At 40.3% G+C, this 72,089-nt stretch overlaps 2 protein-coding genes across 3 annotated transcripts in view; both read left to right on the top strand.

The window, feature by feature from the left end:
- The window catches only part of LOC103721731 (stearoyl-[acyl-carrier-protein] 9-desaturase, chloroplastic-like), an 8,696-nt gene extending 6,480 nt beyond the window's left edge, over window positions 1-2,216 (top strand). The window contains exons 2-3 of the mRNA XM_008812046.6: window positions 153-654; window positions 1,402-2,216. Coding sequence (XP_008810268.4) covers window positions 153-654; window positions 1,402-1,962 — 1,063 coding nt within the window. The 3' untranslated portion in view covers window positions 1,963-2,216. The remainder of the gene's footprint in view (window positions 1-152; window positions 655-1,401) is intronic.
- A 25,210-nt stretch (window positions 2,217-27,426) lies between these two features.
- LOC103721733 (protein transport protein SEC24 C-like) lies at window positions 27,427-63,118 on the top strand. Of its 2 annotated transcripts, XR_015972713.2 has the most exons (25): window positions 27,427-28,391; window positions 28,727-28,963; window positions 29,168-29,242; window positions 29,351-29,449; window positions 33,499-33,610; window positions 34,095-34,222; window positions 36,438-36,557; window positions 41,627-41,707; window positions 42,606-42,683; window positions 42,799-42,891; window positions 43,222-43,276; window positions 46,419-46,495; window positions 46,941-47,012; window positions 47,098-47,181; window positions 48,155-48,274; window positions 48,370-48,438; window positions 49,677-49,754; window positions 49,944-50,082; window positions 50,326-50,490; window positions 51,228-51,371; window positions 57,564-57,709; window positions 57,809-57,988; window positions 62,142-62,230; window positions 62,307-62,338; window positions 62,559-63,118. XR_015972713.2 is itself a non-coding variant. In XM_008812048.6 (24 exons), exons 1-24 carry the CDS (start codon window positions 27,534-27,536, stop codon window positions 62,663-62,665), a joined length of 3,294 nt encoding a protein of 1,097 aa, XP_008810270.4. In that variant the 5' UTR covers window positions 27,430-27,533; the 3' UTR covers window positions 62,666-63,118. The 2 variants fall into 2 exon arrangements, 1 of the variants encoding a protein (XP_008810270.4); XM_008812048.6 differs by lacking the exon at window positions 51,228-51,371 and having other exon boundaries at window positions 27,430-28,391.
- Window positions 63,119-72,089: the final 8,971 nt, after the last annotated feature.

Below are 72,089 nucleotides of genomic sequence, written 5' to 3'. Positions count from 1 at the left end.
AATTCATCATCTTTGCTAGCAATTAATGGTAAAACTGCTCTCCTCAAATGAAAAAAGCAAGAAAACTCTGAAATCTCTAGGTTTTGTCTGTTACCTGTGAGTATTATTTTTTAACAGCATAAAGGATACTCTAAGCATATAATTTGTCTCAGGGATGAGTCTCCGAAGAAACCCTTCAGTCCTCGACGTGAGGTACATTTGCAAGTCACTCATTCCATGCCACCTCACAAGGTTGAGATTTTCAAATCCTTAGAGGAGTGGGCAGAAAATAATATCTTGGTGCTTTTGAAGCCAGTTGAGAATAGTTGGCAACCGCAGGATTTTCTGCCAGATTCTCAATCTGAGGGATTTTACGAGGAAGTTAAGGAGCTGAGGGAGCGGTCAAGGGAGATCCCTGATGATTATTATGTTTGCTTGGTTGGAGATATGATCACTGAGGAGGCTCTTCCCACATATCAAACAATGCTTAATACTCTTGATGGTGTCCGAGATGAAACAGGTGCAAGCCTTACCTCATGGGCTATTTGGACAAGGGCGTGGACTGCTGAAGAGAACAGACATGGTGACCTTCTTAACAAGTATCTGTACCTAACTGGAAGAGTGGACATGAAACAAATCGAGAAGACAATTCAGTATCTGATTGGTTCAGGAATGGTATGAATTTATCTAATATGTTTTTCCTTGATTCGAAATTACTTCTTTATAATTTGGAATCTCCATAGCCAAAATATACAAGACTGCAAAATGTTTTGTTTGAATTATGGAATTCTGTTTGGCTGGATAATGTGTACTGCTTCTTTCATTAACTGATACATTCTTTCTCCCTGTTTTGTTTTTGTCATGCAATGTGGTTAATAATTGTTTGGAAGGAATATACATGGACCAATAAATTTGGAAAAAAGTTCTACGCCATCAATCTTCTAAGAAAGATGACGGCCCTATAATGTCTAATTAGTTAGCCATATGATACTTAATTATCCATACTCCTAAGTTCAGGATTTTTTTCTTTTATTAAAAAGAATTGGAACTTTAAAGTCTAGATCTTTAATTGGATTTTGGAGGAAAAGAAAAGAAATAATGTACAAGAATGGAAATTTTTTGAACTGAGATTGTGTTAATTGGAACACGACTCACCAAGGAATTTGCTTCACTGCAAAGTGGTCATAATTACCAATAATGTGGGTTTGGACCTTTTCACATTAAAAAGAAGCTCCATGTTTCTAGAATTACCTAAACATTTTGGCATCACTCAAATACCATTTTGGGGATAACTTGCTTTTACTAGAAATATGCAAACTCACAGAACTGTAATTGATCTGCATGGCATCCAAATGTGCATGTATTTATTTTGTCTCATTTCTCGAGTATAGGAATGAGTTATCTTTATTCTGTGTTTTGTAGGATCCTAGGACAGAGAATAGCCCCTACCTTTGTTTCATTTATACATCATTTCAAGAACGAGCAACCTTCATATCCCATGGGAACACTGGTAGGCTTGCCAAAGATCACGGGGACCTGAAACTGGCTCAGATATGCGGTACAATTGCTGCTGATGAGAAGCGCCATGAGACTGCATACACCAAGATAGTGGAGAAGCTGTTTGAAATTGATCCAGATGGGACTATGATTGCATTTGCTGACATGATGAAGAAGAAGATCTCGATGCCTGCCCATTTGATGGACGATGGGCATGATGATAACCTGTTCGAACACTTCTCTGCTGTTGCTCAGCGATTGCGTGTCTATACTGCCAAGGACTATGCTGATATACTCGACTTTCTTGTCCGGAGGTGGAATGTGGAGAAGCTTACTGGCCTTTCTGGGGAGGGGAACCGAGTTCAAGACTTTGTGTGCACTTTGGCTACCAGGATACGGAGGCTCGAAGAAAGAGCACAAGAGAGAGCCAAGCGAGCACCATGCATTCCCTTCAGTTGGATTTATGGTAGGGACGTGCAGCTTTGAATTTGAGAACACTGAACAAAACAATTTTGATGTTGTGCTGGGACTCTCCATTTAGCTGAGAGTTTTTCGAGGGGCTGCTATTAGTTTCATGTCAGCGTTCGGCTGGCTACTTGTAGGGGGTTTTGGGGAGTGTCTTAGATGTAGGTCCAAGTTTTTTTGTGTCTGTGGGTTGGGTTTGTTCAAGTCTGTAAATACTCTCTTTAGCAACTATCATGGATATGATCTGGGGCTGAAAAAATGGCTGTTGTTCTGTAGTTTGCATAGTTGAGAGCTTTATGCTTGGTCCTTGGTTCATGTGTATGTAGCAGTTTTTATTTTTTTTAATTATTATTATTATTATTATTTTGCTATAACGGATGACTCATACCATTCTAGTGTGAATACATCCAAAACAGTCAGAAAGTAATAAATCATAGAGTACTCTAGGCAACTCTCTCTTACCAGTCCAGAGAACTTTCCTAAAATGATTTGCCACAAATGAAACTATCCAATCTGCAGCTATATTAGCCTTCTTATAAATATGCTTGGCCTGAAAATCGACGTCTCCGCCTACCATGCCTCAAATGTCCCACAATAGGAGATGGCAGCCACCCATGTCCCCAGGGCACTCCTAGATCTAGTCGATCACCGTTTGTGAGTCATCTTTGAGTAGGATTGCATTGGCCAGCACTACGCGTCGAGCATAACACAGACTAGCCCAAGCTGCTCTCAGCTCCGCCCGAAGGATGAAAATGTCAAAGATTTGGCACCCACCGGCTGCCACCACCCTAGAGTCCGGGCTTCTAATCATAAAGCCCTCACCACCCCTCCTGCTACCATCCAATGCACATTCATCAAAATTGACCTTGAGGAAACTCGGACGTGGGGGCTCCTAGGTGACGAACACCATGTGTGGTACTACAAGAACAGATATAGAGCCCCAGATGCCCCGAGTCAGGGCATGCCATACCAGCTCGTACCGACCGGTACGGGCCGGTACAAACCAGTCCGGACAGAGACCGGATTAGCGTAGGATCGGTATTCTAGGAGCTTTCCATTGAAAAACCGGCTGGTACGTCTACCGTACCAATACGAAATCGGTACGAAACCAGTACGAACCGATACAGAACCGGTACGTACGGGGCCGGGCCGCCATCGGTACGTCGATCGGTATCGGTATGATAGACCTTGCCCCGAGCTATTAATGCCCTGTCCAAAGGACCTGCATAGGTAATCTCCGCAGCTTGCACTTGGGCCCTCTCCATGACAAACATTGATGTGGGATTACTCTCTCCAAACATTTAGACATTCTTGGCTAGCCAAATATGGTAAGCAATATATGTTGCCCTGATGGCCACATACCGGGTCTAAAGGATGACAGCCCACCATCTAAATGCTTGGGTGAAGGAGACGGACTGGCATTGAGCATCCGGTGGGATATCAACAAGCCTCAAACCCTCATGGCTTGTTCATACTAGAATAGAGCATGGTTCACGGACTCCTCCACCTCGCACCCAAGGCAGTGTGGTTGGATGCTAAGTCCACGCCTGTTCAGTACAGACCTCGTTAGTAGTCAACCCTAAACCACCTTCTAGAGGAACAGGGTGACCCTCGGGTGAAGATCGAACCTTTAGATTCAAGCGCAGTCTTGCCTCAGTTGCTGCTCACACTAAAGATGGTCGTAGATGTCTCTCACTCTGACCCTCAGGCTGAAGGACGTGCACCAAACTCTCACATCCAGACTAGAACACCCTAGAACCATCAATGAATGTACTCTCTCTACAAGGTGCTCTCTAAATAGATGGTCGATTCGGCTGGAGACCCACCCTACCCCATCACGGCGAAGGAGATCGTGAACCCGCAAACCATCCATGGCCTCAACATTGACCATGGTCGACCAGAGTCCCAACGAGAGAATATTCAACCAAGGGTCCTCCACCACATCCACATTGCACCCATCTCCAATCAGCCATCTCCTTCTATATAAAGGAGTACATTCGGCCGCTCTGAACTGCCCCGCCTACCGTAACCGGTGCATAACGGGCTGTCATCATCTGACTCCAAAAGCATTGTGGCTCAAATATCAGTCTTGTCGCATGTCTAGCAAGCAATGCCTCTCTCTTCATAAGTAGAAACAGGACACCTGGCCCTTCTTCCTAGATCAGCTGGCAAATAGTATCCCATGCCAGCAAGTGCACCTTGTGTCTGCCACCATATGAGCCCCACAGGAAACTCCGGAGCAGTCGCTCAATCTTTAACAGCACCATCTTTGGGATGACCATGTTAGAAATGAGATAACCAGCATAGAGCTAAGAACCGATCTCACTAGAGTCAGCCTCTGCATTATGGATAACGAGGCAGCTCTCCAACCCTCAAGCCGCTTCTGGATGCGCTACACCACACTGAGGCACTCCATCATTCGCAGTCTCCTCCCAGTGATAGGGACGCCCTAGTAACTCCACGGACTTTCCTACTCCCTCATACTAAGGAGCCCCCTAATAGCTTGCTTCACCCGCAAATCAATCTTCAAATTGAAGCAAATGGTTGACTTGAGGAGATTCATCTTCTAACCTGATGCCTCGCAATAGTCCTCCAAGATGCCTCTAAGGGTCAGTGTATCCCTTATCCTCACCCTGACTAAAAGAAAATAGTCGTCTGCAAATAGAAGATGGGAGATTGGGCGGGCATCGGGAGCTGGCACGTAGGCGTCCATCGCCTGCTCATGACATGCTGCCCACAAGACTCGAGATAACACATCAGCACAGGTAATGAATAAGAAAAGGGACAAGGGGCAACTTTGATGTAGCTCGATAGTGGAATGGAAGAAAGGTGACGACCTTCCGTTGATTAGGATGGAGAAGGATGGCCTCTATACACAGCCTAGAACCCAGCTGATTTAGGTCTCATGGAAGCCAAAGCTCTCCAGCGCAAACTTGAGGAAGTCTTATCGGACTCTATCATAAGCTCTCTCTCTCTCTATCTCTCCATATCTAGCTTCACTACCATGTAGCTTTGTTGACTTGAAGCTCGCTGCAAATCCCACATCATCTTCTGGGCAATCAAGACATTCTCAGTAATGCTACAATTTTCCACAAACGATCCTTGCTCTTAGCTAATGAGTCTGGGCAGCAACGGCTTCATCCTGCCCACCATAATCTTTGTCGCTACCTTATGAAGCGTAGTGCAAAGACTAACCGGCCTAGAATGGCTAGACTTCATCATTTTTGGCACTTCAGAATGAGAGTGATGTAGGTCTCCTTTCAGGTATTTGACATTGAAGTTGTGCTAAAGAACAACTAGACTACCTCCACTACCTCCCTCTAGATGATGCATCAATACTTCCTGAAGAAGAATGTGTTGCCCAAAAAGACAACCCAAGAGGGGGGGTGAATTGGATTTTAAAGTAATTATTACAATTAAAAAAACTTTGTGAGTAACTAATTAAAACTTATTGCAACTGGATTAATTAGTTGCTATATGCAGTGGATGAAGGAAAAGGAAGAGACAATGAAACAATCACAAACACAAGCGATTTTATAGTGGTTCGGAGCTAACCCTTGCTCCTACGTCCACTCCCCAAGCCTCACTTGGGAGTTCACTATAATCCCTCGGATTACAGCCGGTTGTTTTACAAGTTCACAACCCAACTTGTTGTTTTACGAGATCACAACGAACTCGGTCGGTTTTCACAGGCTCACTGACTAGAACCACCCGATTGTTTTTCCGGGATCACAATCAAACCCTTACACCGTTGGTTTTAATCTCGGCTCACCAACAAACCTTGACACCCTTGATTCAATCCCCTGATTGAATCAAGTAAGAAACAAAAAGTTTGAAACAAGAACAAAAGGAAGCTTCTCAAAAAGCGTATTTAAACAATATAAGCAAGGAAGAGTTAGAAGCCCTCAAACAGATTTTGGAGGTGGAGGAAGGGGCTTTTCAAACTCTTTGACTCCTCTTGAATTTGCTGAAGATTTGCTGTCAGGAGGAGAGCCTTGAATGTGAGGAAGATGGTTGGAGAGTAGACTTCAATGCACTTCTTCCTTCTTTTTCTTGTAATCACTCTAGAGAGCCTTTGGTTGGTGGAAAGTCCCTTTAGCTTTGAATGGAGTCTCTCTTACTTACTCTATTACTGTTCACTCTGGCTATTTAACCCATCCCCAACGAAAACTAGCCGTTAGACACACATTTATGCCCGTTCTGCACACTCTGTAACTCCTGACAAAGTGTCCGTTGGGATCGGAGTCGACTCGCTCGGTCTGGAGTCGACTCGACTGTTGCTGGAGTCGACTCATGCTTTACTGGAGTCGACTCGCCACTATTCAAAATTCGAAATAAAGTGTCGTCCCGTTCTGGAGTCGACTCGGCTGAACCTGGAGTCGACTCGCCAATTGTCCGGAGATGACTTTCCCTTCTGGAGACGACTCGATCTTCAGGATTCCAAAATCATCCTCTCGATTTTACTTCCTCGAGTCGACTCGGATTTCCTTGGAGTCGACTCGGCTCTCAAAGCCGGAAAGACAGGTCTTCTGTCTTTGAACTTGAACTGTCTCGGAGTCGACTCGGACTTTGCGGGAGTCGACTCGGCTCTCAGACACCGAAATACCGATCTTCTGTCTTTGGAGTTGAACTGCCTCGGAGTCGACTCGGGCTTTGCGGGAGTCGACTTGGCTCTCAGACACCGAAGTACCGATCTTCTGTCTTTGGAGTTGAACTGCCTCGGAGTCGACTCGAACTTTGCGGGAGTCGACTCGGCTCTCAGACACGAAGTTGGCTCTCTGACTTTTAGCCTTGCATTTCTCTGAGAGTCGACTCTTGCTTCCTTAGGAGTCGACCTGCCAACCGTCGGAGTCGACTCGTACTTTGCTGGAGTCGACTCGGCAAACATCGGGGTCGACTCGAATTCTTCCGGAGTCGACTCGGTGACAGGTTCTGAGATATATCTTTCTGTCCGGCTGTCTGTTCTCAGTCGGAGTCGACTCGAGCTTGTGCCAGTGCTTCTGATACACTTGGAGTCGACTTGTAATCTTCTGGAGTCGACTCGAGCTTCATACTTTGGTTCAAATTGATTTCCATACCTAGCCAAAATGTATTGAACCAAGGCTAGAGATAATTAAACACAAATTCACAAATATTTGGCTGAAACACTAGATTGAATTCATTAGTATAACATAAGATATACTCAAATGCTTTGAGCTCATCAAAATCAAATAGGGTTATAATCAATCACTCCACAATCTCCCCCTTTTTGATGATGACAAAACATTGAGTATTTGTAAAGTGAATTGCTCAACCAAAAAGAAGATTTATAATAAAGTTTTGAAATGAATTCAAGTGTCTAGTCATTTAATTTATCCAAAAATTGAAAGGTGTGAAACAGTAAATCCTGAAGTTAAAGCTCCCCCTTTCATTTGGAATTATATAAGCCTTTATGTTATGCAATCAATTGTTTGGCTTATATGTATTTAATGAATTTGCTTTCTTAAAATTTCAGATTCTCTCCCTCAACATATGCATTCAATTTTGTTTAGATTCTCTGAATTTTCTTTTAATGTCTTGAAGCTTTTGAGCTTAAATTTATGGTTTTAGAGGGAAAATCTGCCAATTTGTTCTTGAGTATGATTCAACTAATCTCCGAATATCCCTTGAATGAATTCTGGAGATTACTCCTTTAGGAGCCCCAACAGAGAGATAATGAGCCTCGAGGTATCGAATCCACTTAGAACAAATTACTTTGTGCTTTAGGAATTTTCTTTTTATTGATTCCCCTTTTACATTTCAATTCAATATATTTTCTCCCCCTTTTTGTCATCATAGCAAAAAGGCAGAAGGCGCAGAAAAGTATAAAAACTCAAGAATGCACAATTTTTGTAAGAAAGTGTCTACTCATTGTATTGATGGTAATTTGAGTACAATTGTAGAGAAAAATACAAGTATAGAGCAAATACATCAGCAGATAGTAAACAAAGTTACTCTAGGGTTTCTTTGTAGTGGAGGATGTGGATCCAGTTCTAAGCCTATTCATTTGCATGACTAGGCTTAACCCCTCAGAAACGTTCCCTAGCTGTGCGATGATCTCCGAGGTGGCCCTCGACTGAATAGTGCTGAGCTCGGTCACACTCTGCTGGAGGGTGTCAAGTTTGGAGATCAAGGCATTTGCAAGCCTTTCTGCTCCTTGACTTTGGGTCCTGAGCTCTTTTCGGATGCTATCTTGCATCTTCTTGGTGTCATCCTTGACATCGCTTATGTTCCTATATTGACTTTGGACTAAGCTCCTTACATTGTAGATTTCCTCCTTGACGTCTGCAACCATCTTGGACATGGCTGCTAAGGAGGGGACTAGCTCGGTGGAGGGAGCACTCTGAGGACCTCGGAGCTCCCTCAGCAAATCATCTCTCAGATCCCTCACTATCTCCTGCCGCAACTCTCGGAGCTGCTCAGAAGATATGCAGACCTCCAGTGGCTGCTGCTGAGTAGATGGGGCAGTGGAGGTGGAGGGCTCTGTATGGGTATGGGCAGAGGTGGAAGGGTAGGTGGAGGGATCTGTATAGTGGTCTTGGTCATGATCAGGACTGGGTGAGTGATGAGTGGTAGGGTCAGAAGATGTGGATGACTTCCTAACCCAGACTCCCCCTACCTTATGGAATCCCATCCTATGAAAGGTTCCCTCACCCATGCGATCTGTAAACCGCAGTGAGCGAGAGGGTTCCTCCTCAGGAATGGGGACCTCTAACTCCCTAAATATAAGGGTGAATAACATGCCATAAGGGAGGCTGAGCCTGGGTTTATCTAGGGGCTCATAGAGGTACTTGTAGATAAGTTTTGGAAAGTTGATGGGAGTGTCTTGGAGGAGGTAGAACATCAAGGCTAGGTCTCTCTCCGAAATGAAGTCAAACCTACCGGTCTTCGGGAAGAGAGTCCTAGAGATAACACTAAGGAGAAGTCGCATTTCAGCCGAAAGCTGATTTGCGAACACCTCCTCTATGGGGGACACTGGTGGACTCCCTAGGATGGCCGTAAGGGCCTCTGTCCTATCAGAGGGGTGTGTGGGAACAATCCCCTCACTCGAGAGATGGAGGACTCGTGCAATGAAGTCCTCCGAGATGAAGACAGGGACACCCATAATAGTTCCCTGGATACCCCCGCTAACCCGTGCCACTGAGCCATAAAACTCCCTAACAAGCCCTGGATAGGTAGGGAGGTCAAGAGCGCAGAAAAACTCTAAACCTTGGGCTCTAAGGTGATGCCCTAGGTTGAACACTTCCCGGGAGAGGAAGTCAAAGTTGACTTGCCTCCCGGTAGAGACAACCTTCCCGGCGCATGAGCGCGAGGGAACCGGCCTAGGCGGGGAAGGAACCGGAGGTGGTGGCCTCGCCGGTTCGTTCCGAGCCTTGGACCGTCGCTCGGCCCCGCTCGCGGAGATGGGTCTCTTTCGGCTCGGTACAACGACCTTCCTAGGCATTTTGACCTAAGGACGGGGAAGGACACGAAAACTAGGAGGAAAACTCGATGGAGACGACCTAGACCGGGTCGGAGACGAGCTAGGAGACGGCTCTAGGGTTTTGGAACAGTGTCGGCTGTGAATAGAAGTGAGGAATGAACGTTTTGATTAGGGTTAAAAGTCGGATTTCCGACCTCGAGTCGACTCCGGTAGGTCGCGAGTCGACTCGACCTCGAGTCGACTCCCAAATATGCGCGAGTCGACTCCCACATGAGCCGACTCTAAGATATGTCCGAGTCGACTCAAACCCCTGGCACACAACCAAAAATATAGTTATTCTCATGCCAAAAGAGAGAGTTATGAGCTTATCTAGGATTTAAGAACTGATTTGATGATAATAGATAAGAAATCCTATGTCCACCATAGACTAATCCTCAAAATCTATGAACTAGAGGAGAGTATCACAAGAATGGATCAATCACTCCTAACCCTCTTCTAAGTATGCAAAATCGATCTTCACTCAGAGTTTTTGTGAAGATATCAGCAAGTTGATCATCAGTACACACAAATTGAAGTGTCACATCACCATTCAGTACATGATCTCTTATGAAGTGATGTCTTATCTCAATGTGTTTAGCTCTTGAGTGCTGAATTGAATTTTTAGTTAGATTAATGGCACTTGTATTATCACAGTTAATGAAAATTTTATCTTGGTTAATGCCATAATCTTCAAGTTGTTGTTTGATCCACAAGATTTGAGCACAATAACTCCCTGCAGCAACATATTCGGCTTCCGCCGTAGATAGTGCAACCGAGTTTTGTTTCTTGCTAAACCAAGAGATTAAATTTTCTCCTAAGAATTGACATGACCCGCTGGTGCTTTTTCTATCAAGTTTACAACCAGCAAAGTCTGAATCTGTGTACCCTATTAAGTTTATGCTTGAATCTTTAGAGTACCATAAACCTATGGTTTTTGTTCCTATTAGGTATTTAAAGATTCTCTTAACAGCAATTAAGTGTGATTCCTTAGGATTAGATTGATATCTAGCACACATGCATATACTAAACATGATATCAGGTCTACTTGCAGTAAGATATAATAAGGATCCTATCATACCTCTATATATCTTTTGATCTACTGATTTACCTGATTCATCTTTGTCCAGTTTGCATGATGAACTCATAGGTGTGCTGATTGACTTGTTTTCCTCCATATCAAACTTCTTAAGCATCTCCTTGATGTATTTAGCTTGATTGATGAAGATCCCCTCTTTAGATTGTTTGATTTGGAGCCCGAGAAAATAGTTCAGCTCTCCCATCATGCTCATTTCAAATTCACTCTGCATTAGGTCAGCAAATTCTTCGCAGAGGCGATTGTTAGTAGCACCGAAAATAATATCATCTACATAAATCTGAACTACTAACATATCTTTATTTTTCCTTTTTTAAAAACAATGTTGTATCAACGTTCCCTCTAGAGAATTCATGATCTAACAGAAATTTGCTAAGTCTTTCATACCATGCTCTAGGTGCTTGTTTCAAACCATAAAGTGCTTTATTTAATTTATACACATGATTGGAGTATTGATGATTTTCAAAACCAGGAGGTTGTTCTACATACACCTCCTCATTAATATACCCATTCAAAAAGGCACTTTTTACATCCATTTGAAATAATTTGAAATCTTTAGAGCATGCAAATGCTAGTAACAATCTAATTGCCTCAAGTCTAGCTACAGGAGCAAAAGTTTCATCAAAGTCTATACCTTCTTCTTGATTATACCCCTTTGCTACTAGTCTAGCCTTGTTCCTAATCACGATTCCATTTTCGTCAAGTTTATTTTTATATATCCATTTGGTTCCTATTATTGAATATTCAGAGGGTCGTTCAACTAGGTTCCATACCTTGTTTCTAGTAAATTGGTTTAGTTATTCTTGCATTGCATTTATCCAATTTACATCCTTTTCAGCTTCTTCTATGTGTTTAGGTTCAAAGTGTGAGACAAATGCTAGATGATTATTTAAGTTCCTAAGAGATGCTCTAGTCCTAACAGGTTGAGATGGATCATCTAAAATTAATTCCTTAGGATGCCCATGAGCATACCTCCAAGCCTTAGTCAGCCCATGATCCACGATTGCCTCTTGGCTTGATGATGCATTTCCAATTAGTTTTTGTTCATCTTCTTGTAATGTCATCTCATCAATCTTTTCTTCAAGAATTTCTGCATCATCATCAGGAACATCTCTCTTGCTAGAAGAGATATCATTAGTATCATCAAAAACAACATGTATAGATTCTCCAATAACAAGATTTCTTTTGTTAAATACTCTATATGCTTTACTTGATGTAGAATATCCCAAAAAGATACCTTCATCAGATTTAGAATCAAATTTACCTAAGTTATCCTTGCCATTATTATGAATGAAACATCTACATCCAAAAACATGAAAATAGTTTACTTTGGGCTTTCTATTTTTCCAAAATTCATAGGGTGTTTTCTTTATAATGGGTCTCAATAAAACTCTATTTAGTATATGACATGATGTATTAATGGCTTCTCCCCAAAAGTACTTAGGGAGGTTACTTTCACATAACATGGTTCTAGCCATTTTCTCTAGGGTTCTATTCTTTCTTTCTACAACTCCATTTTGTTGTGGGGTCCTAGGTGCAGAGAAATTATGAGTTATCCCCTTTTTACTACAAAATTCATCAAATAGACGATTTTCAAATTCCGTTCCATGGTCACTTCTAATAGCTATGACTGAAGCATCTCTTGCATTAGTTACTTCCTTATGAAATTTCTTAAATACAGAAAATGCTTGATCTTTATGAGCTAAGAACATGACCCAAGTATATCTAGAAAAATCATCTACAATAACAAGACCATATTTGTTTCCACCCAGACTTGTGGTTCTAGTTGGTCCGAATAGGTCCATGTGTAGTAGTTCAAGAGGTCTAGAGGTAGAGACACAATTTATGTATTTAAAGGAGTTCCTTGATTGTTTGCCATATTGACATGCTTCACAAATTTTATTTTTCTCAAATTTTAGTTTTGGCAAACCTATTATAGAGTCTCTTTTAACCAACTTAGATATTGTATCCATACTTGCATGTCCTAATTTACGGTGCCATAACCAACTTGCATCATCAACCTTAGTATCACTAGCAACTAAGCAAGGACTGTTTTTAGTAAGATCATCTAGATCTACTACATAGACATTTCCACGTCTTATTCTTTTGAATACTAAGCTATTATCAATTGAGTTGGTTATGATGCATAAGGATGGTTTAAACAGAACATCAAAACCCTTATCACATAATTGACTTATGCTAAGTAAGTTATGTTTGAGACCATCTATTAATCGTACATTATCAATAAAGGTTGAGGAGGTGATTTGTACTTTACCTATACCAACGATGTGACCTTGGTTATTGTCTCCAAATGTCACTGCACCTCCCTTTTTATGCTCAAGAGTGAAGAATTGGTCTTTGTCACCCGTCATGTGTCTTGAGCAGCCACTATCCAAGTACCAACAGTTTTTGTCGACCTTGGCTGCAAGACACTCCTACACAAGGAAATCATACAATTTTAGGTACCCAAGTTTTCTTGGGTCCTTCATGGTTAGTGTTGCCCAAGGTGACAACCCAAGAGGAGGGGTGAATTGGGTTTTCTAAAAATTATGTTCCCTAATTTTTACTTTGAATAGAATGCAGCGGAATAATAAGATGTTATTTACTTAAGCTCTAGGCAATTACAAGTAAAGCAGTGGAAGATTAAGCTAGAGCAATTATACTATGGCTTTAGGGTGCAATTGATCTAAAACTAACTTATAGTTGTATAATCAATTTTAATCTATGTGTATGGTAAGAATGGAGTGGAAGCTAAGCAAATCATTTATAACTCTATAGAAAACAAAGCTAGAGATATTACACAATCAAGCATGAATGGAAGGCATGAAATACAAGAGATAAGGCATCACAAACACAAAGATGTATAGTGGTTCGGTGCACCCCAGCACCTACATCCACTCCCCAAGACCTCTTGGGAATTTCACTATAATCCCTTAGATTACAGTCGGTTGTTTTACAAGCTCACAACCCAACTTGTGGTTTTGCGAGATCACAACGAACTCGGTCGGTTTTCACAGGCTCACCGACTAGAACCAACCGATTGTTTTCACGGGCTCACAATCCAACCCAGTTGGTTTTCCCAAAGGCTCACCAACCACAACCTTACAATGATTGTTTTCCGGGTTCACAATCAACCCGGTTGGTTTTCCCCAAAGGCTCACCAACCACAACCTTACAATGATTGTTTTCCGGGTTCACAATCAACCCGGTTGGTTTTCCCCAAAGGCTCACCAACCACAACCTTACAATGATTGTTTTCCGGGTTCACAATCAACCCGGTTGGTTTTTCCCAAAGGCTCACCAACAAACCTTAACCCCTTGATTCAATCCCTTGATTGAATCAAGTTACAAGATACTAGAACAAGAGTTTATATCAAATACAAGCTTCTCAAATAAGCAAATATAGCAAATGTAAATAAGTAAAGAAAAGAGAAGAAGCCCTCAAACTAATTTGTAGATGGAGGAACTCGGCTTCTTCTTCACTTGCCCCTCTTCTGATTTTGCACGAAGTAGAGGATCTCCGAGGCAGCACACGGATGGAGAGGAAGCTTTGGGATTCACTTGGATGCTCTTCTTCTCTCTATTTTACTTTGAATGGCCCTTTTGTGCTTATGGGAGATTTTTCTTGTAATCTCTTTCAAATCTCTTCCCTAAATGTTTTCTCCCACTTCCATACCTTCTCTCCTAGCTCTCCTCTTGATTTTATAGTTTTAGAAGGAGTGGAAACAAAAATCTAGCCGTTAGAGACAAAAATAGAGCCGTTGGAATCAAGAAAAAACTAGCCGTTATGCCTCTCAGCGTGCTGGAGTCGACTCGGCTGAAGTAGGAGTCGACTCGGCTGAAACAGGAGTCACTTGTGAATAGTAGTCTGTCGGCACTGTAGCTGGGAGTCGGCTCCGCACTGTAGCACTGAAGTTGGAGTCGACTCGAGATCACTGTAGCGCTGAAAATCAACTTTCTGTTTTTTTGTTTATTCTCAGTCGGAGTCGACTCGTAGAGTATCGGAGTCGACTCGAGCACTGTTTCTTGAAACTCTAGAGTGCCAGAGTCGACTCTAAACTTTCCGGAGTCGACTCGAGGACTATTCTTTTGAATCTTTCTTTGAATTTGCTCCTTCAACTTGAATCCTTTGAACTTGAAACTTGGGCCAATGAAGTGAAGCTTTCTTCCAACTTTTTTTGAGAGCTTTTGAGGCCTTCTTGTATTTTTCCAACTTGCTATGTTCCTTGCAAAATAAATTATCTTTCTTCTTGCAACACAAACATTAGTAATTATACTTCAAGGTTTTGTGATCATCAAAATCAATCTTTAACTCAATCTTTGAGTCATCAGTTAGTAATGTTGGTTTCTTTTGGAATCCAAACCTTTTTAATTTTTCTTTTAGCTTTTTCTTTTCTATGATCACACACATTAGCTTTATGTCCTATTTTTCCACAGCAAAAACAGGTTATATTCTTAATTTTGCTTTTTCCTGCTTTTACAAAAAAATTACTAAGGAGCTTTTGCTTATTTTTAGGTTTATACCCTAAACCAGCTCTATTGAACACAGCTCGTTGACTATTAAGTATTATTTCTAATTTTTCAGAACTATATATAAACTTTTCTACAAAATGTTTGTATTTTTCAAATTCTTGTGCCAACTTTTGTTTTTCTGTTTTTAGTGTGTTTAAGTCTTTTGTGAAATTATCTCTAATAGTTTGTTTATCCTTTTTAAGTTCAGAAATTTTCTTGGTTAGTTTTTCGTTATCTTTAATTAAGGTATTCGTTTTTTGAATTAACATTTGCTTGCTTGTTTTAAGTTCTAAATTTTCTTTAATGATAAAATCCTTGTCCTTAACTAATTTATCGTATTTATGGAGGTGAGATTGATTGGTTAGTTTTAGCTCTTTATTTTTAAGATTTATTGTTTTATATTCATCCATTAATTCATTAAACGCATCATACAATTCATCAAAGGTAAAATCTAAATGCGTTTCAGATGTTACCTCATTTTCGTTTGCCATAAAACAGAGGTTGGCCTTATCCTCTTGTTCCTCATCCGATGATGATGATGATGAATCGGAATCCGATAGGGTGGAGACGATGACTTTCTTTTTCTTGTACTTGCTGGCCTTCTTGAGCAAAGGACAGTCTGCTCTGAAATGTCCCGGCTTCTTACATTCATAGCATCCGATTCCCTCATTTTCCCTTTTCTTACCTTTATCCTTGTAATAGGAACTTGAGGGACCTCTCCTCTGATGAAAGGACTTCTTTCGGTTGATGAATTTTCTGAACTTACACACGAGAAGAGCCTCATCATCATCTCCCTCATGATCTTCTTCTTCACTGCTGCTACTGCAAGATAAATCCTTGTTAGAAGAAGTAGATTTGAGAGCTATTACCTTTTTCTTATGAGAGGATTCTTCTTCGCTGTGTTGTTTCATTGTGAGCTCGTGCGTCATTAGGGATCCAAGAAGCTCCTCAAGTAGAAGCTTGTTCAAGTCCTTGGCTTCTTGGATTGCCGTAACCTTGGCCTCCCATGACCTTGGCAAACATCGAAGAATTTTCCTGACAAGGTCACTGTTAGTATAATTTTTGCCAAGGCTTTTTAGGCCATTGACAATGTCAGTAAATCTAGTAAACATGCAAGTGATAGTTTCATTGGAATCCATCTTAAATAATTCATACTTATGAACTAGTATATTTATTTTGGATTCTTTTACTTGATTTGTGCCCTCATGGGTCACTTCAAGTCTATCCCATATCTCTTTTGCAGAATTGCAAGTCGAGACTCTATTGAATTCATTTCGGTCTAAAGCACAATAAAGCACATTCATTGCTTTGGCATTTAGTTGTGCCTTCCTTATATCATTGTCATCCCAATCCTTTTCAAGTTTGGGTATAGTAACACCCTCTACAAAAATTGATGGGATGTATGGTCCATTAAGTATGGTGGTCCACATCTCATAGTCTTGTGCTTGGATAAATATTCCCATCCTAGCCTTCCAATATGAGTAATCGGTTCCATTGAAGAATGGAGGTCTATGGGTGGACTGGCCCTCAATATGAGAAGATCCAAATGGGGTTGTCATTTTGATCTTTTACTCTTTTGGTAGAAGAGTTCCGGCTCTGGTACCACTTGTTGCCCAAAAAGACAACCCAAGAGGGGGGGTGAATTAGGTTTTAAAGTAATTATTGCAATTAAAAAAACTTTGTGAGTAACTAATTAAAACTTATTGCAAGTGGATTAATTAGTTGCTATATGCAGTGGATGAAGGGAAAGGAAGAGACAATGAAACAATCACAAACACAAGCGATTTTATAGTGGTTCGGAGCTAACCCTTGCTCCTACGTCCACTCCCCAAGCCTCACTTGGGAGTTCACTATAATTCCTCGGATTACAGCCGGTTGTTTTACAAGTTCACAACCCAACTTGTTGTTTTACGAGATCACAACGAACTCGGTCGGTTTTCACAGGCTCACCGACTAGAACCACCCGATTGTTTTTCCGGGATCACAATCAAACCCTTACACCGTTGGTTTTAACCTCGGCTCACCAACAAACCTTGACACCCTTGATTCAATCCCCTGATTGAATCAAGTAAGAAACAAAAAGTTTGAAACAAGAACAAAAGGAAGCTTCTCAAAAAGCGTATTTAAACAATATAAGCAAGGAAGAGTTAGAAGCCCTCAAACAGATTTTGGAGGTGGAGGAAGGGGCTTTTCAAACTCTTTGACTCCTTTTGAATTTGCTGAAGATTTGCTGTCAGGAGGAGAGCCTTGAATGTGAGGAAGATGGTTGGAGAGTAGACTTCAATGCACTTCTTCCTTCTTTTTCTTGTAATCACTCTAGAGAGCCTTTGGTTGGTGGAAAGTCCCTTTAGCTTTGAATGGAGTCTCTCTTACTTACTCTATTACTGTTCACTCTGGCTATTTAACCCATCCCCAACGAAAACTAGCCGTTAGACACACATTTATGCCCGTTCTGCACACTCTGTAACTCCTGACAAAGTGTCTGTTGGGATCGGAGTCGACTCGCTCGGTCTGGAGTCGACTCGGCTGTTGCTGGAGTCGACTCATGCTTTACTGGAGTCGACTCGCCACTATTCAAAATTCGAAATAAAGTACCGTCCCGTTCTGGAGTCGACTCGGCTGAACCTGGAGTCGACTCGCCAATTGTCCGGAGATGACTTTTCCTTCTGGAGACGACTGGATCTTCAGGATTCCAAAATCATCCTCTCGATTTTACTTCCTCGAGTCGACTCGGATTTCCTTGGAGTCGACTCGGCTCTCAGAGCCAGAAAGACAGGTCTTCTGTCTTTGAACTTGAACTGTCTCGGAGTCGACTCGGACTTTGCGGGAGTCGACTCGGCTCTCAGACACCGAAATACCGATCTTCTGTCTTTGGAGTTGAACTGCCTAGGAGTCGACTCGGGCTTTGCGGGAGTCGACTCGGCTCTCAGACACCGAAGTACCGATCTTCTGTCTTTGGAGTTGAACTGCCTCGGAGTCGACTCGGACTTTGCGGGAGTCGACTCGGCTCTCAGACACGAAGTTGGCTCTCTGACTTTTAGCCTTGCATTTATCTGAGAGTCGACTCTTGTGTTGCCCAAATAGACAACCCAAGAGGGGGGGGGTGAATTGGGTTTTTAAAATAATTTGGCTAATTAAAACTTTGTGGATGATTAATTAAAAACTATAGCAAGTTATTTAATTAAAGCCTAGTGCTGTGAGTAATGTGCGGGGAAGAAGATGAGAGACAATGCACTACAAACACAAAGTTTTATAGTGGTTCGGAGTTAACCCTTGCTCCTACGTCCACTCCCCAAGTCTCACTTGGAAATTTCACTATAACCCCCTTGGATTACAGCCGGTTGTTTTGCAAGCTCACAACCAAACTTGTTGTTTTACGAGCTCACAACGAACTCGGTCGGTTTTCCCAGGCTCACCGACTAGAACCAACCCCGATTGTTTTCCCGGGCTCACAATCAAACCCTTACACACGTTGGTTTTAACTTGGCTCACCAACCAACCTTAAACCCCTTGATTCAATCCCCCGATTGAATCAAGTAAATACAAGAGATAGAAGAAAACAGAAAATAGCTTCTCAAAAAGCAGATTTAAAACAATATAATCGTAGAGGAGTTAGAAGCCCTCAAACGCTTTTAAGCTGGTGAAGAGGTATAGCTTCTGGAACTCCGGTCTCCTCTTGAAAGAGTGGTCGACTTGAATGCAGGAGGAGGAAGCTTTGATTGTTGGGAAGAAGTTGTTGGAGCAGTAAATGCAGATCTTCCCTTTTTCGTTTAAGAGCACTTGGAGAGCTTGAAAACTTGAATGCTTGGAGTGGAATATCTGTTCTCTGCCTTGCTACAGTCCTCTGTGGCTATTTAAGCCAACCCCCACGGAAACTAGCCGTTACTCTGCTTTTTCTGGCCGTTCTGCACACTCTGCGCAGCCTGACAATATGACCGTTGGTGGGTTGGAGTCGACTCGCGCGATCAGGAGTCGACTCGGCTGTAGCAGGAGTCGACTCACGCTTTTCCGGAGTCGACTCGGCAACTGTTCCAAATTTGAATTAAAGTTGCCGTCTTGACTGGGAGTCGACTCGTCTTGACCCGGAGTCGACTCGCCAACTTCTGGAGCTAACCTGGCAATTTTGGAGTCGGCTCATCCACTGAAGTCCGTGGATCCAATTTTGAATTTTGTCCACTCGAGTCGACTCGACTGTCCTGGGAGTCGACTCGAATCTCAGAGCCCGAACTCCCGATTCTCTGTCTTTTGGCTCATCCAGTCTTGGAGTCGACTCGAACTTCCTTGGAGTCGACTCGGCTCTCAGTTTCCGAAAGTTGGTCTTCTGCCTTTTGACGTGAAGCTTGTCTCGGAGTCGACTCGAGCTGTCTGTGAGTCGACTCGAATCTCAGAGGCAGTAACATGGTCTTCTGTCTGTTGATGGTCGCTCAGTCTCGGAGTCGACTCGCGTACTGCGGGAGTCGACTCGAATCTCAGAGTCCGAAAATCGTTCTCTGATTTTTTCCTTGTGTTCTTCTGAGAGTCGACTCTTACCTTCTTTGGAGTCGACCTGCCAACCATCGGAGTCGACTCGCGTTCCACTGGAGTCGACTCGAATCTCAGACCCGAAAACTGCTCTCTGACTTTTCTGTGTTTCTCTTGGAGTCGACTCTTACTACCCTGGAGTCGACTCGTTGAACATTGGAGTCGACTCGCGCACTCCGGGAGTCGACTCGTTGACAGTTTCTGAGTTGAAGCTTTCTGTCCTTCTGTCTGTTCTCAGTCGGAGTCGACTCGTACTGATCTGGAGTCGACTCGAGCTCGTGCCAGTGAACTTGATACGCTTGGAGTCGACTCGTGATACTCGGGAGTCGACTCGAGTCTCAGACTTTGGTTCAGCAGACTTCTTACCTTATCCAAAAAACTATGAACCAAATCTAGAGACACTTGGACAGGATTTTTACTGAAACACTCAATTGAATTCATTAGTAATCACAAGATATACTCAAATGCTTTGAGCTCATCAAAATCAAATGGGGTTTTAATCAATTACTCCACATCTTGCTTCCTTAGGAGTCGACCTGCCAACCGTCGGAGTCGACTCGAGTTCTTCGGGAGTCGACTCGGCTCTCAGAGTCCGAAATGGCTTCTCTGTCTTTCTGTCCGTTACTCCATGGAGTCGACTCGGCAAACATCGGGGTCGACTCGAATTCTTTCGGAGTCGACTTGGTGACAGATTCTGAGATATATCTTTCTGTCCAGCTGTCTGTTCTCAGTCGGAGTCGACTCGTAATGTGCCGGAGTCGACTCGAGCTTGTGCCAGTGCTTCTGATACACTTGGAGTCGACTCGTAATCTTCCGGAGTCGACTCGAGCTTCAGACTTTGATTCAAATTGATTTCCATACTTAGCCAAAATGTATTAAACCAAGGCTAGAGATAATTAAACACAAATTTACAAATATTTGGCTGAAATACTAGATTGAATTCATTAGTATAACATAAGATATACTCAAATGCTTTGAGCTCATCAAAATCAAATAAGGTTATAATCAATCACTCCACAGAATGGGCAAAAGCCATCTGGCTCTGAGGCTTTGTCCTCTACCGAGGCCCAAAGCGCCCCCCGCATCTCACTATATCTGTCCCTGCTCTCATCCTCTTCTCTTTATCTAGTCTCATCCCTCAAGGACCGGATCATGTTCCTCTATCTCTTGATGATAATCGATCGGTGGAAGAAAGGAATGTTCCTATCTCCTTCCCTAATCAACTAGATGCTAGACTTCTACCTCCAAAAGACCTCTTGCTGCCGAAGAAGAGAGTGATGCATAGCCAGCTTCTGATGGAGATCAACTAGTTTGGCCTCCGATAGCTCGTCTCTACTATCCTCCCTCCTCTGAATGTCAACAATGGAAGCTTCCACCTTATCCAAGCATCTGAAGATGTTGCCCACCACCTCTCAGTTTCATCTCCATAGCCTTCACTTGGTAAGCTCCAACTTGTGAGTAACCCTCTATATGGATCCCCTCGCATTGGAGTCCTCCAGGCCCCTCAGACAATGTCCAAGAATTGGGGGTATGATAGTCATATCTTCTCAAATCGGAAAGGGTTATGGTGGCAGCAGCTAGAGACAATGCTGATCAAAAGAGGACAATGATCCGAAGCGATCTGAAGAAGGTGATGAACATGATAGGTGTGGAAGCGCTAGACCTAGCAAGCTGACGCAACAGCCTTATCGATCCTCACCACTGCTTGGTGATCCCCCCCTCCCAGCAGATGGGAGCAGGTCCATCTGGCCACATGCCGACCCACCATCGTTGGAAGCCTCCCCAGTCGCAGCACCGCCACATCCCCAGCTGACCGAAGGATCGGCACCACCAAATTAGGATCAACCAGGGCATTGTCACCAAAAAGGGCACGAGCCCGCTCGGCCTTGGAGATTAGAGCAGGCGAACCCCCCTCAGTATATCGGAGAAGAACCGGGGGTTGCCGGAGCAGGAGGCACTGTTGTTGGAGAGGACGTCAGCGCTTGGGTAGAGAGGGGGTGGCAGATAGTTCCCACTCACTAGGGGCCCGCCTATTCCTAGCCTCTGGCTCGGGCACCCTGGACGCGTTGGGCCCATCCGCTCGGGCAGTCCGATCCATGTCACTAGGCCAGCCCGAGTCCACCAAGCCTAGGCCCACTCCGGTCAACACAATCGCTGGGCTCCTAGGCCTCTTATTCGACTAGCCCAAGCCCATGTCCACCATAGCTACCTCTGGGCTGGCCTGCATAGTGCCCAGCCCAACTCTGCCCGAGTCGTCCGCCGAGTCAACTAGTTCATTAAGTGGGTCAAAACTCGGCCTGGCTTGGCTACTACCCTGAGTCACCCCAGTGCTGAGTTACGCCCCGTTCGATGCGACGTTCGCAGCGAAATTCGAACGGGACGTCGTTCATCGTATGAACACGCCTCGAATCGTAGAATTCAAAAAATTTTCTGGATTCAAATCCAGAAGATCTTTGAACTCATTAGGAAGGGGAGATTAGGATCTGAGGAGGGTTGATTAAGATTTATAAAACTGAAATAAAAATCATAAGTTATAAATTTGAAGATCTCATCTTCAAAAATTCTGCAGGTGTAGAACACCGCAGCCTAATGATCTTTCTAGGTTCTTGGTTAAGCTGCACATGTGTCCGGCCTCTACAGGTATCCACACGAGGATCTAATCATCTGAGATAGGGTTTTATCGAAATGCTAACTCCTTGCAAAGATCTCTCATGACTATCAAATAGATTAGAAGAACTCTGCAACATACCTCCTTGAAGAAGAACCCTTTCTTCTTTGATCTTACTCGTAACGGAGGAAGAGGAAGAAGGAACCTTTGCGCGTGGATCTTTTTTGCCTTGATGCTGTGGAAGAAGAAGATGCAGAGGACCCCCTTGCTGCCGTGGAGAAGGAGGAAGAATGGGCTTGGGTGTGGAGGAAAGAACTCCTTTCCTTGGGCGAATTGATCTCTTTCTAGGTTCTTCTTCTTTCTTTCTTTCCAACACTTGGAAGAAGATGAACTTGATCTCCCTTGCTGCCGTGGGAAGAAGAGGGGAAGCCTCTTGCTGCCGTGGGAAGGGAGAAGAAAAGAGAAAGGGAAGCGTGGAGAGGAAGAGAAGACAATTAATTCATAATGTCTTCCTTGCTACCCTTTTATAGATTGGGTTTAGGGCTTCTCCTAATCTTATTAGGAGTATGGGACTATAACCCACCCTTGGATTAATGCCAAGTGTCCAACCTTGTGCTCATAGATGCATGATATGTGTTCACTTAATCAATTGATTAATTTTCTAATCACTTTAGGATTCCTAATCTCATTAGGAGAATTAATTGATTTGGGAGCATGCATCCTATGACGCCATGTGGACTTCAAAGTCCGCATAGTGTGAACATGATTTAAGTCATGTTCATCTTACGACGACATGTGATCTTTAAAATCCGCACAAACCTTGATTTAATCAAATTGACCCAATCATGAGCCCAAATCAATTTGGGTCGAACCCAATTTGATTTGGCTCATTAAATCAGTCCAATTGCAATCCAATTGCAATCAATTCCACTTAATTCTTCTTCCATTAACTCACTAACACTTAGTGGGTTAATACAATCACCAATCATATTGATGATTGATTTCTATTGTGATTCCAAATCACAATTATTATAGTCTGACTAATTAAATTCTCTATGTGTGTAACCCCGTAGGTTCTATTCTGACTGGTAGTAAGACATATTGAGATCTTCATCTCAATATCACTGAAACTCCTTTCAATGGACTGAAACGATTTCAATTCTACTATCAGGGTTTACTGATCACCAAGTGAATGCCTTCGAGTCTCACAAACCACTAGCGACACCTAGTAGTATATGGTAGCAACCCAGTAGAATGAAATGTCTGAACCTCTAGGTGCATTTAGTATATGATACAATCCTTCTATCATGGATCCCGACGTGACAGAGGTTATGGATATCTCATCAAATCCCATCGTTCGTCATATGTCAAATTTATACGACTTCCAGTTCGAAATATGGAAAACTTTTTTTCCAAAATACCTGCCAGAAATTTATCGAATTCAGTCTCATAAATCATATAGGATCACTTCTAATCTATCAAGATCGATAGATCCTATCTAAATGCAACCCTATTCCAAAATAAACCTATTGTAGCCAATTCGCACTACAAGGATCTAAATGGCTAGGGCCCAAGTTCATATGCTCGTCAAACTACAACAACCTCACAGTGAATAGCTGAGGTATCGCAGGTCAAAGGACCAGTCATACAACTACAGCATAAGTAGTCACTGACGAGTGGATAGACATCCATGTGACTACTATCTTTGGTCACGCTCAGTACCTTGTTTTCTAACAAGTACTCGCATAAATCACTTCAGTGTCTCTACACCGTGGACTCAAGACTCATCCATCTGACTAAGTGATATGTGCACTAATCTCAGCGGATCGATCACCGTCCCTCGTGATGGATCCATCGATCAGGAGCATTTAGAAATTAATCCCTAATGAAACATGCCTCAAATTCTCAACTCCTTGAGAATATGTGTCATCATCTATTAATTTCTTGGACGATTCATGGACACATACAAACATGAATAAAAAATAAATTGCCCAATCTTATTTATTAATAAGTGTCAAATTACAAATTTATGCCCCAGATTACAAATATGCGTCAGCCACGTTGGCTTCTAGGGTATACTTCTAACATCCAGACCTAATGCTCAAGTCGGCTCCTCGTTGGCCTACCAGTCCTTTGGGGGTGATCGCAGTCGTACCACCTTCGCCAACTTCTGCCACCCGTCTGAGTCTGACAATAAACCAGAGGAGCTCGGACGGCTCAGGGGGACTGCGGCCATAAGGACAATGATTTTGGGGTTGACTCAATCGTCTTCCTTAGCCGTGGCAGCCCCTTCATAGCTCGTGGTGATCCGATCTTCATGGCCGCCAACCAAAAACCAAAGATCGGTCGTTGGGCCATCTCGTCGGAGTTGGAGTCTTGCTCACCACCGACCCTCAAGTCTCCATCTGTCTCTACCACCATGGGAGCTAGGGACCGCGTTCGATCCTGCACGTACCCTCCTATAGCAAAAATTGGGCTAATTTTCATACATGAAGGGTTGCCACAGGACCTTGGATTTGCCCTTGATCTGAATTCCGGGCAGTAGCAGTGCGGTGTTGTCGATGGCCACCTTGATCCTCGCAAATTCCATCATTCTCTACTGCTCCGTGATACCATCAGTGACCAGCAGCTGGCCAAAAATAACGGCGATTTGTAGAATGGTCTCACTCTCCCAATAGTCTACCAAAAGCTTTGGCATCCGGATCCAAACCACTATCATCTTCACCATGTCCGGCCCTGGAATGAAGTCGAGAGCATATGGCTCCATAGCTAGCAACTGCCCCACCACCACCTAGGGACCGCCGGTGAAAGCGATGTCCCAGTTGGCCTCCGTCTTGAATCAGAGGGCCAAGTGATCCTCGGCTAGTGGGATGGCCTCCACCTTGTGTTGGGTCTTCCCCCCAAAGTGCCACATCCCAGGCCACCCACTCCGCCAGAACCCGACGACCCAGACTTTGGACAACCACCGCTTGATTTTGCCACATCTTCCTCGAGGCTTCAATCTGCTCCTCCGGCCATTCAAGAACCCCTGTGAAATGCCGTCGGAGGTTCTCCACCTCCTCCTTTGAGATCCGGTGCGTATCCCATCCCTCCAGGCTTCGCCCGGCCTCCCTTCTCCTCACCCTGTACCGGCGGTCTCCCGCTCCCACTGGAGGTTGAGCCACCTGCCTTCTTGCCCATTCTCTCGGTCATTACCAAGAACACCTGGAATCGATTGCACATGAATATTGATGCAATCGCTCACTTAAGTGAACTAGCTGTTACTCCTACCTTCTCTCATATTTCCCTTCACTCCCTTCCATCCCTTCCCTTTCTAGCAGTCTTTTGAACGTAGCTGCAACTCTCTCTCTCTCTCTCTGTTTGTGTATGTTGAGACAAAAGTTAGCTGGCTTCCTCCCACAATAACTTGATCAGTTGCTCCGAGCACTTAGACTCGTCAAAGAGTTCTGACTGACTCGTTGTTCCATTTTAACAACACTTGTTTTGTATTCTTAACATTTTTATAACTCTAATTCTTAGTGAGACGTTCTCTCTGAACTTCCAGGCTCTTTGTACATTCCTGTCAATAGCCAGAACTTCTTGAATCTGAATGGAGAATGCCTTCGAGTACTCCTAATGTGAGTTGTTAATAGCAAGGGGCCATGATCCGTTCCTATCTTAGCAAGATGGATAATATCTTATTCTAGAAATAAGCTGAGCCATTTTGTGAAGGCTAGAGCCTCATCCAATCTCTCTCAAACTCTTGTTTCCCCCTATCGATTATTGCACCGTGTGAAGGGGTATCCGGCGAAGCTATGGTCCACCAGGCCATTATCCTTGATCAAGTTCTAAATTTCAAGAACATCCTTGCTTTCCTTGAACGCTCTTCCTCCTCTTTTATAGATAACACTATTGACATCCTCCAAAATCATGGCCAATGGTCTAATGGATAACACATTCGACACCTTGTCCCAAACCATACAACGATGTCTTCCACAAGTACTGGTGTACCAGCAATGAACCTGCGCTACACTACGGCTTCTTAATACATTTTAAGAAAAATAGAGAGAAGCATTCATCCCCTAGGTAATGTAAAGAACATGTACATATGTACAAAATCGGCAGAAGATAGGGCTCAATATAGTGGTGCGTAGCAGTGCTTCATAATTCTACTTTGGTTATCCCAGCTTGATCTCAAGTGATAGATAAGCATTATACATTCTGTGATAGCCCTTTATCACTTTTCCATGTTTTGTAGGATAATCTGGAAAGAAAAAAGAAAGAAATGTTTAGGAATCAAGGGAAAGACATGTTTAGGATATACATCTATGTATAGTAGGTTACCTCGTACACATTCCTTTGCTAAAGGGTGGTCAGGTATGTTTCTGCATTTTTTTTTAAAAATAAAGAGAAAACTAAAAGCTCAAAATGTTGAAAGAGAGCTTAATTTGCAGAAACTAACTGCAATTATTGTAGTAAAAAAAATAATTAGTATTAAAGATACATTACTCGAGCAACACAATTTTTTGAAAGTTTTATTTTCAAAGAGTTCAGGTGTTAATCAGGTACTTGTAATTTCTCTTTCTGAAAAAGTTTTGTCACTTTAACTGACTATATTGGTATCAAAATTCTGCGAGCCAAATATAACCTGAAATATATAATTAAGATTGAGTATTTTTTCAATAACAAGAAGAAGAATGAATCTATCAGATCTTCTGCCAGTAGTAAGATTAACTGTCGGCACACCAATCAATTAATCTGACCAGATTCGCATAACCCATTTATTAAATAGGTCAAGCCGTGTTAAATATCTTAAATATATTAAGTAGGTTTTTAATGGATTAAATTGAACTAAAGATAAGCAAATCGGGTTAATAAAAAAAAAAAAAAAGATAGAAGTGGATTAAATAGATTTTAAATAAAATTTAAATAGATTAAATGGGGTAGATTTTGCTCTAATTTAATTATTAAATAAATTAAAATTAGTTAAATAGTTCAAAAATCTAATTCTAAATTTAATATACTTAATAAATAGATTTTTATTGGCTGATTTATTTATATCAAATCCGAACCTTAGAACGTGTTGTGGATGGGTCGGGTAGGATCATAAATTGCCAGCTAATAGGCTGGCGACAGGAAGCAATTTAAGGAAGTCTTCTAACCTTGTAGGCCGTAACGCTTCGCCCCTCCCCTTAAACTGCCCCCTTCCCACCAACTCACCCGGGCCTCGTAGGACAGGAAGCCGAAAACTATCAACACGTCACCTGCATATTCATTTACTTTTATTAATCGGTATGCAATCCTTCACATCCAATCCCTCTCAAACTTCCCAGCTTAAGTGCTCTCCCCTTCTCTCTCTCGACATCCCGGATCTCTCTCTCTAAACCCCGAGGCTGGCCATGGCGTCCTCCCAGCCCTTCTCCTCCGTACCCCCGCGGCCCCGGCCGGGCTTCAGCCTTAGTCCTAATCCCACCCCTTCTTCCACCGCCGACGCCCTTCAGAACCTCCAAATCGGCCGCGTCCCACCGCCCTCCGCCGCCCCCTCCGCCGCCGCCGGCCCCTTCTCCTCCCCCGCCTCCCGCCCCGGCCCTCCTCCCCCCGCCGCCACCCTCTCCCGCCCTGGTCCTCCTCCCTTCGCCTCCGGGCACCCGACCACCTCCGGGCTCCCGACCACCTCCGCTTCGATCACTAGCAACGGGCCCCCCGCCTTCGGGCTCGGCGCCCCGCGCTTCCCTCCCCCGCCCCCCGCTGTCCAGCAGCCGCCTCCAATGGGCGCGCCAGCGTCGATCAGGGCCCCTCCCCAGGCCCTAGTCTCCCGGCCGTTCCCTGGAAGCTCTCCGTCCGTCGCCCTCCCGTCCTCGCAGCCGTTCATGGGCCCGCCACCGTCCTCGCAGCCATATATGAACCCGCTGCCGTCCTCTCAGCCGTTTATGGGCCCGCCCTCCTCGCGGCCGTTCGCTGGACCCCCGTCCTCGCAGCCGTTCGCTGGACCCCCGTCCTCGCAGCCGTTCGGTGCACCGCCGTCCTCCCAGCCGTTCGGGGCACCGCCGTCCTCCCGTCCGTCCGGTGGACCGCCATCCTCTCAGACTTCCGGTGGACCCCCGTCCTCCCAGCCGTTCGTTGGACCACCGTCCTCCCAGCCTTTTGCTGGACGGCCGTCTTCCCAGCCGTTTATGGGCACCACGACACCATTCCGAGGGACCCTGGCTTCCAGTTCTCCCTTTGGGACTCCATCATGGCAGCTGCAGACACAGCAGGTCAGTTGGGTCTGATTCAATTTAAGCAATTCATGGACTCATCAGCCAGCTGAAATTTTATGATCTACAAAGATTTGAACTTTTCTTCTTTCCTGCAATTAGGAGAAAGAAAATCAACTTTATGCTGCTTCTCATACGTGCTCTTTTTTGCGAATAGATCCAGAACACAATTTTGTATGTATATTAAGTGGGAGTTAAGAAAATTTATGTGTTTGCTCGAACTGCATGAGTTCCCAATAGTATCTAGCCTAAATGGCATCGAAATATGGAAGTTAGAGTCTTTCATGAGCCTTACTGTATGATTGTTAAGAAGTTTCTGTAAAAAATTGGTTTAGGGTGCACCACCCATGCCGGGTACCATGCAAGCGCCACCGAGAATGTTTGGCATGCCACCACACATGCCTGGTCAACCTATGGCTCCAGTCCCACCCGTGACTGGACACTCTCCTCTTGCAGGGCATCAGGTGTCAACACCGTCAAAAATCGATCCAAATCAGATTCCACGGCCTGTGCCAAATACCTCAGTTGTCCTGTTTGAGACTCGTCAGGGAAATCAAGCAAACATTCCACCGGTATGCATTATTGTACTGCCTTTGTTGAACAGTTAAGTTAGTTTACCTTTCCTGTTGCATTGTAGGTCCAATTTGGTTGAAGATACATAACATTTTTTTTTTCATTGCTCTTTATTCACCTTTTCTTTTTTAAATTCATTTTTTTTCCCGAAATAATTCCTACAACATATCATCTAAGTTCACAGCTTTTTTTTTTTCTGTAAGCCTGCCACAAGTGATTTCATTGTCAAGGATAATGGCAACTGCAGCCCGCGATTGATGAGATGCACCATGAATCAGGTATGTTTTCGTATATCATCCTTATGTTTTTCGTTCTTCTTCTTTCATAGGCTTATCATAATCTGCATTGTTTTTTTTCTTTAATTATGAGTAACACTTTTCTGACAGATACCATGCACTGGAGATCTGTTGTCGACATCCAGCATGCCCCTGGCTTTGATGATACAACCCTTTGCGCTTCCACATCCATCTGAGGAGCCTATCCAAGTAATGTACCTCCATACTTTTAATACTTAACTTTTGATGGTATTTCACTAGATCTGATAATGGTAGTTCCATATTTGTGATTTTCATGTCTTCATGAGTTCAGCTTCTGCTGTGAGCTATGTTATATGCTATATATACAATCTTTTGATGAACTCAGCGAACCTTGTTTTTCATTTTAAAGCATATTTTCTGAAGTTTTTGGTCTGCAGTCCTGCAATCTGAACTGCAGGATTTGGTGCAGTATTTATACACTTATAACCTACTGTTATTACATTACCAAAATCTTCTACAGACAATGTTCTTGAAGACCAATTCACTAAATATTTGATTCCTATCCATGAAGACACAAACAGCCCATACATAACTTGGGGAAATTTTATGAACCAAAATCTATGGATTTGACAGCTTTGATATATTCTTTGAGGCATCTTAATGCAGAGAACATACTATAAATAAATATTTGTTATTTAAATCTTAAAAGAACCACTCTATAAGTCTAGGGGGTGTAAACAAGACAAGCTCGAGCGAGGTAGGCCTAGCTTAAGCTTGGATCATTTTGTATTTGTGCTAAGCTTGAGCCAGCTTGTTTATTTTTGAGCCGAACTTGAGTTGCTCACAAGCAACTTGTTTAAAAGATCAAGGGATTTGAGGTTCCTCAAGATTTTAAATATATATTCTTTAAGCTAATTTGCTTCAATAAATTTCAAAATTATAGTGAAAATACATTCTTTATACATGAATTATATCATTCCTAAATAATATACAAATTTTTTTTTATTAATAGTAGTTAGAACAAAATGTGATATATATAATTGTGTATATGCTTATTCCTATTTTGAGCTCAATGGACTTGAGCTCAAGTGAGTCAAGCCTAGCTTTATGTTGGCCTATTTATTACTTGAGCTAGTTGAGTTCAAGCTGAATTGCTGAACAGGAGCTGCTCATGAATGGATAGTTCATTTGATTGTCCTCGCTGCAACTATCATCAGGCAATCACTTTCAGGGAATGCAGAAAATGGAACCTATTAACTCCAAGCTAAGAATTGTACAAAAAAGAAAGGAGAAAGTTTGAATTCTATAGTGGTTTTGGTTTTATTCCAAATGATACATGTATACTTCTGATAAGGATTTTCAATGGATAACAGTTTTGAAGTGTATGTGTAGGTTTTGTTTGGCCTAGGGGGTGCTCCTTGTGGGGTTTATTATTGCTTCAGATTCAGACATTCAGTTTCACCATTTCCTGGTTTATGGAGATGAAAATAAGAAGATCTAAAGTTAAATCCTATATAAAGAAAGGGCAAGGAATGAGGTATATAGACTAAGGAAAGGAGGGCAGAATCCAGCCTGTAGTAAAAGAGGGAAGGAAGAGGAAAGGTGAGTAAGAGGGAATCTCAAAAAATATTAGACTATTGAATCATAATATATCTGAAAGAAGAGAGTGAGACAAGAAGGGTAATAATAGTTCATCATGTACTTAATAATTTTGGTCTTCTAACATCATCTACACCCTACAGATTAGAAGCCCTGACCCTTGAACTATCTTGAAGGACTTACCATAAACTCATGAATCTCGGGTCACTCCAATTGACTCTTAAATGGCCAATTGGATCTCCAGAAAAAAATGACCAGTTACATCATGATTCTTGGACAGTTTTAAACCATTGCAGTTAGGATGATGGCCTGATAGCTTATGCATATGTCAAATACAGTTAAAGATCTGATGTACATGGAGGTAAAATGATATTTTCATTATATTGAGAGAAAGGAGCTCAATGATCTTAATTTATCCAAAATTTTGACAAAAAGATCAAACAATCATAATATAAATTAAAACTTAAAAGAGCAATATAAGATGTTATCCCATAACACAAATTTATAAAAACTTACAGGCTTTTAACTCTAGCCTTAAGAAACCTGCATGACTCACATGGACATTCTAGAAGAATTACTGAAAAAAGAAATCAGAAAATATAAAAATAATGAAGAACTAAGCTTGCACTATCTGAGATTCAAATTACATCACCATGCTGTTGTTGCTTGAAACCAACTTTATGCTCTGCTATTGGTTTTGCAAGTTTCAATAGTGGAGGCCAACCTGAGCATTTGAACAATTAGATCTTTGTATCTATTGATCTTGATGATTGATGTTGACATGTAAGATCAATCATTGGATTAAGCTAGATAGTTCAATTATTTTGTTAATGATGACTAGATTGACTACATAATTGTTTATTTGGAATCACCATAGTCCCTGTATGATACGCTTATGTGACATTTTGGTCTTCTAAATTCTCATAGTCGTTGTGAAGATCTGCATCAGCTGGGATCATCTTTTTTTTTTTTTTCTCTTCAGAAATCTCCATCTATTGTTCTTTGATAATTGGATCTACTGTTTTTGATTATGTCAGCAAATTCATCACTCAAATGAAGTGTGGTCACTACTTGCAGAAGAAGCATGCGTGCATATGACAAGAAATAACATGATAATTGGATGATCAAGTCTGAAGATTAATATGAAATTGTCCAAATAATGTCCTAGCATCCAGCTTTGTTGAAGAAAACTTGTCTTGAGGTTTTAAGCTTGTTTCTGGACTATATGTCCTTAAATGGTGTCCCATGAAACCATAGAATCATTAATTCTTTGTTGCTTGTATTTGGGATATTGATGTCAGTTTAGATGGTTGCAATATGCTTTATTAACAGGGAAAAAGAAATTAAGAACTTGTGGACAAGAGGAAATGCAAGAAGGCCTAGAAACCCATGCCCCATATACTTACTCAGGGTGCAGATCAAGGTTAGCCGAACCAGTACCGGGATCCATACTAGTCGGCTACTGGTTCAGTACGGGGTGAATCTGGCAGTTCGGTAGACCATTATTGAAGGAGAAAAGAGGGGGGGGGGGGGTGAATTGGTTCAAACCAGTGGCGGTTCGGAGCTGTTCACGTCATTTTCGAAAAAACAACATCGAATTGTGCCAATTTCAGTTCGGTACGGGTGAACCAGTTGGTTCGGCCCAGTTCGACATAGCATGATTCCATATCAACAAAGTATGGTGATGACCCTATTCAGACAATAACTAAAACAGAAAGATGACCAGAAGGAAAAAAGGATTATGATGATGAAAGAGAAGAGTTAATGGAGGAACAAGAATCAAGAAGAAAAGATAAGAAGGAGGAGGAAAGAACACAGAAGAGAAGAGGTGGGAAGGGGCAAAGAGGGAGTAATCTCATTCAACATTTCTATCTATTCTTATCTCCCACCATTCTTGACAATTGATATTTATAAGAAATCTATGACTCTTAATGTTTTTTAGATTGACTATTAATTAACCTAACTCTTCGGTGACTGATTCGGTCATATTTTGAACTATTTCTAGATAACTTGTTACTGAATCATTTAAGACAAAACATAATATATCATCATAAGACCTCTCCACTATCAATTCTATGATTATGAACTCTTCTCCTTTCTCGTAAATGTCAATATATAGGTTGAATGCCCCCGAGCAAAGATAACACCCAAAAATCAATATTGAGCAAGCTTGATGAGGAAAGGTATCTTTATCCCCCATTTAAGAGAATAAGAAGGCATATTATCAAAAAACCAAATGCAAAAGCAAACCAATTTCTTGCTCCACTTTTGTCATTGCTTAAACACATGGACAGATTCTGAGCTCACTGCTTAAACTGATTTCAAAGAATTCAGAACATTCCATTATATTTAGAATATTAACACATTAACTGTGAAATTTGAGAGTAGCAGGTCATCTTATTATGCTACATGTAAGTTCGATTTATAAGAAACTGGATATGCATATTATATTTTCCATGAAATGTGTTAAACTGATAGCAAATGCTATTGTAGACTAATAATTGCTACTAATGATGACTATTCCCTCTTTTTGATAGATAAAAAAGGAGATAATTATGAGCTTAAGGCATGAAGTTCACTTTCTAATTTCTGAATATCTAAGATCTTTTCTTGTAATTCTTCTGAAATGCTTTTCAATCATGTTTGTTAAGAACTTTCTTTTTAACATTTTTGAAAAGGTTGTGGACTTTGGGGAAAGCGGACCTCTTAGATGTTCTCGCTGCAAAGGATATATAAATCCTTTCATGAGATTTGTTGATCAAGGACGGCATTTCATTTGCAATCTATGTGGTAAGCATCATAGATGACATTCAGTAGTTATGCTTCATTTTTTCTTAATGTTAAAAAAGACCTATTGTTTTTGCATTTTGCTGTTAATCAATATGGCAAGATTATGACCCATTCACTTGTAATCACTTGTTCCAGAGTACCCAGTACCTATGCTCTCTAACTTTTAACCCTAAAAGTTTATATTGAGTTTGCTTGTACTTTTATGGCCTGAACCAGAAGCTTGGGTAACTAAGTTCCTTGTAACCATGAGAAATGAACTCTTAGATGGAACTTTCCCTAATGCCATATTTCTTTGTCTTTTTGATGCAATTATGCTTTCTTTCATGTTTTGATAGATATATTTGTCTTTTCTTGGACTTCATATAGCCTTTTTTATTTTTATTTTGTTGGCTGCCTTTTGCCTAGCCCTTTATGTGGATGCACCTTTTCTCTCCCCTTTCTTCTGGAAGGCTATCAAGTTGTTTATGACGCACTGGCTTGGCAGGATTTACCAATGAGACTCCTCGGGACTACTACTGTAATCTAGGGCCAGATGGTAGGCGGCATGATGCTGATGAAAGGCCCGAGCTATGTGGAGGAACAGTGGAATTTGTTGCTACTAAGGAATACATGGTCTGTTAACTTGTATTTGCTTCCAAGTTTTAGCTATCTTGTTTTAGTTTTGTCTTGTTCTGTATTCCTTCTCAAGCTGTTGAGATTTCTGGAAAAATGGTCACTTTAGACCAAAATTTAAGCTTCAACATGTTACAATTTTTTCCAGTTCCTTTTGTTCTTATTTAGTTTTGCATTTGCAAATATTGGAATATTGTTTTGTAGGACTTTAAAGCATTGACTTTGCTGTTCGTTGTTTGCCTTAGTTTCAAAAATATGAATATTGGAGGTTTTTGGGTCAATAATACCAAGCCCACTGTTGCAGCAAAAGAATACTGTCTAGTGGTCATTGAGTAATTAGTAGCGTTCTTTAAGTTTTCATGCCTCTATGTTTAGTGCGGCAGTTTCATTATGTTTTTTGAAGGTCTTATCAATGTTGGTTATTATCTCCTAGGAATTCCTTATAGATAGTATCTTACAGACCATGGATATTCTTCTAATTCAATGGAATTTATTTCAAAATTCATAATGGAGGGCTCATAACTATCTCTACATAAGTGGCATAGGTTATGTTAGTAGGTCTAAGATGACCCTTTTCTTTGTTTGTCATGTCATGGGTACTGCTGAGGTAGGGAATCTTCCATCCAGAATAATTCTTCCACTAGATGAGAAATGTATTTCTACATGACCATCTGGTGTTTCCATAATCTTCACGGCATCGGTTTCTTGGGCCTTTTTTTGGCCCTATGACCTATGTTAGAGTCCATGTTTCAGGAAGAGTGACTTCTTCCCACTTAAGTTGTTTTGGGGTAATATAATTGTTTTTGGGATTAGCCATGAAAAGCATAGTTCTCATTGTTCCAGGGCTAATGGTTGTCATGGCCTTGTAATAGACTCTAGGTCATGCAACATTTTATATTCCTAGTTTCATCGCATAACCTAATGTTTGCAGGTTTAAGATCAGAACAATCTAAGATGTTAGGGTCAGTTAAAGATATTGAGAAATCATGAAAAATATTAAAAAAAACCGGCCCATCACTCTTGCTTCTATTAATCCTAAGGCGAGTCAGAAAATTTTAAATTTCTACAATCCCTTGGGTATCTAAGAACGATTGTGAGGATTCATGCGGGCGTATATTTAGTCCCACATCGGCTATACACTAGGTAGATGTTGGGTACTTATACAGAATCAAGAAATTCAAGTAACACCTTCCGACTAGCTTTTTTGGAGTGAGGTCCTAAGTTGTGACAAAATGGTATCAGAGCGGATCCGACCGATGGCCTATATAGACTAGGAGACACTGTAGCATGAGAGCTAACTACAAGCCAATCGTAGTGCTTGTGATTAGATTTGAATGAATTTAGACCTTTAGCCCGACAAGGACACCAAGGCTTAAGGGAGTATGTAAGGACTCGGGTGAGTGTATGTTTAGTTTCACATCAGCTGGGTAGATCTTAGGTACTTATACAGGGCCAAGGAACCCAAATAGTTAACCTTCCGGCTAGCCTTTTTGGGGTGAGGTCTTGGGCCGTGACAATAGCAGTGTTAAGACCCTTTCTGGTAAAAGATCTTACAGCTACCTGAACAAGTTCTATATGTAGGTACTTGTATTTTGCCTCAGATTTGACCTCTTTTAGTTCGTTTCGTCCCAAGAGTTGGATGGTCTTTTGGGTTGTATCAATAGACAAAGTTTATTAAAAGGTCCTAGAATTACACTCAATTTTTTAGTTTATTTATGTAGTATTAAAGTTTATTAAAGCTTAAATGTGCAAGCTAACTCCCTTTTTTTTCTTTTACATCTTTATGCGTATGTAAGCATGTGCCTTTTGTTTTTCTTATACATCTTTTTGCATATGTAGGCATGTGCTTGCCTCTGCATTCCTTGGTGCATGCTGCATGTTGCATGTTTGTTTGCATGGACATGACATTTATTGTTGTACACAAGTACCAATTGCAGCTTTTTCTGTGCTTGTTCTGGAATCGATCCTGTGGCACTGAATTAACCGAGCTTTGATCAAGGAACTATTTTTATTTCTTCAAACATGCATGCACCATTGGGACCGAGAAATATTCACATGTTTACATATAATAAGTACTGCAACCTTTTGCATGTGTTGGGTTCAGTCTTGCAATCTTATGGGTTTAGCATGAAAGTCTGAGCTATGTGCTACAAAACTGTTCTGTTCCTTGTTTTATGATTAAACTGAATTTTGGTGCATGCTTGTTTGATTTCAGGTCCGTGATCCAATGCCTGCTGTGTTTTTCTTCATCATTGATGTCTCAATGAATGCTATACAAACTGGTGCAACTGCAGCAGCTTGTACTGCAATCAACCAGGCTCTTGTAGATCTCCCTGTAAGTACCATTCTTTCTGTTTATCCATGAATGCTTGGCTTAACTGCATGGATACAGCTCATTTGCCATTAAGCAGCATTGGGGCAATTAAGTTGCCTAGTCAAAAAAAATTTAAAATAGTTCAGAAGCTTGGCAGTATTTCCATTGATCTTGTTCTTGAGAAACTGGATATCTATTTATTACATTCTTTGTGGAAGTAAAGCTTTTATAGCACTTAGGTTGTCATTGGTAGTTCTAGAATCCGGACATACTAGTAAAAATAACTAATATAACTAATATTGCTACTCTCCTAATTCACTTCTAATGGAAAAGGAAAAACGACATCGTGATCAATCACCATTGCATTGTCTAAATGAGAAAAGTGCCTTGTGGCTTTTCCAGGTATTCCGAAAAAAGCTAAAGAGATACATTGGTCCTTTCACTATTATGTTACTCCCGGTCAAGATTTGGTGTGCCAGTACCGGAGCCTGTATCGTTGGCCGACGACATAGTTCGGTACACCCCTGTGCCGTTCCATGTCGGGTCCATACCAACACCATAGTAAGGGCCAGAGAACTGGAGAGGGAGAATGGGAGACATGAAGAGAGAGAGAGAGAGAATGGGGGGAGGAAGGGAGAGGGAGAGGGAGGGAGGGCCGTCGGAGGGGCCTTGAAGGGCTGGAGTAAGGGCTTCGCCCTTTGGACCCCTGTATCCATCAGAGGCTTTTGGAGGGCACTGAAGGGGCTCCGGCACCCTCTGGTGGCCCTCCTTCCCTCTCCCTGCCTCTCTCTTTTCCTCTCTTTCCTTCTCCCTCTCCCCCCACCCGTTGGTTTACCATTTTAAATGTCGGAACCGTTTCGGTCCGTCGTCGGCACGGCTCGGTACGCTCTGAACCGGGCGGTTTAGGATGGTTCCGCATTCCATGCTCCCAGTACACCCTTTATGTCATATAACCTTTCTCTTCCTCTCATATATGTAAAACATACTAGTAGGTGACAAATGAAATTAAAAAAAAAATGAGGCTTGTTTTAGGAAAGATAAAAGGAAGAATGGAGCTTCTAAGGAAAACAAGAGGACAGGCTTAAATTGCGAAATTCATAAAGAAAAGGTCATGATATTTTATGAAGAAACCATCTTTTTGAAAGGAAAGGTGGAAGATTGTGAAAGCTACTCTTTTGTTGTCACAATTTGTAGTTGATGAAATAAATAATGTTATTTCACCCCTTGAAAATCTTCTAGCAAACATTAAACTGGTCATGTTTTAGACTCTTTTCTGAACACCCATAATCGTTCTCAAGGAAAGGAATACTGAAGCTATTGAGTAAGGTAGAAGAAATAAATAACTCAAGATATACAATTCATCGCCACCGGAGAAGAAAATACAAAAAGACATTCAACCTCTAATTAGGGTAGTATGTCTTGAGGTAGTCCTGGTGTTTTATAATATAACACTCCTCTAGAGGAAAAAGGTTGGAGATGATGAATGCCACTCTCTTGGTTTTGCTTTCGGCATTGATGTTAAAAAAACTAGCATGATCCCCACCCCCAAAACCTACAGAAATAAACTTATACCAAGCAACAAATAGATGATACTCGAAAGCCTTTGCTTATACACTATGATTATGATATTTTCTTACTTACTCCAAATGGCAAACATAATCCAAGGATGCTCTATGTTTAGAAGCCTAACTTTCCGATTAAAAGTGTTCTGTATCGAATGACATGCATATCCACTTGACATGCATTTTTTCCCTTGAACCTCTTAGTTATATGTTGAATAATTGACCAGGTTGCCTAATTTATTATCTTCATTCTTGTAGGCCACTATAAAAGGTTATCATCAAACTTCAATTGGGTAATTCACTTGGACCGGGTTCTTAAAAATATATATTTAAACAATTGGCCATGTTGTAGATGTTACAAAGTTATGTTCAGATAGCATGTGGTGTGCATACTTGCCTGGAATACTGATTAGAGGTCTTTTGATTCATTGACAAATGAGATATTATCTTCTTGATTATTAACTCTTTAAAAATTTGATTGAAGTTCAGTTCTTAAGAATAGAAAAAGGAAAAAGAAATAGGAATAACTGCTGAATCTACAACTTTACCCATTGATCTTCCATTTAAAGTCTTTATTTTATGCATGGCGTTGATTAAAATGAGAGGAAAAAAAAAATTTTGACTCATTGTTTTGCAATATGTATTGATAACCAAGAAAGTAAAGTCTCATCCTTTCCTCTTTATTATAGTCCTTTCGATCCTAGTACACACCCCCAAAAAGAGCCCTTCTTAGTTCTTATATATAATAAGGATGCAGGATCCATGCTTGGGGGAAAACTAAAGTGATATCACAAAAGTTTTAGTGGTCAGCTACAGACTTTCTACATTTAAACTGGGCATTTTGAAGTCCTTAAAACACAAATAACTAAAAGCTCTCTTTTCTAGAACTTTAAGGTGTGCACCATTTTTTTCTTTTTTTTTCTAGATGTCCTTGATCTGTGTCTCTTTGAACTACCACAAAGATTTTGTGATGTCTTTTTGGTGTTTGGAAGATATTGTATGGTCTGTGTTGAGCGTATTTGCCTTGGCCTATTTTTTCTTTTTTCACTTCTTTTCATCAATGGGAACCAAGATTAGTTTGTCACTGTCTTTCAGTAAAACTGAAATGTTCTTTAGAATGGGTATTTGATATGGGTCTCAAATGTTGAGGTGTCCAGATTTATTCGATAGGAGTACCATCAAGGAAACATACACAAGGATACTTCTATGATAAATAGATGTGTGCATAATTTTATATGTGTCTAATGAATAATCTGGTAGGCCAATTATTCCATAATATAATAAAACCTGCAACTCTTCTTTTGATGTAATTTTAAACATGAAAACTTTTATATAGAAGTGCCAAAGTTGAAATGTAATAGTCATGACCTTTTGGTTCTTAGATTTAAAGTGTGAAGGGGTGTTACGAAGTATTCTGGTTTTCGACACATCAAGAAACACAGAGTTTGGACTTTGGAGTGTCTGTGCAACATTTGTCTCCAAACAAGTAGATGTGTTTGAATGAGGCACATTACTTTTTACACACAAACAAGAATTCTTTCCAAAACTTAACCAACAACTATATTTTACCTTTGTCAAGAGATGTTTAATACTTGTCAAGCCCAAAGCTTCTATTGTTCCTTTAAATGAAATGCTTTACTTATCTATGACCATCGATGATGAGAAAGGCTATCCTGCTACCATGTTACGCATGAACAATGTGGTTGCTTGCCAATCATGCTTAATATTTTCTGGAATGTACTCAACTGTTGGATAAATGAACCAAAGCTTTAAGAAATCTCCATGTTCAACTTACAAGATATTATCTTATTTACATTCTCATCAAATATATTCTTGCTGTGCCATATCTTCTTCCTCAATGCCATTTTCCTCTTCTTGCATGAGGTTAAGAAATTTGATTTGAATATAATCTAGGAACAATATCTACACTTGAGGCACATGATTGCTTGTACAATGGTTGACATTTTGTTGCCCGCACTTCTAGAAAGAGTCACAAATATTATTGGAAGTGCTGTTGCAAGAACATGCTTTCTTTGTTGGGGCAGAGCCAGGAATTTTCTCTTGCGAGGGAGCAAACATAATGTGTTACCGAAATAAAAAAAAATTTACTCAAAAAGATAGAAGTTTTTGTTGACTACTAAATATTAGAAATATAGAGTTAATATTTTGTAATTATGTTGGGATTTCTAAAAGAAATTATGAGAGTGTTATTTTGGCGTTAGAAGCTTTAACAATGATTAACATGTTAAGGTTCTTATGAATTTACAAATTTTCTTAGGCAAAAGGTAGATTAGTGATGGCTACTAAGACAGAAATAGAGAATCCCCTCACTACTACAAAACAATGGAGGAGAAATCCCAACCCTCTTAAAACTAAGATAAGATGATTTGTGAAAAAGAAAAAAAAAAATCTTAGATCTTTGATGAGGTGAGATAAACGAACAAGGAAAAAATGAACATGACTGATGTCAATATTGTTTTGGAATGTGAATTTGAGAGGAGACTGGGTATTCTGTTACTTTCTTAAACAAGACTTAATATTCTATTGCAAATATATGGGAATGTATATAGATGACAATAATGTGTGTTGCATGTAGTTCTCTTTCTTAAAGAAATGTTTAAAAAAATCTTCAGAAGTCTTTGGTTGTTAAGAAAAATGCTTAGGGGGAGAACAATTTCTTTAACTTCACAATTACTGTCTTGTTGTGCATGAACAAAACACTAAAGCTGTGGAATATTTCTCAAATATCAGAAGATATGAGCAACTAACTTATTGAGCATGAAAATTTTAGTTTCTTGCAACATTCCTAGACTAAAATCATACAATTCTGAACACAGCTTTTGAGCTTTTGCTAATACAAGGGAATCTTATAACCTGATGGTCCAGTTTTCTCAATAAACTAATCATTAAAAGATGTGCAAATGCCCATTGACTCAATGTTGGACTAGCCCTTGGAAAAGCAGGATGGCCCATTGATTCAATGTTGAACTAATTCTTGGAAAAGCAGGATGTTGCATCATTGCATCCAGTGATTAACATTTGTTCTTTATTGTTGTTATATTGAGCAATTATACTATTCTCTAATAGTGGCTTTCACTTTTAGTGTTATGGTTTGGTTGTTATCTTGCCAATTTTGTCATGCTGACATTATGATGAGATTGACAGTGACCTTAACATAAGGACATCTTGATGGAAAATTAAATGCGGTTTTAGTTTCTTCTTTGAGGTTTCTAAATCATTTTTTCTCTCTCAACTAGTACCTGCCACGTCCACTGGATCACTGAGTATTGCGAGAAATATATTTTGGAGACTCACGCAAGAGTTCAATCTAAAACATATATTTTTTATGTAATTTTCTTTTTTTATAATTGTTGTCTAATTAAGTTTTCCATCAACATTTATGTCTTGGTACATAACTTTTATTTCTGTTTATATTGTGACCTATTATCTTGCATCATGCAACTTTTCTGAGGAAGAGGGGCTGGAAGTTGTTCAAGTTATTTATTGTAATTTGCTGCCTCTTTGCAGGAAGGTCCTCGAACATTGGTGGGCATTGCAACCTTTGATTCATCTATTCATTTTTACAATATTAAACAAGCTTCACAGCAGGTAGATTGAACTGTTGCTATCATGGTCCTGCAACCATTTGGCAGCTGGCATGAACTGTTATTTTTTTTTTGGGATATTAAGAATCACCTATTTCTCTTGTTATCTTGCCTTGTATCCATAGAAATTGATTCCAGCCAAATCTAACTGTGGAGTCGTGTGAGTTACATGCTATAACAACATAAATATCTACAGAATGGTTTAGTTGAAAGAGTCGATTGTTTATATCATGGTCGATTCGTATGCAAGTTTTCGTGTCACAACATGCCTAATATATTTATCAAAAGCGGAAATTTGACTGGGTTTGTGTGACTCGAGTCATCCAGTAGATGCAGGTTATGTCCCATGAGCTTTGGCAAGGCCTATATTGTTTAAGGGAACAATTTTCTAGACTAAATTCTGGATTAAAAAATAAAGAAGATAATTCACTAGTTTTTACCTCTTCAAGCCTGGATTGTGTTTATAGTAGGTCCGCCGTATCGGTACTGGTCGGCGTACCAGTGGTAGCCCGACTGGTACGAACCGGTCTTGTACCGGTCCGAACCGGTTCTCCAACAATAAACTACCGATACCGGATTCCACGCTGATCCGGTACCGGTCCCAGGCCGGACCGGTACGTACTGGCCCGTATCGGCCGGTACGGACCAGTACGGCAGACCATGGCTTATACTCTTAAACATTGTCTTATTACATACACATCCCTCGTTATGATGCTTATACAGTAGCAGACAAGTACCATTGGAAAAGCTGCAAAGATATGGAGTTAAATACATTTGCACAATAAAGCCTCAGTAGATATGGAGTTAAATACATTTGCACAATATGCTATTGATACTAATTGGATATAATGGAATGTTTTTTTTGTTTTTTTTTAACTTTATTAATTCTTATTACAATGCAGCCTTTGATGCTCATTGTTCCTGATGTACAAGATGTTTATACACCCCTTCATACTGACCTAATAGTTCAACTTAGTGAGGTATGGGTTGCTCTTTTCTGTTTTTTACTCTTTCTCAATTATATTTGCATTCCTCTGTCAACAAGGTTTTATTAAGAAGCTTAGAGAACTTTGTTATTTTATTCTGAGGATTTAGTGCCGTCAAAATTTGGAGCAATTGCTGGACAGCATCCCAAACATGTTTGAAAATAATAGAGTTGCTGACTCTGCATTTGGTGCCGCTATCAAGGTATATGCATTTTCTTAAGGTTGTTCATTAATCCTGGCTATGCTGGCTCTTCTTTCTTTGATATTTTAATTGTACTAACTATTTACATGGGGATCTGAACTCTCTGCTGCAGTACAGTTGTAAGTTACTGAAACTTTACAATTACCTGTAGTAGTATTAACTTCAAATTAATTGGATGATTATTTTAAACTTCTAAAAGCATACATGAAAACTATGCAAATAATTTTTGTATATACATCCACGCAGCAATGTTAGTCATTGATATCAGAAACTATAAGGTCAGCCATTCCCCTCAAAGAACAATTGACTAATTTTCTATATTTTATTCAGGCTGCGTTCCTGGCTATGAAACCCACAGGTGGAAAGCTACTCGTATTTCAATCAGGCAAGCCTCCAGTAAATTTTCTTTGTTTAGTACTAGAACAAAATCATGTAATTTTTTGCTAATTATCTCAGTTATTTTCACATCTTGTAGATTAAAAATTGCACGTCTCTTGGTTTTTGGCTGGTGGGATCCTGATGGAAAAATTGCTCTTATTAGAAGTGTAGAATGAATGGTCCGTAGAAGTTCCAAAATTCTTCTACTATTAGAACCGTCATACCTCTGTTTGTCATAGAATATTTGATACTCTGGGAATTAAGAGAACTGATAACTACATCTCAGCATTTTTAATAACAATTTTGTGATAACATGATAGGTTCTCAGTTTGCTGGTTTTGCTTGAAAAATACTGTCAGAGCTTGCCTGCTTCTAGTTGTGCAAGAGCTTCAGATATAGCATGCTGGCCAGGCTTTGACATGGAAAGCTGATGTTAGCAATAAGCTGGCTGGAATTGGGCTTGCTCTTACAGGCTTATGAACAGTATATCAACCAAAGCTCCGGAAAAAAGGAAACATTCTTTATTTATATAATTTCCATTGCTTCCACCCCTTCCTGATCTAATCTTAGTTATGTTGACTAGATTTAAAAAATCGTAAAAATAAAGTTTTAGAAGAAAGAGAAAAAGAAATTTGACTATTTTCAGAAACGTGTCCCCCTTCCCTCCCCACCTCTGACCAAGATTGAATAATCTCTTCCCATCCCAGTTCTTGTCGGCATGTAAAATTTGCATGGTGTATGTGAGAAAGTTGATATGGATGCATGTCAGTATCTGGATAGACGCATGAACTGCCAATTATTTGATTAATTTGGTTATGTCCAATAAAGCTAGTGAAGTGTTGCATGAGGTTAGGCTTTTATCTAAACCAAAACATGTCTGAAATGTGGAGGAAGTGGCCTTAGAGGACCAAAATGATATAGTGGACAAGGAATTAAAAGCTGCCACAGAGGGGCTTTAGGTGTCAAAGCTGGCATCAAATAGTTGGGGCAGTACTGTTTTGTTTCTTTTTTATAGCGTATATTGCATATTTATATCGTTCTGTCCTCCACATTAATACACTTTGATGCATTTAATTACTAATGGTAAATGTAAAAGTTGTATCCCTGTGCATTATAACTTTATACTATATGTAGTGCTATAATATATCTTTTTAATAGATAAGAAATTTAGAGGTGTGAATAAAATGGTCGGTTGAATCGAGAACAAATATGATTCTATTTTTGAGAAAGAGGGAAGACCATGAGACTGAATGGTTAATGCTAGAAGCTGATGAATACTTTAAAGGTGGAAATGATTTATTGGAATTACAATTAAGAAAGATGTTCAGAAATCAAGAACTTTGTAAAATGTGAAGGATGAACAAGTGCATCATCTTAGGCCTATGAAATACTAATAAAGGTTTGAAATATCCTTGGAGACATGGGTTCTTTTCATTTACTAGTTAACCTAATGAAAACTGCAGGACAAATAAAATGGAAATGATTGGAGATGTCTTAAGTTAATGCAGATCTATTGATGTAACTGTTAAATTAATTTGTTTAGAAGAACTTAGGTTAGAGGTTGGTGGAAGAATGACTAGGAAACATGCCAATTGTTTGTCAAACAATTGATTTTATTGTTGGAAGCTTACACCATTGTTTAAAATAAGGGCTGAAAAATTTTTGTTACTTGTGTATTAAGTTATTAACCATTGATGTTCAAATAGAGAAGTTTTTTTTTTAATAATGCAGATGAGGTATTGTTGGAGGAAGATGACCAGAGTTGGTTAGAGCTGGGAATCTTAGATATAAATGCCAAAATGTCATCAGAGATAAAAAAAAACTGAGTATACGAAAGTAAGTTTCAAAAACCTGCCAATTCAGCTTGTACCTCCTGTACAAACACTAAAATGGCATAGGGGATATTATTTCTGGCAAATAGCACCTAGACACTCAAATCAACCCCAAATAGGGTGATTCGGGAAGATCATGGTCGGTTGCCCTTGCTGAGGCTGAACCATTGCCTGAACCAAGTGGTATCGCTTGGGACAGCTTCAGAAATACTTTTTGGTGGGGAAAAGGCTTGTTCTGTATTCGTAGGTGGAAACAAGCTAAGAGAGATTCTAGGAACTTCCTATGCCAATGTTCAAAGGATTCAACCTTGGATTTTTGAAATTTGAAGCTGGATCAACCATCTTTTTATTTGAATTGGGGTCCAAGTAAAGAAACATGAAATCAAGTTGTAAAGTAGATGAACTTCGATATTTAATTCAAAATTAGGTAGTAATCAGCCTCTTGTTAGATGCTGCACTAATTACAATATAAAGATTGTGCTAATTTAAGGATTCTCACCAGTTATTTGTACAAGAGGAGAAGATTGATATCTTTATTATATTTCCACATAGTTTTACCCAAAGTAAAGTATTTCTTTCAAAATACTTGATGCTATTCCTAATTGATCATTATTTAAATATGTTATAAATTTATTTTGACTCCTTGTAATGCAATTTTATGTGAGAGTTATGAATGCCATTGACTTCAGCACACGTAAGATCATGCCTACAACACTTAATTTGATTCGCCTGACTTATTTGTTACAAAAACATACCATTGTGGTAGGAAAATATGCTATAAAGGCCAAAACTAGATTTTGGAGGCCAATAAATGCTGTAGCAAGAGTTTTTTTGGGGTGCATCTTTATGTACCCATTGATGCCCTCTGTCAGCATGATCAGTAATACAGTATGTGCCATGCCCACCCATGGCTGTTACGGGTTTGATTTTCTATAACCTTGTACGGAACAAAACTCTAGTCCCAACTAAATGGTATTATTATAGTTGAAGTAGAAATGACTCTGTGAAATGGCCAAAATTTTGCTCCCATATTTATTATTTTCAAATTGCAACTACTCTTAAATAAAATGCAATAGTGTATTATTATGGGACCTGCGATGCTTCATTTATTATAGCTTTCTACTTATTTAAGATCAATAAAGGCAGATAAGCAGAAATTGGTGTATATATCTTTGTTTTGTATGCCTCTATGTAATCTGTAAGTGTATTTAGCGTCCATCTGTTTAGCTCATGAGTTTATAGTTTGCTTCATACCTTGTTTGATTTCCTTTTGTTATATTTAATAGAATAAGTTCTGGTTGTTTTTGTTGCCTGCAGTCTTGCCGTCAATTGGTATTGGATCTCTTTCTTCCAGAGAAGCAGAAGGACGAACAAATGTTTCTTCAGGAGATAAGGTTTTAAATATATATGTAGCTTTTAGTGTTGCATTTGCTTGTGCAGTAATACTGATATTTGGTGGATAGTTTCTCATTAACTTCAAGTGACTCATGGTGAAAAATGTCAAAAGCTGGAAGTCATGATAGTCCTGACTTAAAAAAACCATGACAATCCAGTTATTCACCTATAGAATGCCTTCAATTTTTTATACATAAGCTGACTTGCAGTTCGGTCATTGTGTCTTGATTCTTATTTTTCTCTGGTCATTCTAACATGATAGCAAGCCGACTATATAATTGTGGCACTTTGTGCTTTTATTACAAGTTTTAAGTGATAAAGTTAACTGTCTTCTGATTTGCTTATATGTTACTATAGATGTGAGTAGATTCCAATAGAAATTGATGTCTAACCGAAAGTTGAACAAGTAGTATATCCCATCTAACATCCTTCACTGGATTCCAGGAGGCCCATAAATTGCTTCAGCCAGCGGATAAGACTCTGAAAACAATGGCGATAGAGTTTGCTGAATATCAAGTGATGATATACAAATAACTGAGCTGAATTTTAAAACGAATCCATCTTGTATGAAGGCAAAATAATAACATGCATTTTTTTTCAGGTTTGTGTGGACATATTCCTTACAACTCAGACCTTTGTAGACATTGCTTCTATCTCTGTTGTTCCGAGAACTACTGGTGGACAGGTAGACTTTCTTAGCTCTCATGCTTTATCCGAAATTATGGCAAAATATACTGTTTTACCCAGCGTCGGCGGAATCGGTACCAGAAAACTATATTAGTTGCCCGGCAGGACGAGTCGGTATGGGCCCGCACCGTGCCGTGTCGGGCCCGTACCGATACAATAGAAGAGATGGGAGAGAGGGAGAATGAGAAAGGAAAAGAGAGAGGCCGGCCGGCGAAGCCTCTGCACAGAGGAGGCGGAGGCCGGGGAGATGCAGAGACGGGGTTCCGCCTCCGGTCCCCTATTTCGTTCGAAATAGGAGCCCGGAGGGGGCCACTTTTATTTTTGTCTTTTTTAAGTTGAAGTCGGCTAATAATAAAAAAAAAGAAGTAAAGTCGGCAAACATATTGCTAACTTCAACTTAAAAAATGCAAAAATAAAAGGGGTCACCTTCGGACCCCTTAAAAAATAAGGGGTCCGGAGGTGGCCCTGCCTCCGCATCTTCCCGGCCTCCGCCGGGCGGCCTCTCTTCCTTCCTCTCCCTCTCCCTCTCCCTCCCATTTTCTCTCTCTCTCTCTCTCTCTCTCTTTTTCTCTTTTTTCTTCTCCTTCTCTCCCTCTAGCGATGGTGTCTCAGTTTCAATGCCGGAACCGTCCTAGTCCGCTACCAATATGGCTCGGGATGCCCCGAACTGGGCGGTTCGGGACGGTTCCGCAAACCTTGGTTTTACCTCTTAATTAAATCAATGGCACTGCAACATTTTATATTTATAACATCTGTAATCGTTCTTCTGGATAAAGATGCCCTAGGTGGATTAGTATTTTTTAGTGTCATAACTGCTTATGTGATCATAGATGACGAATTATAAATTTGGGTTGTGGATATACTAAAAACAAAATAATGAAGGCCACATAATACCATGACTATGTTCATAGGTGTTGTTTTAGATGCTGGTGCATTTCAGAAGTAATTTATATTCTTTTTCCTTGTTGCAGGTTTATTATTACTACCCATTTTCAGTTCTTTCTGATCCTGCTAAACTCTACAATGATCTTAGATGGAACATCAGTAGACCCCAAGGTTTTGAAGCTGTGATGCGTGTAAGATGCAGCCAGGTAAGTCTGATAAGAGACATACTTGCTAGTATAAATACTTGTTTTTTGAAGACTTCTCTTTGGCCATGAATTTTTTGGAATTTACTTTTTCATAGGGTCTTCAAGTTCAGGAGTATTCTGGAAATTTTTGCAAGCGCATTCCCTCTGATATTGATCTCCCTGCGGTCAGTACTTATATTTTTTAAGCTGTTTTCTAATTTGGAAAATCATGCAGCCATAAATTTACTTTACATTTTGATTTCTTCACAAATAATTGGATGCTTGAATCACTTTAACCAGTCAGGTATGAGTAGATAACTGGCAAAATACCAGGACTAACCTTCTGTGTCATTGGCAATCAAGACCAATTCTTTCATTGCTGTCATAACAAGATATATGAAGATTTTAAAAATGATGGCTGAATTCATCCAGGACCCTGCATGTTCTTATAAGCAGTAACAATTAGCTGATTATGTGAAGTTGTGGACGCTAACAAATCTTGACTTTTAACAATTACATGAGTCAGTATGGGAACACTTATAAATTATGACTTTGATTCTTAACAGCTAGAATCTTCTACCTAGGGTAATGCACTTGCTTTAAATTTTTTTTGGAATCTTGAAACCGCACACGTTTCCTAAGCATTTCCTTACTAAAACTGTTCTAAAATATCTACTTACCCGCACCTGCTCTTGCTTCCATTTTAGCAAATCATGACATGATCGAATTAACAGCATCTCTCCACTGCGCCATGTCATTCAGTCAACTCTAATATTATCATATATATTTTTGTTGTCTTTCCATTCTTTTGTATAATTGAATCAAGATACAGAAACTGATCACACTGTGGTTTCTCCAATATTATGACTTTTACTAAATTGATATACTTAGACATCTTTGCCTTATCTGTCAAGTCAATTAATATAAATATAATATGCACATTTAATATAATACCTTCTTCAGAAATTGGGATCTTGCTAAAGACAGAAGTGGAACTTATCTATGTAAGTTGTAATGACAAAGTGCATAATTATGCTGAAAGGGAAAAATGATCAACAACTTAAATCATGTCCTTACAATTAAATTACTTTTTGTAAAGCTGCATTCTTGATCATCAATTAGGAATACTTTATTTGATCTTGAAAAATATAATAAATTCCTAATTTTACTGAATCAGATTTCCAAATACGGAGCAGAATCTGCTTTCACATGCATGTCCATTTAACAGTGCTAACTTGTCCCCTTCGCTTGGTTTTTTGCTATTGCATTAACTCTGTTCTGATCAGTCCCTTTTGAAGAGTATAGGCATTCTGAAACATTGACATATTTACAATTTGAAATTAGAATAGGATTTCCTAAAAACAAAGATACCTATGTTTTTTTTAACATTGCATATCTAAGAATATTTTGTTTTTTGACTCAGATTGATTGTGATAAAACCATAATGGTCACTTTCAAACATGATGATAAGTTCCAGGAGGGCTCAGAATGTGCTTTTCAGGTATGAAGAAAAGCTTGCATGCAAATCTGAGCACTTGTTGTCTTCATATTGTTTAACTCAATTCTGGTGTGCCCTGTACAAACTAGATTATATTTTATTTTCAAGTATTAATATCATGTTTAACTTTGTTGGCAATGCTATCTATTACTTTTGAAAAGTAATCTCGTTTAATTTTGCTTTCTTGTCCAGTGTGCACTTCTTTACACTACAGTGTATGGGCAAAGAAGAATTCGAATTATAAATCTCTCGCTTCCCTGCACCAGCATGCTCAGCAATCTGTTCCGTTCAGCTGATTTGGACACTCAGTTTACTTGTTTTCTGAAGCAAGGTAAGATATTTTAAGTTTTTTTGTTTGCCCATGTACTATTTATTTTTTAAATTAATTTTGGTTCTGTCTGTGTTTTACTAAAGTAGTATGAATATTCTCAACTTCAACTTGATTGAGAAAAGTTATATGTTACTATTTATTCTACTCTGATACGCATGCTGATTCTTGGCAATTAAGTGGTGGCAGACTTTCTTGGACGATTTCTTCACACTAATTGCCTTTTTTTTTAATCTACAATTATAGCTGCAAACGGCATCCCAGCCAGTCCTCTTTTTCAAGTGCGGGAACAAACCACAAACCTCTGCATCAACATCTTACACTCGTATCGTAAATTTTGTGCAACCGTATCATCATCTGGACAATTAATTCTTCCAGAAGCGCTTAAGCTTTTGCCTCTATATACCCTAGGTATTTTCCCAGCCTGAAGTTAAAATGTTTCTGGTAGTTGCTGTGCATGAAATAACTTATTTCTTGCCTGTCTATGTTTCTTTAAATTTGAATCGGTCTTTAATAATTGATATACTAGTTCGAACATGAATGCGAATTATCTTATTATCATGACCAGTGTTACTTGGCATGAAATATCAGCTGTCAACTGAACTCTGATTTAAATTGTTTTTCTTAGTTAAATCTGAAATGTTCATTATCCCAGCAATAAGGGTTGCAGCTTGAGGGCAACTTTTAAACAAAAATCATTTCTTGAAAAGCTTTTAGTGGATTTTTAACCTTGTGTTTGGATGACATCAATTATTTGCTGTCCAGCTGACATTGGTCTTTGTCACTAACTGGTCACAATGTATGTTGAACTTCTTCAAAATAGATAATGGTAATTTGCTGATATTGTGTTGCAAACAGGATCCTTACAGTACTTTAAAGTTGAACTAGGTCAGCAAGCTTGTCATGTGATTGCAATGTGTATATCTCATATTTGAATCATGAGTATCCTGGTCTTCAAGCTAGTAGAAGTTATTTAAATAGAAAATAACTAATAAAAGCTAAGGCGGAGGGACTAGGTCTTCAAGCAAGTTGGTCAGACCAGATAACAGCTGATCCAAATTTGTTTTGTTAATTAAAGATGCCAGTCAATCCGATAAGCTTACAAATTATAAATTGCTAAACTGATCTGGTTTTGTTTGTCTTGAAAGCTTAAACTTTGAAATGCTGGTGCCATGCCAATAAGGCAGCAGGCTGGTACATGCTGCATGTGGTAATGTTTCATGCTAGCGCTTCTCATGCACTGGATCACCAATTTCACTGCTAGACAAGAGCATGGAGGGATATATACATAGGTAAATAGATATATATTTTTTGCCTTTTTCTATTTTAAAAGAACCATTTTAACCTTTCTAAGGATCTTAGATGTTGTTTAATGAAAAAAATGGTTTAGAGTCAATTACTTATATACTATAATAAACAATAAGACGTGGATTTGTTGATTACTTTGCATTGTGTTAAGGTCATATGGCATGGTATTGCACCCTAGTAATGCATTAGCTGTGAAAGAAAACTTAGGATGGTTAGAATACTACGTAATCACTAATAAAACACATAATATAATGAATCCAGTTCAAAATTATGCAAGTCATGCTAGAGCATGGTCTGCTGTACCGGTCGGTACGGGTCGGTACCGGCCGGTACATACCGGTACCGGATCCTACCGGTACGGTACATCTACATATTTCGGTACCGGCCGGTACCGGCACGTACCGGCCCGTACCGACCGGTCCGTGCTGGCTCCAAATTTTTTTTGACTTTTAGCCCCATCGGTACAGTACCGGTTCAGCTCGGTTTGGTTCGGTACCGTACCGGTACCGATGCCCACCGATACGTCGGTACAGTTGGTACCGCGTACCTTGTGCTAGAGTGTTATGGTATCTTTTAAGTTTTATATTGGACCTTGTTACAACGTCGGTGTCTTCACTTAATTATGATAAGCGATGTAGTGAATAGTGATCAGCTAATAACTAGACTATATTTTCCCTCATACCGAACTAATTTGGATATTTATATTTTGATTGCCATTACATCCTCTAATTAGTTTTCCTGACTTTTAATAGAAAATTATTCATTCTAGCACCTTGTGTTTCAAAGTTCAGAAGCTGCAAATCTATCAAAATAAGTTGAATTTGGTTAGTTTTTTCTCTATGTTTTTTTCGTATTAAGTTAGTTGCAAAGTTGTCCTTGTAGGATGGACATGCAAATTAGACCTCAGAATGATTGTGCCTAGCCAAACCTTGACACATCAACACCACATCTGTCAACTTGAGCCTAGACTAGCTTGACCTCGGGCCTCACTTCCTCAACTCAAGCTCAAGATGATATATTTTCAAGCCTTATCTTGGCCTAGTTTGGTCTGACTTGATCAATTCCAAGCCCTAGGTTCCATCAATTGTCCCCTTTCGCCCTTATTGTGATAGTGCACAGAGAGTGGCAGAGAGAAGAGGGTGAGGCCTTTCGACAGATGGATGGGAGTTGGGCGAGGAGGTGAAGGCGTTGGATGCTAAGGAACCAAGGGAGGAGAAAGAGGGAGAGAATAGAGAAGGATGTGGAAGATGATGCATCTTGATTGCTAGTCCAGCATCGAGGATGTTGTTCTGAGATTAAGGATTGCCGAACCGGTACTGGGTGCCGTACCGGTCAGCGCTCGGTCTGGTTCGGTACTGGACCCGTACCGAGAGAAAAAACCAGCCGAAGCCGGAGGAGAAGAGAAAGAGAGCGAGCGGGGGAGGAAGGGAGGAGTGACCGCGGACGCCTGTGGAGGCCTCGGGGAGGGGGGAGGGGCAGCGGAGGCCCCGAGGATGCGGTATAGGCTGAGGCGTGGCTGCTGAAAAAAATTTGAAAATTTTTAAGTGAAGTTGGCTAATATCTTGCCGACTTCACTTAAAAATTCCAAAATTAAAAAATTTGAAAATTTTTAAGTGAAGTCGGCAAGCAATGTTCCGACTTCACTTAAAAATTCTCAATATTTTTTTCCATGGCCGCATCCCCTGTTTCGAAATAGGGGATGCAGCCGTGTTCTCGGCCTCCGCCGCGCCCCTGCGGCCTCCGCGGCCCTCCACAAGCATCCACGGCCGCTCCTCCCTCCCTCCTCCGCTCGCTCTCTCTTTCTCTTCTTCTCTAGCTCCGGCAATGAACCGGTTTCAAAGTCGGAACCGTACTGGTAAGCCACCGGTACGGCTCGGAACGGGTAGAACTGTCCGGTTCGGGACGGTTCCGCATTCCTTGTCTGAGATGGAGCATGTTGAGTGAGATTGTCCAATTTAGATGGCTGCCGCTCATCATGTCATTGCCGGCTCATCATATTGTTTCTGAGAAAGGAGGAAGAGAGGAAGCAAGAGTGGTGGTCCACCAATTCCACATGGTTGCTTCCTCTTACATGCTTTAGATATAGGCCAAAAATAGAGGTGAGGAAGGTGGTCCACCTCCAAATGGTTGTTCCCCCTCATGCCATTTTTGAGAGAAGAGAGGAGGCTGGAACACCCCAATTCTATCATCGAAAGGAGCAAGGGGGCAAGCTAGCAAGCGGAAAGATGGAACCCTAGAAGGATATAAGAATTGCCAAATTGTCCTGAACCGGACGGTTCGAGGCATACCAAGCCAGACCTGCAAAGAATCGGGACGGTTCGGCTACTCGACTCGGTCCCAACCGAGTACCAGTATGAAGTGGGATGAACTGTTGTAGGCTATTCTAGTAGAGTTGGTGAGAACCGAGATGAACTGTTTCAAGCAAGGTCGGAGGAACCAGTACTAGACCCCGTACCAGTTTCTCGGCGGGATGGCTCGGTACGAGCTCGCGCCGTGCTGCACCGGGCCGTTACCGATACAACGGAATAGACGAGGGAGAGGGAGAACAAGAGAGAAAAAGAGAGCGGGGGAGGTTCCTCTGCCGGCGTCCTCTCCCTCGCCCTCCCCCTTCGCTCTCTTTCTTTCTCCTGCTCCAGCTCCGAGAACGCATGCCGTTTTCGAAGCCGGAACCGTACCGGTGAGTCACCGGTACGGTTCGAAAAGGGCGGAACTGATCCGAACCGGAACACGTGCCGTTTTCAGAGCCGGAACCATACCGGTGAGCCACCAGTACGGATCGAAAAGGGCGGAGCCGCCTGGTTCGGGTCGGTTCCACTGATATTGGTTTCAAGCTGTTTCAGGTTGTTCCCGACCAAATCGGGCAGTTTGGTAATTTATAAATGAGTCGCAAGTCGCGACTCATGTCGTCTCACCTCTCTTCTGATTTTCCTCCCTTGCCCTCTCACTCTCTCTCTATTCCTCCCTTCCCCTCTCTCCTCTCCTGATCTTCCTCGGGGTTGCCGTAATTGCTGCCACAACCATTGACGATGATGAAGACGACCATGGACCATCGGTATTCATCCATCTCTTCATCTCTCTCCCTCTCTGGTTGAGAAAACACTCCACCATGGCCCTCGATATGCCCATCTTCTCCTCCCCTGAAGCCTCGTTGGTGCAACCCTAGCTTCGCCTAAGATCTCCAACCTCAAGGTGAGGGGAACCCTAATCCTCTCTCCCTCCCTCTTCCTTTCACTCATCCTGGTTTTAGTATGCTTTGGGTCGGTACGGTAGGTATCAGTACCGTACCGAGTCATTAGCCGGCTGGTACGACCCCTAGTACTGGTACAACGATCTTTGATTGTGCGATTGAGAAGTTGATATTGATGTACTCATGACATTATAAATGGGTTATATATTTTCTGGCTAGGTCTATTGAGGTTAGCCAATTGGAGCAACTAGGAGCCTGGCCTGAAAGATTGCCTCAGGCAAGGTACGCCGGTGGAGATCTGGACTGTTTCGGTACCGGAGTTTTCTTTCCCCGCACGCAGGTGTGCTACCCAAAGCGTAGGGCGCGCTGCCCTGCGCGCGGGACGCTTCCCTGCATGATGCCTTGCGCGGGGCGTGCTACCCCACGTTTCCCCGCACGCGGGCGCCTTTGCGGGCATGTTTTCCCATGCCTCGCACGCAGTCCTGCGCGTGGGCACGCTGCCCAAAGCACGGGGTGCGTTGCCCCGCGCGGGGGCGCGCTTCACTGCGAGCCTGCATACCGGTGCGAACCGGTCCGGTTCCCACCGGTACGCAGCAAGAATCGGTCGGTTTCGGCCCTAGAGGGGCTAGAACGGTTTTTCACAGCTGAACCGTACTGGCTATAGCCGGTACTGGTACGGTACATGCTGAACCGGCCAGTACGGGCCGGTTCAGCATACCATGGTCTCAGGTTTCCGAAATTGAGTTTGACTTGGTCCTTTGAGCCGAAAGTTTCTGTCCTGTCAAATCTAGGTTGGGTAGTTTAGATTGGGCAACTCAGCCTAACTTGCCCAAGTCTAATGTACATATTGTCTATAAAATAATGTGTTCTTTAAGTGGGAATACCTTCTTCCTTCAAAAGTCACACTGACACTACAAAAAAGACAATGTTTAAGAGCTTGAAGCAATCCAGCTTGTCATGTATCCGTTTGTTCTTCCTTGTGCTAGTTGTATCGAACTAGCTCATGTGACACCATTAAATGCACTAGTTTGCTATGAATGACACATCAACATGATACATGCTATACGTCATGCACTAATCTTGGGCCAACACTCAAATTTATATTTATAGTCAGATTCTTGATTTGGTGTGCTAATCCAATCAAGGTTTTGGTTTAAGTGAGGCTTGGAGTAGGGTTGTCACTCATTTTGGAGGTAGGCATGGAAAGGGGTTGATTGCATAGGCAGATGGGATTCAATGGGAGGGGAGTCTAGAGGTAATTGGATGCAGTATTGGGAGGGTATTGATAGTGGAGGTGCACTAGGGTGGAGGAGGGAGCTGACAAGGTTTGAGGGACCTAGGAAGTCATGTTAGGGTTTCCAATGGTGGTCTAGAGGGAGGATGGGGTGATGAAAGAGGAGAGGGTTAAGAGAAGAAGAGAGAGGACTGATCTGCAAAAGGAAGTGACTGATGGCAATGTTGTTAAGATCAGGACCATATCATAGAAAGTAGAAGGGACAAATCGGATTAGATCATTTATTAGGTCACAAGTTGTAAGATTCTTTTCAATTTCTTTTAAATTATTTTAAAAATAGCGTTGAAACAACACGAAAAGCAAGAAGCATCATCAAATTATTTAACTTGTGATTCGATTAATGAGTAAAAAGTCAACATAATGGTATAAAAAGTTTATCTTCCGACAGCCATAAGCTCATTAATGTCATATCCAAGGAACCAATACTATGTTTGATTACTCAATACGGCTCTATTCCACCCTATAAATCCTAGAATATCTTAATTTGAGTTATTTGAACCAAAAGAAATATACATAATAAAATAGGCTTATTGAACTCAATGCCCCTTTGAGGTAAGAGGTTGTAGAAGATAGCTAATGTTTAAAAAATATAGAAGAGTATGAAAAAGATTAACTGGAGCTTTTAGCTCTGAAACAACTAACTCTCTTTTTTATTTACTTTTAAAGTTGAAAGTTTTAATGAGATTGCTGATTTTGATGTTTGAAGTTTGTTAATGATGATTTGATCATTGTAAAGTCAAAGAAATTAATTCATTTTAAAAGATCGATATTGCAATAGTTATATTATGTAAATAGATGACTTGGATCTGGATCTTACTATTCAAGGATCGTACAGTCTACAATCTACATCCTATGTTCCATTTTGATGTCGATCTAGGGATCCGATTCAGATATTGAGGCCAACGTCGGCGGAATCGACACGAACTGGTCGGTTCCGCCCGTTTTGAACCATACCGGTGGCTCACCGGTATGGTTCCGACTCCGAAAACGGAATACGTTCCCAGAGCCGGAGAAGAAGAAAAGAGAGAGCGAGCGGGGAAGGGAGGGAGAGGAGCCCGGCGTCCCTCCCTCGCTCTCTCTCTCTTTTCCTATCTCATTCTTCCTCTCTTTTGTCTGTTCCTCTGTGTCGGTACGGGCCCGACCTGGCACGGCGCAGGCCCAAACCGAGCCGTCCTGCCTGGGAACCAGTACGGGGTTTGGTACTGGTTTCTCCGACCTTGATTGAGGCACATTTAGATTCTGATCACAGAATCTGGATTGTAGGTCATAAGATCCTGACAACAATTTCTAATGGAGTAGGCACTAGTGATAGATGTGGCCAAAGGTGGACAGTTGTTAGATGCTAACAAGAAAGGAGAGGGGGGTTGTGCTTGGTCAAAGAAAGGGAAGGTGGGAGAACATAAAATGCAGCAGGGTCGGTGGCTGATTTGTGGAATATATTTATACAATATTGCATGTGTGATTTTACATACTATTAGAAATTAAATCTAGAAGATGATCTTGAATGCTATATTATATGTGCTGATTACATTAGTCTTAGTTGTGTCAACATTGACCCTGATTTCACTTTTTAATTTATGCAACATTGCTGTTATTGCACAATTAATCTTGTAATGTAGTATTAGATAGAGATGCTATTGTACCATATGGAATGCCTGCTAATAACTTTTATCTTGTTACGTTGTCATGTTCCAGCTTTGGTCAAAAGCATTGGCTTGCGAAATGATGGGTGGTTGGATGACCGGTCCTACTGGGTCAGCCGTTCTGCTTCACTTTCTATTCTGCTGGCGGTTCCATTGGTGTACCCTAGGATGATTTCTATTCATGATCTTGCTTCAAAGGTACAGTTGATAAGTTAATATTTCTGAAAAGAGCTGCAACCAATGTTCTGTACTATTATAGTAAATCCATGTGTAAATTTGAATTTTCTGATGTGACAGGAGGATGATGGATCTCTTTTATCTGCTACAATTCCTTTATCCAGCGAGCATATAAATGATGATGGAATTTATCTGCTGGAAAATGGTGAGGATGGTCTGTTTTATGTTGGAAACATGGTGAATCCAGATACTCTCCAACAGTTATTTGGAGTTTCTTCCGTGGATGGGGTTCCAACCCAGGCATGCTTCAAAACCTTCTGCAATTTGGTAGTTAAAGTTAACCTGTTTCATTGGTTTTTCCACCTACAGGTGATATTAGGAGCTTGTTTTCAGAATTTAGTGCTACTTTTGGTTATAAGGCTCAAACGGGTCCTCCATTGATTCGCATCTTGATCTATGTTTAATGTGAACCTGAAAATTAGGGGTTGTATGAAGGCATCCCATTGTCAAATATGGAAACTGTGATCACCATCCACCTATCTCACTCTCAATCCACCTCCATCCTCTTCCATCATACTTTATTCAGCTTTCTAAATTCTAATTTTGGTGTTCTTCTGGTGGATCTATTTGGCACGCCAAATGCTAGTGAAGTTTTTTTATCAGAATAGTGCATACATCAAATTAAATACCTTAATAATGAATCAGGATTTATTGGAGCATTGAACAGAATTTTACTTCATTTACTGGATTTACAACTTTGTGTAGCCAATGAACCTTTAAAATCGAGGATTATAAAAACTATTTATCTGTTTCTGTCTCCATGAGCTGGTAGTTGGACTAAATCCTTAACATATAGTTCTATCGTATGCTTGGTACTGAATTTATGTGGCTGACAATTCCTTTGATTGACGGAATGTTTTTTGGTGCCTGTGCTTAAACTAAGAAAAGCTTGTTAACATATAGATTTAGGGAAAAATTTACACTTGTAGTACTAGGTAGTAATGCTGCATCATGGCTACTATCGGGAGCAACGAATAGGGGTGGCAATCGGGTCGGGTCGGACATAAACGGATCGGGTCAGATGCAGGTCGGGTCAAAAAATCATAAACCTGAACCCGACCTGTTTATTTAAATAGGTCAGAAATTACAACCTGAACCTGACCTGTTTAATAAACAGGTAACCCGACCCGACCCGTTTAACCTGTTTAATAAATAGGTACTGTTTGTCCAACTTAATCCGACCTGTTTAACCCGTTTACCCGATCCGTAAAGATAAATCTCTCCTCTCCTCTTTTCCTCTTAACTATATATTATAATCTTGCTGGCGTTTACCATTCCGTGTCTAATAAATATTAAATAATAACATGACTTCTCCCATCCCCATTTGCCTCCTCCCACCCTTCGTCTCCCACCAACCTCTGGCACCCTGCCCCCTCTATGAAGTCTCCCTCGCTCTAGTGATTGAAGCAATAGTGAAAGTCATCGATGAAGAACTAGTAGCAAAAACAACCTGCACGTCCTTCCATGCTCTCTTCTTCCAGCTCCCAACTCTTTCGATGTCTGTCAAACTTCCTTGTCTTTAGCTTTGAGCTGGCTCCTCGTCACTTTCTTCGGCCGAGTGTCGAGTTTGCCGAGGGGGAGGAGTGAGAAGTGAGAACCCAAGCCCAAGGATGGCGTTGCAGCAAACGGGCGAAGGACGGAACTCGGAAGAACTAAGAAACAGGAAGCCGGAAGGAAGAACCGAAGTCCGAAGAAGAAGAGGAACGCCACTCTTGCTCTGGTCCTCACTCCTCCATCCTCTAGACGATTAGACCCATGGACAGCTGTTCTCTGGTTACTACGGCAGAATGGCGGATGGAGAAGACGCACTATGCTTATGGTCCTATGGGCTATCCAGCTATGGACGGCAGGACAGTCACAGGCTATGGACGGTAGGAGGATGGTCATAGACTCAGTCTCACAGAGGCTATGGACTTCCTCAAGCTTTACCTTTTCAAACATGCAAATGGGTGTCATTAATATTTAATCAAAACTCTTGCAGATAGGGAATTGCGGGAAGACGTGTCAGAGGATGAGATTTGACAGCAAACAATGTTGAGTTCGGGAAGTCCTCAGACATGTTGAGCTGCTCTGTTTTAAAGAGTATTTACTCGTGTCAAATCGATAAACAGTCCGGTACGATAAGTCACAGACATCTTATCGTTGGAGCATTGGCGAGCGTGTTTAGAGCTCCGAGTAGGCAGTAGGAGGGGGCTTTTTTTTGGATTTGGGCTGGCTCTAAACGGGTTAGGCAGGTTAGATATCTAAAATATGCATCCGACCCAATTAATAAACAGGTTAAACGGGTCAACCTATTTATGACCCGAACCTGTTTAGGCCAAAGCCGAACCTGTTTATGGCAGGTCGAACATGGGTCAGGTTGGCGGGTTGGGTCATATTTTGCTACCCCTAGCAACGAACTACCTAATACTCTGTCCAGGTATGTTATTTTTAAACTCTCCTCTTTGTGGGCTTTGCTTTAAGCTAGGGTTCGCTGTAAAATCTACATCTAGATTAATATCTAATATGAGCTTCCAATTTGGAAATTAAATTAATATATTGAAAAACAAATATGGAATTTTTTATTTCAGTATGACCAAAACATGTTAAATGATCACATTCTTTTGCAATTAAATATGGGAATTCATAGTCTCAGTCATTCAGCTTTAAGGAAGATCTCATGAGTTCCACAGGTGCCGAGCAAGTATCATAAAGAAATATGGTAGGACATTTGAAATTATTTATCAGTCTAGGCAAGCAGATTTAACTCATGTATCATTTGTGTGTCAAGGAATGCTGAACCGGCATGTACTGGCTGGTTCAGCTTGTACCGGCCAGTTCAGCTCGTACCGAACCGGTTCGGTTCGGCGTTACAAAATAGTTTCGGCTCTATGGGGCCAAAACTACAGTAGTATCGGGACGAAATCGACTGTTATAAGGCCGAACCGGACGGAACCGGTCTGGTTCCGTCCAATTCGACTAGGACTCGGTGCGAACCGGCACCAAATCCAGTTTGATGGCATTAAATGCCACAGCCTGTGGCTACTGTGGTATTTAATGCCACCGCGCGTTGCGGCCTTTTTGGCCAGAACGCATGTCTTTTTGGCTGGTTCGGTACTGGTCTGAACCGATTCGGTGGCCGACCGGTATGCCGACCGGTACTGGTTCGACGATCCTTGGTGTATGTATTCTTGATAGCTTAACCCTCTGGTTGCTTCATTACATTCATAAAGCTGGCAATTGCCGATATGCCTGCGGCTAAGAGATGCTGGTTATTTTTAACTTGTAAAAGTGGATTTCTGAAGTCCAGTTGTCTGTTGATACTTCAGCCGCGGGCACAGTTATATTGTTTGGTGGTTTGGATTGATGGTCCCACTTGATCATTTCAAAGTATAGTTACTTCTTGACCTTTTAATTGTTGAGCCTAAAAATTCAATATTTATGTACCAAAAAAGAAAATTCACTATTTAGATTCTTCCAGGTTGAGATTGCCCATACAGCTAAGGTGCATGCTCCTATATCTGACCTTTAGCAATGTTCCTAGAAGTTAACCATGTCAAACCTGTTTCAAAATATTTCCTTTGGCTTCATTACTTCCTGATGTTGTGGACATGCTTTTCCGGGGATTAATGAATCTCTTCTTTGGGCTTTTGGCGTTATTCTACAATCCACATCCAGGCTACAATATGATAGCCATATCTCCATGAATTGCTGGTTCCATTGTTTAACTACTGGTGCCTACATGCCATAGTGTCAGATGTTTATGACTAAACAACTGTTTTTTTTTTAAGATGACAAGAAAAACTTTGAAGCCCCATTAGATATTTGATTATGATAAATAAGAAAAGCTTTTCTTATATGACCTCCTGAACATCAAATTATAAATCCATCATTGTTTTCTATCCAGAGCATGAATTTCAATAAGATCAAATATTCTGGGCTTACCATCATAAAATTCTATGAGCACGCTCAGAGTCATGCACTTTGATTCTTTGGAAATGACCTAGCTTTGAATCTATGTGTGAATCCTTTTTCAGTGTTTAGCTTCTTTCACATGTGGAAGTAGGTGTTTTGTTATGAATCCCTAAGTTTTGAGTAATATTCATCTGAATATTTAATATTAGAAGTATTATTACATCAATACTAAAATTTTTTATGCATATAACACATCATATGCATTGAGTTTGTTTAATAGATATATTTGTGAGAAACTAAGAAGTGCATCTAATTATTGAAAATGAAGAGCTCACATCTGATCTGTTCCTAATGCATGTAAAGTGTTTGCCTCAAGCTGGCAGATACATATTGTAATAGTCTGGAATCAGCCATTCTTATTTCTATTTTTGGTTCAACTTACTGTAAACAGCAATAATAAATGTGGAATGCACTCCTAATGCATCCATTGTCCTTGCAGCTGGTACTGCAGCAATTTGATAATGATCTTTCAAAGAAACTCATTGATGTTGTTAATGAGACAAGACGCCAGAGATGTTCGTACTTACGGTATGGTGGATATTCCACTCTTTGTACTTAGAACTGCTAAAAATAGCAAAATTGACAATTTAAACTTTTGGTGCAGTTTGCGGCTATGCAGAAAAGGAGATCCATCAGGTCAGTTAACAACCCCTTGGTTTCTGAAGTTTCTCCAGTAATAAAGAGGCATATGTGGTTTTCTTATTTCAATCTACTGGGGACAATTAATGTTTGCGAAAACAAATTATTTGGAGTTATATTAGTTGCACAATCTTTAGCAATCTACAGAGCGGCTTGCTGATTTATTATCCAAGTGCTGTTATTGCTGACACCTGTACCGGACCTTTTATATGTGCAGCTTTGTTTTTCCTTTCATATATGGTTGAAGACAAGACTCCAGGTGGCCTTTCCTATGTGGAGTTCCTTGTACATGTTCATCGGCAAATACAAACAAAAATGGCATGAGGCTTAAGACCTGTTCAAGTTTTGGTTGCTACGAGATTTTCATTTGTAAAAGATCCATCCAAACTGGAAATGGATAGAAGACATGAGCATGGGATTCATCCTGACAAATGCACATGCTTGGTGCTGTTTATGCCAACTAGGCCAAGTAAGTGAGAATAGGTGCGGGATTTTTGTGGTTGCAGTTTTGATAACTATTAGGACTTGGGAGACAGGCGATACAAGTAGTGTAAAACAGAGCTTGGTTATTGATCTGAGGTCCTTTTTCCTTTTCTTGAGATTTGTTTTTTATTAGTTGTAAACCAAGAGGCTGTATGATATGGAAAGAAATGCTGGGGGCTTAGCAATACACATTAGGCTTTGGTGGCTGCTTATTGTTTCATCGAGAGTACCTATTTTTGAGGTGTAACAACTTTGTAGGAGGTTCTCCACGCATATCAAACTTCATATTTATCATTGCTATTGTTTCCCTTCCAACATTAAGGATCATCTTTTACTGGTGGAGTGCTAGACAAAGGTAGCTATAATTTTCTTTTCTATTTTTATGTTATGTATTTGTAATTATGCAGGGAAATGAAGAGTCATTACCTTCTTAAACATGTTAGAGCCCAGTCCTTGACCATGTTTCTGTTCTGCAATGACGGTAGCTGTACAGCTCTGATCTCTTGCCAAAGCTGCCATACGTAATTAGAAGAGTAACCATAGGTTCTGCTCTGGAAATTTATTCTGTTCCAGGCAAGTTCTATTTAGTTTGTCACAGTTCCAGTTTCAACTGTTTGTTTTCTATTATTTTTCATCTCTATCAATTTAAGTGCGTGTCTGTTGTATGTAGCACTGAATGGATTTGACTGGGATTGAAAATAAATGCTGAAAATTAGGATTCTTCCCAAATTAATATTAATGAATTTGTTTATTTACTCAGGTACATGCAGCATCCGGTGCATACATAGTTTTGGTGTTGACTACCCATTACTTATTTTATCAGAACGTTCTCAATTATCATCTCAGGCATCTTAATCGAATCTAATGCTTCAGTCTTTAAAACCAGCATGGTTGATTATTTTAAGGCAATTGAAGCAGCTTCATATTAACTAAGGTGCAAGGTAGTAACATGATGATGTCATGTCTTGCTTCTCTGTTATGCTTATCTGCCATTGAAATTCTGATGACCTTTAAAATAAACTTCATGACATCACAAAAGATTCTTGAATGAACTTTGTATAGAATACATGCTAGAGTTTTGAGTAATAACTGAATAATATTTTGAAGATTGTAAAATTTTCTTTCTGATTATACCATTCATACGTTGATATCATAATGTTTACAAAAACAATATTGGTTCTGCCAGATGGGTTAATTATGTTTTTAATCCTCAAAGTTTAGGCGAGTTTTTTAAATAGTCCTCATACTTTAAAAACCTCTCATTAGGTCTTTAGAGTTTCACGGTGATTACGTAGCTTATGGGTGATGATGTGGCATCCTGCACTTGCCACATATATAATTTCCTGCCAAGACTCCTCTGCCACCTTCAAATTAGTGTTCTGTGGCTACCTGCTGAACTCAAGGACTCAATGTACCAATAAATAGTACACAAATTTGATAGAGTTCAGAGAAAAAATGGAGGCCACGTTTCCAAAGCCATGGGCAGGAATAGGTATGTTTAAAAATATACTGTGTAGATGGGTCCATTGTGGGCAGGAATAGGCATGCTTAAAAATATACTGCGTAGATAGGTCATAGAGTATTTATATCCAGTACAATGTTGCATATTATCCATGTGTGTTATGTGTGAGAGGTGAAATTGCAAATAAAAGCTTGGGAAGCTTCAAAACAGAACCATCTCAATAGCCAAAATACTATTAAGGGAAAAGCCTACAAATTTATGCCTGTGATCGGACTGGATCTAAGAGGATGAGAAGGTTATCTGCATATTAGATAAAATAAGGTTGAGGAAAAATGAAGACTGTAATCATTTTGTATTGCATTAAATGTGGGTGGATAAGATATTTCTGGAGCTTGTTGAGTGAGGATACCCTGATGCATGCGCACCACCACTCTGTTCATATGCATAAGACCAAGGCAATACAGCCAAAATAACTTCAATATAGTTATAAAAAAATATGAATCTAGATACTTTAGTTAACAAGCTTTTCTTAGTTTAAGAAGAAGAATGTGCCATATGATCGAGGGAGAAGAGTTATAGAATCATTTTATAAGAATATATACAAAATTGCACAAATAGCCACAGATGATGTTGATTTATATATATGCTTTTTCCTTCTTCCAAATACCCTCACTTATGCTACTTCTGCTTCATGTTTAATCAGATATGATCATATAATTTTCCAGTAACAACCTCTTTGAAATATATTATGATCCTTAAATCCTAGAACAATAAGAAAACATGATAATCACAAATCCTACTTTCAATCCCAAAGACTGAAGAAAAAGTTACCCTGCTTAACCCCTATAATATTAGAAACACTCTTAAGTAAACCAAGAAACAGTCATGGGAACCCAATAAACCCCTTTAGCGCACATAAAAACCTGGACCTGCTCCTGGTCCTACTAATTTAATAACTAGGAATACCAATCTTCCATTCTTTCAGCTACTCCCCTTTTCCATAACTTTTATCACACACATATACCTGTATATATACATAGTACAGGACTATATAGATGAGATATATAGGAATTGAAAGTCACCCAATATTGTGATCTAGTGTGAATATTTTATGCCTTCTAGTGTGTTGTTTCCGATTCTATTGTGCATGTATGGGGCACTGAATGTTTTATAATATTTGTGGCATGCATTACTAGATATGATACAGCTAGATTTTCTATTATATTTCACCATGGTGGAAAGTTCATATTTAGACTTAGTGTTAGATATGTTGGAGGGTAGGTTTCCATATATGACTATGTTGATCCTGATAAAGTATATGTACCCAAGATACAGGACATGATGAGAGAAATTGGGTATCTGACTACTCCCAGTTTTACCATGTCAAACCTGGGAAAGATCTAAATAGTGGATTGAAATTTATATTTGGTGATCAGGATGTGTTACATATGGTTTCAGGCATTCCCCCTAATGGGATGATACACATCTATTAGAGCATGGAGAGAAAGGGTTGAGTGGACAGCAGGGAGTTGTCACTGAGGATCATTCAACTATAGACCTCCATCTTTGTGATGTTGCCGAGCCAGTGCTGAATTTAGAATAGGCACCCATTCAGGTAGATGAACAAGCCGTTGGGGAAGGGAGTGGGGATGTTAGAGTTGAAGGAACTAGTAATGTTGCTGACTAAACCTGTGAGAAGGACGGTGATAGAACCTGTGAATAATGGTGCTGAAAATAATAAGAATGATGGTAATGAGAAAGATAGAAGTATTAATTTAGAAGACTTACATGATGGTGACCATGATTGAAGGGATGATGATGAAGTTTTTGATGCTAATGTAGATGAAAGTGTGGAAGAAGATAATGAGTAGAGTAGTGGTATAACAGCTTCAGTTTCTACTGCTAATGTAGATAAGATAGCTGAGGTGGAAGTTGGTGAACAAGCTGAAATGGTTAAAGATGTTGCCTCAGACTATGGAAAGTTTGGAGAGCTAGATTCATCTGTCAACTCAGATGGGAAGCAGGCTGATAACTTCCTTGTTTTTAGGAAGGAGACTAATATGGTTAATGTTCAATTCAGATGGGGAGCAGGCTGATAACTTCCTTGTTTTTAGGAAGGAGACTGATATGGTTAATGTTCAATTCAAGGTGGGCATGGAATTCAAGAGTTTTGACCTGCTGAAAAACAATAAGAGAATCTGTAGCGAGTGGGGGTGGGCATAATGTGAAGTTGGTGAAAAATGACAGTTAGGGTGCGAGCAAGATGTCGAGAAGATTGTAGTTGGATGCTGTTAGCTTCTTTGATGCAAAATGGATGAACTGTACGAATCAAGTCTTATTATGGTGAACACAGTTGTTGAAAAGGTGTGGAATAGGAATATAAGATCAAGTTATTTAGCCAAAAAATACATGGAGGGATTCAGGAGTCAGCCTTCTTGGAAGCTATCTGAAGTAGTCAAGTTAGGCAGGATCTAGAAATTAACCAAGCATATTGGGCAAAGAGAGAGGCTATGGAGAAGTTATAGGGTTCTTATGTAGACTAATACACCAAACTGTGGGATTATGCTAAGGAGACTGAGAGGAACAATATAGGTCATACTAATAAAGATGGCTGTTGATAGACCACACTCTACACTGCAACCAATATTCAAAAGATTTTATGTATGTTTGGCTGCATGCAAGTAATGTTTTCTGGATGGGTGTAGGCCTGTGATAAGAAGCTGGAGAAACAACTAGAGGAGTATCGACAATAAGAAAACCTTCCACAAAAAAAAACGCTTCTTATTAGAATATTAAAGCATGATTCGAAAGGCATGGACGGGAACTGACAACCATCCAGAAAACCAACCTTACATGCAGCCAAACTAAAGAAATACTAATAAGAATCGTTTTTTTCATTCTCATGATAAGAGCTCTGCCTTAAAATATTTTGATGCAAAACCTCAAATCTGAGCTTTAGAGTCCGACTTCAAATTGGACTTGGTGTTTCCAAGTTGAAGGTCGGCCTAGACTTATATATGGGTTTGGCTTGATTATGACCCATTTCTAGCCCACACCTTTAATATATGAATCAATCATAGACCTTGTGTGATTGGAATTAGATTTTGGAGTTGTTTGGCAATGAATGTTCCATATTATTCTTATCACATTGGATGATGAATATCGAAGATGCCAGGAAATCAATAGGGGCTGTTTTCTTTTTTTTTTTCTTTTTTTTTTAAGAACTAGGTGAAATCAGGTCATTGGTGTCCAAAACCAAGTTAACTTAACCAACTGAGCCAGCTGGCACCCTCAACAAGTGTTGTATTGTCATACTACTTGATTAGCAAACAGATATGGATCATGTTTTTAAACTATGCGGCATATTTCCTGTATTGGATCCTTAGATTCTATTAATTTTTTTTCTATTATAAAGATTTGTTTGAAGGATGATCGTTACTTCAGTAGTTGTAAGTGGGTTTTCAGATGGACCTTCTATGATCCATATTTTTTAATTGGGAGGACGTTGCTTTGCCAACTTATTAGTAGGTATTTGATGATTGTTTTGCAATATTTTTCTTTAATTATTTGCACCATTTCTGGGAACTAGAGTGATCTATCCATGTCCATAAGATCATCAAACTTCTTTCAATGCTAGCCATCCTCTCTGGTTGTCGATGCCTTGTATTGTGGTTGCTGTCCATTCACATGCCAAAGAGATTGTTTGAAGTAACAAGAACCTTAGTTTAGAAGCCTATAGGCGCATGTAAATATCTACATTAAAGATGAATCTAATTTGGGATCAAATTGAGAAAGAGAGGGAAAAGGTGCAGAGAGAGAGAGAGAGAGAGAGAGAGAGAGGAGTTATGCTATATGAATTCACAATCATGTGGAGGAAGATAATTACATTGGATCCACAATGTTTGAGAAAAAACAACTAAAATTTCTTTGAAAAATTCAGATTAGTCTCTTTCTAAAAACACACACTAGTATGCGATTCTCAGCTTTCCAACTTATCAAAATTTTGAAAAATAACTGTTTCAATCCTAATTTTTGGGATGGGCCTATGCATGTGATGCTGTCTGCTTAACAACTAAGGCTTCCTAAACTAGCTGGGAAAAAAAATCATGTAATATGGTAGTCATGTGATACACAAAAGCTCTACCTCATTCCTCTGTCATGATCTAATTCTATTAGATGTATACTACTCTATCTATTGATTGTTAGTAGATCCAAGATTATGAAAAAAAATCATGTCAGTTTATCTCCTGACCATCAATCAACATTAATATTAGCTGGCTTCTTAAGATACAATGTGGAATTTCTCCTATAGTTGTGTATTTGTCAAACCAGAAGGATGTACTGGAAGTAGTGCTAGAAATTTTTCTAATCAGGGTTTTCTTGTAACTACTTTCGGACATCAATATTGTTAAAATTATATGATTAATTAGGATTTGTGACTGATAATGCCAAACTTAGTCGGCCTTACTAAACTTCACCTTGATTGATTTGTGATTGATTGTGCCAAACTTAGTCTGCCTTCTAGTCTATATAAAGATTGCTCTTGTGCATTATAACAAACAGGGCAGAAATACAATTCTCTTCTCTAATTTTTTTTTTTTAACATGGTATCAGAGCCACCGATCATGTAACCTGCTGTCGTTCTCTCTTCCGCTTTTCTATGGTCGTCGTCCTCACTCGCAGGTCTCTGTTTCTCCTGCTTCGTTTAGGAGGGTAGCCGGGGTTTTGGCCTTGGCGGCTTTCAATGCTCCCTTCTTCTCATCGAGATCCTGATAAAATTTTAGCTTTCTTTCTTTCTTCTTTTTTCTCTTTAATTGTTTTTTTTGTTATTTTTCTTTCTTTCTTCTTTATGTTGCACACGGTGCTTGTTCCATCGGAGATGAGGGAGTTAAGCTCTCTGAGCACCCGCTTCTAGTGCTCCTATTGAGGGAGTTAAGCTTCCTGAGCACCTGTTTCCAATGCTCCTATTGAGGGAGTAAACTCCTTGAGCACCCGCTTCTAGTGCTTCTGTTGAGGGAGTTAAACTCCCTAAGCACCCATTTTCAGTGCTCCTCTTGAGGGAGTTAAGCTCCCTGAGCACGTGCTCCTATTCCTCTGTATCAGTGACCTCTTCTTTCACAGCATCATTGATCATGGAGCAGCGCGTCAAACCATACCATCAGAACTTGGCGAGTAAACTTGGCAGGTGCGGTTCTGCTCCAAACTCTAATAGCAGCGCATCAAACCGTACCGTTAGAAGCTTGGCAGGTAAACTTGGATGCACAGTCTCGCTCCAAACACCAGCAGCAGCATGTCAAACTGTACCGTCAGAAGCTTGGCGTATAAACTTAGCAGACACGGTCCCTCTCTCGATCATGGTGGCTTACATTTGCATGGCACCGTCCTAGTCCTCAATTTTGATTTTATTTGCTTCCCTGACTTCTTTATCATCCAGTTCGAGGTCTCTTGCTCTTTTTCTATAATGTTTTTCTCTACGAGCATCGTTGAGCTTCAGTTGCATTCTCTTTGAGATCTATCCTCGTTGCGGACGTCTTCACCAAAGCTCATCCTCCTGGCATCTTGCAATCTCTTGTTTCCAAACTTAAGTTGGTGTCTACTTTACCACCTTGAGTTTGAAGGGGGATGTTAAAATCATATGATTGATTAGGATCATTTGTGACTGATTGTGCCAAACTTAGTCGGCCTTACTAAACTTCACCTTGATTTATTTGTGATTGATTGTACTAAACTTAGTCGGCCTTACCAAACTTCGTCAGCCTCCTAGTCTATATAAAAGTTACTCCTATACATTGTAACAGACAGGCATAAATACAATTCTTTTCTCTCATTCTTCTATTTCAACAAATATTATTGGCTTCTATGATATAGCTTAGAAGTTTCTTCTATAGTTGTGTCTCACTTTGCCCCTCAAGGGTTTTCATTTGGTGATGCAGGTTCAAAACAATTTGAGGATCAAAATTGCATTCAGTCTACTGAATTTTCAAGACCAAGGACCCCCACGGTTTTAAGGAGCACATGTTTCTTTCTGTTGGATATTATGCATACGATCTTTCGAAAAAGTCTCGAAACAAACCATGTATAACAAGAGTTCTTCTTGGCTAATGGAATAAAACTAGCCAACAGGATTGAAGAAGGCTGGCTCCAAGAAATTGAGATTCCTCATATCCTAGCTTTGTAAAAGGAGGATCAAAGGGATGATTCAAAATTGCCCATTATAGCACAATCTTAAGTATTTTAAGAGAAATAGTCCTTAATTTGAACGGACTACAAATCTTTTGCTTTGAGTTGCAATGTCTGCTGAAAAAAAAAAGTTCTTTTCTTTTGTTTAGCTGTAATCTATTAAACTCTAACAGAACTTTCCCTATGTTTGTTAGACCAAAAGGTCAATAGCAAAAGTCAACGGTGAAACCTCAACTTTGATCTAGTAAAATTAACATCACCCTTTTGCATTAGCTTTTTCTAGGTGCAGGTTGAGTGATTCCATAAGACTGGAAAATGATCATGGAAACAATGGACAGCGTTGTCTGAGGCCTCTTCTCGTCTTGAAGAAACCTGTAGAGGATCTGTCAAATATATCTGAGCAGGATGGTTCTTGGATACTGACAGCAGTCCAATATGCATTTCATGTTGAAGCGAACTTAAGTTCATAGATGTCATCCTCTATCAACACTGCCATAAACCCATCTAGACTCAACGTTGAAAAATTATTGACTCCTGTATTCTCGTCAATGTTGCTGTCCTCCTGACATTGTTTAAGGCTTGGGCAAACTGCTGCGATAGGTCATTCTCAACATAGGGCAACACTGCCATCTTATGACAGCTTATGATTGTAGAAGATCACTTGGTGTTAAGTTAACCAAGGATGACATCATGGATGTTCCAGGAATGACTGCACAGGGCATGGCACTGGGTACTAGTGTTTTAGTGGCTTAAGGGAAAAGGATAGGATTTTGATATGAAATGCAGCTGGGCTTAGTGGATTTATGAAACAAAATGCATCAGATGTAGGTACCATTGGGTGTGTTTAGGGCTACAAGCAGGATGGTTTGGACTGGGGTTTGTCCAAACATCTAAAAGAAGTACAAACTTTGCTATTGAAAATTTTTGAATGAAGGAAAATGATAAAACTGTGAAGTTGAAACTAAAATGCTCTAAAGGTAATTGAAGGAATTATCAACTTCACAGAAAACTTTAGATGCTGTATGTTTCGTCAAACACTGAAGAAGGCCAATTTTTCTCCAAGGTAGGGTAAAGCAATGAGACTTTTGATGAATGAGTAACATGATAGATATGGATATGGTATTTTTTTTAACAGTACAACCATTATATATTCTGATAAATAACCATGACCGGACAATCTGCAACCAAGATTGATAACACTGATCAGACAATCTGCAAAGCTCTATCTTTGTATCGCTCAAAGCCTAAAGAACATTTTAAACGCTTAAAGTAATATTAGAGGCAGTCGTAAACAAAAATGCTTGTCAAATGAGGATTGATAAAACTGATTCAAAATTGTTGGTTTAATGCTTGATGGATACAATTAATCTCAAGATGAGGTTTTTCTTTTAAATAATCGATGGCAAGGAACTAATTAGAAACATTACAAATGCCAATAATTTAAGGACAAAGGAGAATCATGACTAGACAATGTGCAATCAAGAAAATGCGTTAGGCTAAAATATAGTACCGAAGGAAAAAGCTCCAAGCTCTATCTTTGTAAAGCTCAAACCTTAATGACTTCTTTCACCAATATGCTTACCTCACTGCATGTGAAACAACGTGCTATTTTCTCATGCTTAT

Source organism: Phoenix dactylifera, chromosome 13, assembly GCF_051530095.1.
Source record: "Phoenix dactylifera cultivar Ajwa chromosome 13, Ajwa_hap1_PhDact_Kaust_v1.1, whole genome shotgun sequence".
NCBI lineage: Eukaryota > Viridiplantae > Streptophyta > Magnoliopsida > Arecales > Arecaceae > Phoenix > Phoenix dactylifera.
The sequence above is the reverse complement of the archived record's forward strand: the minus strand, read 5'-3'. Positions and strand labels throughout refer to the sequence as shown.

Coding starts and splice junctions, on each gene's coding strand:
- LOC103721733 (XM_008812048.6), top strand. CDS start 27,534: ATGGCGTCCTCCCAGCCCTTCTCCTCCGTACCCCCGCGGCCCCGGCCG. Junction 29,450..33,498: donor CATCTGAGGAGCCTATCCAA/GTAATGTACCTC, acceptor ATTTTTGAAAAG/GTTGTGGACTTTGGGGAAAG. Junction 46,496..46,940: donor ATGTTTCTTCAGGAGATAAG/GTTTTAAATATA, acceptor ACTGGATTCCAG/GAGGCCCATAAATTGCTTCA.